The sequence below is a fragment of the Brugia malayi genome, assembly GCF_000002995.4.
Source record: "Brugia malayi strain FR3 genome assembly, contig: Bm_v4_ChrX_scaffold_001, whole genome shotgun sequence".
Classification (NCBI taxonomy): Eukaryota; Metazoa; Nematoda; class Chromadorea; order Rhabditida; family Onchocercidae; genus Brugia; species Brugia malayi.
Genome location: NW_025062479.1, coordinates 20,069,369 through 20,126,397, shown reverse-complemented (window position 1 = coordinate 20,126,397; position 57,029 = coordinate 20,069,369). Strand labels below are relative to the sequence as shown.

Here is a 57,029-nt window from a genome sequence, read left to right as displayed (position 1 = left end):
CTTTCCGATTTTTTCGTATTTTTTATTTTTATTTCAGTATCTATTACTTTGCTAAGGATAATTGAATATTTTTTTTTAAAACCATAATTGAACAATTGTAATCATCATTTTCCTTTTTCCTTCTCTTCCTACTCTTTATATCGCATGAATAATTAATTAAAATCAGTAATTCTAATTATGTGACTAGCTCAGGTAAATTATACAGTAATTATCGCCTTTCTCTTTTAAATTGTTTGAAAAAAAAAATGTCCAATTTGCTAGTATTTATGACTTCCGGGTACTATTGTTATTTGTATGTGATATATGTTTGGTTCGATTTTCTGTATTTAATTTTATGGATAAATGAATGGTACTGGTTAAGTTTTACTTTTCAGTTTTTTCCGTTTCTTCTTTTTTGTCCTATTTGCACATAAATATTTGCTATCCACTCATTTTTTTTGTCATGTTGATTTAAAAAAAAAGTTTCAAATATTATTGTTCATGCAAATTTCTCATCACATTTAAACTTTTAAGACTTAAAGTTGAATTAATATTCTTGAAATTTCTAACCAATGATGGGAATTGAGATCTTACTTTCTCTCTCCCTCCCTTTCCATTTCCTTTGTAGAATATTCCTACACTACTGGAAATAATAGTTCCACATTTTTAAACATTTGTTCACTCAAAGAATCATAAATTAATTAAAATACAGTTTTGTATTCCTTTTATTGGTTTTATCCAAGTATCCGAAAGCAATTTTACTTTTTTTATGGACTATTCAAGCGAATATGAGTTTAGCTTACAGTTACCGAGTTCCTTTTTTCTTTTTTATTCAGAAATATCATAGAAATAGAAAAACAAAAAAAAAAAAAATCGACAAACATCGTGTATACATATATATATGCACAAAATGATGAAGCTCAGTATATTTGTTTTACAATAGCATTTTTTTTTAGAATGGACAATCATTTCCTGAAATTATTAATTCAGTATGAGATGAGACATTAAATTAATCAAAAGCAGTGAAATTACTGATTCCCATGGCTCAAAAAAATTCTACAAATTTATTCAATGATGATATTTGTTGTATCAAGTGGAATATCAATGAAATTCCCAGTGAAATTTGCATATGTTGATAATAAAATAATTTAGAAATTGAAATGATTAGTAGATACATACATTTACCAATCTTCCGTAATAAAATTATTTTGCATTATGATTTTTATAAAGCATAAAAGATTTTCATGAAAGAGCAAAAAAAAGGAAAGAAAAAAGGAAAAATTGAAAGGAATCTATCGAAATTATTAAACAATATAAAAGATTAATCAGTTAATATATCATAATTTAAACAGTTGTTAAAAAAGAGAAGAGAAAAAAATCGGTAAACAAGTACATATACGTTTTTTATATATATGTGTTCTTATTTAGAATAAATTTAAAAAAAAATTGAATATTAGGAAAAAAATAAGCGAAATAAAGGAAAAAAATATCTTAAAAGAGCATGAAATATATTAATTAATTAATTTATATAAAGTACAGGATCACCGTTGAATATTTCCAAATCAATATCTAGTAATGAGTAAGCAGTTGATTTCATTTTTTAGCAGTTAATTTGTGATTGTAAACCCGATAACATTGCGGTACAACGAGAATCATTAGCAAGATGAACATTTCTGGTGTAAGGTTATTACTAAGGTAGCTGCTAATTGAGACTGATTATGTCACCCTCTCATGGGAAAAAAAAAATTAAAAGTAGAAAAAATTAAATTTTAAAAGAAATAAAATACATATTAGAAAAAAGGAATTCAAAATTTGAGGTTTATCGAGATAGTAAAATTGGATATTGTCATAAAATTGTATACGAATGTTTTCTAACAATGGGTAATCGCTTTAGTATTTTTCGATGATAATTGAAGGTCATTGGATGAACTTAACGAATCATAGCTTTCTTCCGATACATAACCATCACGTATAACCTAAATAATCAATGATAAATGGTAAAATAATCGAATGTAAAATTTTGCTTTTGTTTTTTATAATTGTAAACTAAAAAGAATAAAGAGCAATAATAATGATGGTAGGTTATGGTTATATTATATGCATCAAAAAGAAAAAAATGGAACTACAAAAGAAAAGAATCATTAAAATATAGTAAAATTTGTATTGACATTAATAATATATAATATTATTGACTGCGTGAACTTCTTCCTATAACAATTCAATAAAATAATTTCCGATATGGAAATTTCACCAACTTTATATATACTTTATTCTTGAAATCAGACCTTACTAATTATCAGACTTTCAGATGAGAAAGAATATATTTGTAATTTCTAGGAATTATAATGTTTTCAAATTTGAGTACCGTTTCAGGATTGGTATTTTTGGAATCACTAACTGTTTGATTCTGTGCAGCAACACGTCGTTTTAACTCTTCATTCTCCTTCATTAATCGTCGAATTTCACGTTTCTGTTGCTCAATTATTTCCTAAAATGAAGAGATAATTTCCGAATTTAAATTCCATACAACAATTAGTTCCACGATTTTAATTGTCTGAATAATAAATGAAAAAATTTCATCAATTTCGTAGTGCAGAGACTGTGAATCATTTTAATATGCTGTGTCCATTATCATCTATTATATAAATGATAAGACATCATAAGTTTTGCTATCATCATTTAAGCAATTATCATGTTTGTGATTTCTTGAAATTGCAAAAAATAATAAAATAGAAGGCAATAAGCTTATACTAAAGAGCATATATATGGTTATTTTTCGTAAATTTCATTTAATCCATTTATTTAAAAGAGTGGTATGTGAATTAGTTAAGAGTTAGCAGAATAATCAAAAAATTTTACCTGTTGGCTGAATGTATGTGACTCTTTTCTTGTCCATTGCTTCATACCACTGAAAAAAGGAAGACATTAAATCAAACAAACCAACAAACAAAAACAAAAAAAAATCAATTGAGCAATAATTAATAATATTAAAATTGCAAAATTATAACAGAAATAAAAGGCAGAAAGCTTGAATAAATAGCACATATATTACTGTTGTTAAATGTTGTACAAAAAGTTAATCTTTTATTGTAAAGTAATAAAATAAGCATTTAAATTTTGTAAATTTTTTAGGTACGAATGAGTGATTAATTTATATCTTTGATACTTTTAAAAGACATAACCTTCAATTAATACATAAATGTAAGTAATTATTTGCATGAGAAAATTTTTCTAATGATCCTAATCATTTTAACAATTGAAACTATTACCCCTCTAAATGATTCTAACCATTGGAACAGATAAAACTACTCTTTGCCTAATGAATTTGACCATTCAAAGAAATAAATTAATTCTCTCCGAATGATTTTGACCATTAGAGCAAACGAAAACACTTCATTCCTAATAAATCTAACCAATGGAATAAATGAAACTAAATTCTTTTTTGAATGATTCTGACCATTAGAGCAAACCGAAACTACTTCATTCTTAATGAATCCGAATGGAATAAATGAAACTAAATTCTTTTCTGAATGATTTTGATACTGAAGCAAATGTTAATTACAGGTGTCAAATACACAAACGATTTACTCAATGACATCTAGGAAGTTAGTGAAAATATTACTATATATAGGTGACAAAATAAATTTAAATTTAATAATGAAATGATTAATTGAAATTTAGTAAAAAAAAAAACCTTGTTCGTTCTTCGGTAAAACACCATTTTGTACCACATTCTTTCACAGTATTATTATCATCACAGTCGTTATCATTACTTTCATTATCATTATTACCATCATCGTTTTCCTCTTTCTTCTTCTTCTTACTATTATTATTATTGTTACAGTTAGCATAATCAGAAGATCTTGCTTGTAAAGTTAATCGTGCCTCATTACCGCCATCATTACCTATATCAATTAACGTTGGTTTCAAGATAGCTCCATTGCCCATAGCAGCTGCATTACGCGAAGAACAATGAGGATTAGTTCTGCAAAAAGGACGGAAATAAAAAATGTTGAAATTTAGCATTACATATAAATTAGCATGTAATTTTCTCACTGAAAAAAGACTTTAATCAAGATAACAAATTTCATAAAATAATAAATGCTTTGAAAAAAAAAAATTAAAAAAACCGCTAAATCTAAAAAAATTTGAACTATAAAAAAGAGAAGTATGAATGAATACTATTATTATTATTACCTCGGTAATGAACATTTTGGTACATCATAAATAATACTATTATCATCCATTATTTGTAAATGTGATGGATGTGCGGAAGTCTTATACATTGTAGATGGAGCGGAACGTATGCAACGTCGATCATCATCAACTAATAGTTTATCAGAATTTCCGGATGATGATGATGTTGACGGATTGCATTCATGACCATTAAATATCGGATTGGATGGTTGCAATGTTGAATGATAAGTGGGATGATTGTTTTGTTTTGTTGAACGTTCCACTGGACTGCTACTATTCGATGAACTCAAACTGTTGAAAAAATTGATAATCAAATAATTATGTTAATAATTATTAGCTATGAAATACAAAAGAAGATAAATGAAAATTCATAAATTCCTTGATGTTATTTAAAAAAAATTTTCATTACCTGCTACTATGATTCTGACTTTGATATCCACTAGATGAGGGTGCAACAATAGTATCCGGACATGTAACTGTTGTTTGTTCACGATCTGTTGATACAGCGGTCCGTCGTTTATTTTTACGCGGTGGACGTGTATGACGAAAACGTGTTATTGAAGATTCATGCGTTGTTTCATCTGAATCAGTTTCTTCATTTCGACGATAACCACCAGTTGAATAGTCGGATAAAATATTCGATGATATGTAAGTACTATTTTCAGGTGCTACTGACTTACTGCTAGCATCAAATGCAATAATTCTTTCACGATTTGATGAAATATCTGGTAATGCCATATATGGATTCCTAAAATTCATTTATGTAATGCAAATGTTTGAGCAAAGGACAACAAGTATCTCCTCATAAGTTATCATTTGATAGTCCTTTATCATATCACATAAATATTATTAGTTAAATGTGGATGGTTATGAAATTATACTGTAAATAGGAAGAATTCTTCTTTAGGTGTAAAATTTCAAGTATGTTTCAAAGTAACAAGCTAATTTTATTCGATAAAAAACTGTGGTAATTTAAATTAGAATTATTTTTTTATATCTGCTCTGTAAATCTAATAATGTTAAAATATTCGAGAATTTATATGATTTCATTATATAGTATTGTTTGCCAATAGCAAACGATTACAAAGCAACAATAAACGCAATATCAAGTAAAGAATTATTCCTATTCTTGATAAAACAGCCATAATGTGAAGGAAAGCTTACTACCATACAGTAAGCCTTATCATCAGCAACCATTACGATAGCTGTAAAATTTTCAACAATAAGATAAAATAGAGAAGAACCTTTTGTTATGTCGTTCACAAGAAGCATTCTCATTCAAATATCGTTGATTACGATGATGTCCATTCCGATGTTTTTGTACGGTTAAACCGGCTTGTCGTACTGCCAAACTATCATTTAATAAAGCAATATCTAACACATAATCATCATTTGTGTTTAAATGAGTTGCTGGAGATCCTTTTGTTATCACATGTGATTCGCTTACTGTATTACGGATGTGTGTTGGAAGTTTCGCATTATTATTATATGCATGTAATCTAAAAATTAACTATCAAAATTTGAATTCAAATAATGAAAGTTTGAATAGTAATACCATTAGTGGTAATAATACTAAATTAAATTAATGAAAATGACAAGAAAATCACAAAAAATGTTAAACATTCATAAAATAAATGTTTAATTTATGAAATATTCATTCATAAAAACATTCATAAAATAAATGTTTAATTTATGAAATAAATGTTTAATATGCTAAAGAAGAATTTGAAATTATATTATTAATTAATTTCAAATAATTTTCCAAGTTTTGTTTTATTACCTTGAAACGTTTGTATTATCATAATCAGATGGTGAACTTTCAACTGTTAATAATTCATAATCTTTACAACCATCATTTCTCATTCGTATATAGCGTAATTTTGCTAAAATGAATCGCAATTCTGCCATCTGTGATCCATATTTAGCTGCTTGTTCATGAATCTAAACAGAAAATAAAATCACAAAATATAATCAAAAATTAGTCACTATGATATCGGGCAAATTTTGACTAAATTTCATTGTAATATCGGTATATCTCATAGAAATATCTAACAATCGAAAATTTTTGTTTTTTATCTATTTAAAATAAGTATGGTACCAAAATCTGAATCAAATATTGTTTCATGAGTCAAAAATTCATGAAATATCGTCGCAATGACCATAGCTTCATATATTATGCCAAAATTAAAAAGATGAAAATTCATTGATTTAATGTTAATTATAAACAAACAAAGAAAATGAAAAATTTTAATTTTGGAAAAAAAAAAAAAGAGAATTAATATTAAGAGAGGTACCTCAGGTGTCCACAGCTCATCTAAGTAGGAATACAGCAATGATACTTCTTTCCCAATATCAACCGATATATTCCAGTCATTTTCACCCGAATTTCGTTGAATATTTGCTGGTAATGTTGAAATTTTCATCAGATATCGATGCATATTATCCCATTCATGTTCTACGAATTCGTTCATAAAATCCATATAGTGCTCTTTGCCACCAAATTTTGTAAAATTCGCTAATGTTTGTAGTGTTTTAGCGATCAGTGTAAGATTACGAGCTGCGTGTCCCGAAGGATATTCAGAAATCTAGAAAAAAGCAAAAAAAAAAAAAAAAAAGAATACAGAATAAAAAAATCATTTTTAAGTAATTTTTCTTATTTTAAAATTCAGAAAATAGCAATACTAAATAGTGATATCAATTTAAGTAAAACTGAAAACGAAAGAAAAAAGGAGGACAGAAAAAATCCTTTAAAAAAAATTTGATGGTATTTGAAATCAAAGAAGTTACTTTCATTTTCACAGCAGTTTTGAAGTTGAAGTACTAGTTGATAAACAAAAAGCTAGCTCAAAAGCTTGAATAAGAATAATCAGAAAGTAAAGAAAGCTTAGAAACATTGATTAACGTAAAGGTTACTCTAAGGAATTTTCAAAAGTAATAATAGTAATGTTTAGGTATTAAAAAATTTGATTAAAAATTTCAAAAAAATAAAAATTTATTGGAAAAAAAAACTCGAAGACTTTGCTTACTAAATTAAATAAACTAGGACTAAGTATTGCTGGACAAAGAAATCGCAGGAAAATGCTAGATGAAATTAGCGTATCAGCAAGATCAAGTCGACCAATTTTTTCCAAACGTCGTCGTAGGGTAACAAAAATTTCGCGTAATTCAATTGGAAATATTTCAGCACTGAAATATTTTAATTAAAAATTGTATAGATACATCGTTTTCTTTTTTTTTTTTTTTTTTTCTTAACAATAATACACCATTTAATTAAATTTTTCTAATTTCCATCACAAGTTTCAACAAACTGAAATTTAAGATTTAATAATAAGTGAAATGCATTTTTGAAAAGCAAAAAAAGTAGGTTTTTAGCATACAATAAGGAAGGAATGAAATTTTCATATGTTATAAAATGTTTTTTCTTCTAAATTTTCAAAATGTCTTTTCTATTATTTAACTTTCAGCATAATTTTTAGTAAATAGTTGCATGTTTGAATAAGTAACAATGAAGGATAAGAATATTTTGAAAGTAACTGAAAGAAAAAAAAAAAAAGAAAATGGAAACAAAATCCCCAAAATTTAATTCAATCTTAATTTGTTTAAATTAGAAATAAAACAAACGTAAAAAGAAACAAATTCAACCTTGCCAATATTTTAGACCATGCAGTTTTAACATTTGTCACCAATTGATGACGATTCTTTTCCAACGCTATCACACTAATATTTGCCATTTTCAATGGATCTACTTCACAGTCCTTATCAAATTGTTGCATTGCTTTAACAAATTCGCCAAGTGTATTCTAAAAGTTGTCACGAAAATGTCATCTTTCATGTGTTTACGATTGTTTACGATTATTCTATCGAGTAATTATGTTATATAGATTTATATTTTGTTATATCTTAATATTATTGAATATGTATTTAATATCATATATCACTGCAATGCACTTGAAATGCCCTTCAAATTAAGTTACATCTACTTAGTATATCACAATTATTTGTTTAATAAGTTTATTATTTTTCCTTGCTACTACTGAAAAAAAATTTTTTTTTTTGCAAAAATTGATGGAAAACTTATTGTATAAATGTTAATTTTTCATTAATTACCTTGCATTTACTTCATTAAGGAATAAATGACAACCATTTAAGTCCTAATTGAAATGAAATATGATGACATCAATTAAAGATGACATTAACTAAAAACTTTTTGCTCGTCATAAAATTGCATTTATGAAGAAGGAAGGAATTGAATTACTTGAAGATAATCATCTGCAACCAATTTCATATATGCTTCCATTGCTTTCGTTGCTAATGAATTGCCACGGAACATCAAATGTTCATTATCTGCAATTAACAATGTTTCAAATTCATAACTGAAATTTTAAAATGTTCCGTAAGGATATGAGAAATCATCAAGCATTAATACTTACTATTGCATACTATCTTACATAAATTTTATTTACGCTCAAATGCTGAATAAAAAGATGATGATGAAATTCCAATTCCTTATCTGTAAAATTAAATCATTATCAAATAATTTATATTATGTAAAATTTAATCAACAGTAAATTAAAAAAGAAGCGAAAAACAATTCTTTAATTAATTTAACAATTTGACATCAATCATTCTTTTCTTTTTTCCTGAAAGAAAAAAAAAAAGTTGAACGAATAACAGCAAAAATACATGGGTTAACATTCTCATCTGTACCAGAATTGTATTCAGAACAAAAAAGAAAGTTATGTTTGAGAAAGAACTGCACAAAATGTAAAATAATGCGAAATTAAATTATTGATTAAAAAAGGATATGTTTATGAGAGAGTGAAAATTAAATAACAAATAAAGCATACCGAGAACATCAACTTCAGACATAATTAAATCGCATAAGAAATGTTTGGCCATATGTAATTTATGCATGATACGTACAAGTACCGTAGCCAAATCTTCTTTTGCTTTTACACTTAATGCCGGCTCCAAAACACGACATACTGATAAATAATACTGTCTAAAAAAAATTCAATAAAAAATTATAATTTAAAATATAATTATCATTTGAGAGTGAAATTATCAAAGAAAAAAATATTTGAATTTAATAAATAATATATGAAAGACCAACTCAAGTTTCATATATTATTTAAAAAAAGAAAGAAATGTTACAGTTGCAGTCCTATCAGTTTATATTTAAAACTTTTATTTATTAAGATAACATTTCCTATAAATTTCTTTTATTCATTTAATGCTGTCTAAATGTTGATTTTTGCTGTTTCCCTTTTGTATTATTAATATATATAAATTATTATTTTCACAATTGGTAAAAAGTGGAAAAATTACTAGAACTGAATTGGAATATAATATTTTCATCCATATCTATTTATTTTTCTACATAGGAAATTCTTTGCTTGATTGATTAAATAATAAAGAGATTTTCGAAAATTATGAATGAGGTAAACTTTGGAATGGAGTGAAAAAATTATATCCTCTTTCTGAATGCTACAACTTCGTCAATTTTAAATAATTTTTTCCTCAAAAAATGAAAAATAACTAACTTGATGAAAGTCAATAAATCAGTATATGCCTGCATAGGTAATATTTGTACCGATTGATAACGGGCCTTAATACGTACCGCAGCTACCTCGCCATTACCTTTATCTTTCATTGCATTCGATAATTTAGTACCATCTGATGTTGCTGTTACTGTATACCTATAAAATTAATTCCTTATCATTTATCATTTTTATTTCATTTAAAAGTTTTAAAAAAGAATTTTATTCTTTATTATTTTTATTTCATTTAAAAAATTTGTGAAAAAGAACTGTATTAAGACAATATACTCTATTTTATAAAATTTAAATATATCGAATTTCAAAAATGTCAACAAAACTTTTAATTTTTATTTTTATTGAGAACAAGAAAAAAAAAACCTCTGATCATTATGGAATTTCAGTAAAAGATAAAATTCGTTTTAATTAATTATGCTGATCTATCATGAAAATTTTTCATGAAATATTTATTCTTAAAGAAACAAAAAAAGAGATCAAATATAAAAAAATTTCTTGCCAAGTATTAGATTAAAAGCAACACCAAATTATCACAAATGTCTGTAAATACTTTTAAAATTGTGAAATTATGCATCTATTTTAAGTTAAAGTATGAACATGACTTTAATCTTATAAAAATTATTAAACTAATTGAAAATGAAAGGAGGAAAAGATAACGATAAATGGAAACATTCAAAATTAGTGAATGAATTTACCAATTGATTGATTAAATAATTTATTAATTAGAGTCTAAAAAATTAATAAAGTCTAACCGATAATATGTCCCGAAAATGCTTCGTAATTTAAAGCAACTTTTATCAAATTTAACATTACATAAAGGTCGAATAAAATGATAACGGTCCAACCATGATGTCGACTGTGCGCAATCCTTTGTGACACTATTCAGTATCATCACTTTTATGATTATGCCAAAAAAAAAAAGAAAAGAAATTTTTGATAAATTAAATAGGAAATTATTAGGCAGTGATTTTACAGCAACACATAAACGAATCTAAAATTTAATATCGAATCACAAATTAAGAAGCAAATCGTTAAATTTTTGCTTTTAATTACAATGTATAAATTTAAAAAAAAAAAAAAAAAATGAGAATAGAAAAGAGTTCATGTATTATTTTGGTTAAAATTTATGCAAAAGATTTTATTAAATTTTAAGTATGAAAAAAATCTAGTAATTTTAATCTGACTAAATTGATGAATTTTTATTCAAATTTTTTTCACAAGTCAAAAAAAGGAAAAATACATCACAATGAATGGATTAAAATTTGTCAAAATTTTTAAATTTCTTGAAATTTACCAAAAGATTTTTAGAAAGAAAAAACGGAATTATTAAACTTTTGTAGAAAAAGGTAGGGAAGGAGTAATGTAAGATAAATACAGTGGCATTTTTAACAATTTGTGATGATTTATTTAATTTCAAATTTTAAAATTCCAATAGAAATCAAAAAGAAAATAATACCATGTGCTACTATTCTGGAAAAATTTTCATTAACAGTAAAAAAAAAAATAATCAAAAACTAAAGTAAGAATGGAAAATTATAGATTGTATTATAATTGCTCATTTATCTTTTTTCTTTTTCTAACTTCACAACTTTCATCCTTAGTAAATAGTAAAAACAATAAAAAAAAAAAAAACAATCAATTAAAATTAATTACTTCAAAACTAAAGAAATGAATTCATTCTCAGTTTTTTATGACGATTATTACACGTATGACGTATTATTAATTTCATAATTGCGCTTCTTAACCCACGTTACTTACTCAATTTTCAAAATTTTTTACATAAATCACAGTGACAATAATAATAATAATAATATGTTAACTAAGATTATCAACCAAAATTTTATAAAAGAAATAAATGGAAAAATTAATTAATTGATAAGTAAATGAAATTTAAGTGGAGTGAGAAGGAACTCAAGACGGTAGAAAGGAATGTTAGAATAAGTTAACAAATATATGGGTCTGTAAGTAAACAAACAAACAGGCGAAAAATAAACAAACAAACATGTAAACAATAAATACAAGACTCAAACAAAAGCAACAAACTTAGGTGAAAAGAATAAGTAAAAGTATCAGCAATAATAAACTATTTTAAATTTTTTATTAAATTATTCGAAAACAAATTCAACTACAGATATTTAAGCTATCTGTCAAAGTAATTTATGAAAAGCATAAATAAATAAAAAAATTAATCAATCAATTAATTAATCGATCGTTAAGCAAAACTTAAAATAAATTTGATAAGGAATAAAAAAATTTTAATTTTCAATGTTTACTATGAATTAGCATATGATTTGAAAATGCGAAAGAGGAAGAAAGGTTAAAACTTAGACTGATGTGATGTGCATAATATGAAGTTAAAATTGATCGACCTTGAAACTAATCATTTGTTGATTAATATGGAGGTCAACGCTAATGATGACAATCATCCTACCATACCACTATTATCAAATGTATGGAAAGTTTTTTTTTTTCCTTCCTACTACTTGGTACCTACTAGCACCTATTTGTCACCTTTCCTTTCTTCACCCTGTTTTTTGAATATCAATTTGTCATCCATTATGACAAATTCACAAATCATCACCTACTTTCTTCTCTCATCATTTTTTCTTTTGTTTGACCTTCAGATTAAATCAAATTTGCTAATATAATTAATTGCCAGATTTTGCCCAGCTAATAAAAATTTTCATTCATTTAAAAAAGTTCTTAATCAAAATTTAGATATTAATTTTACTAAAAGTTACATCTTACTGTAATATTACAACAAACTTCTACTGTAGGAATTACAGCGTAGCAATTAATTGTAGATATCATTTTTAGAGGCAAAGAAAAAATGCACGGCAATTATTTAATTTCCAATTGAAAATTTTCATTATTTGAATTAGGAAAAGGATGAATGACGAGAATTAAAAATAGAAGCATTGTTAATATTTAAATAAAACTATATAATCTAAATAAATTTTTAAATAAAACTAAAAATTCAAATGAAAATATATAATTTAAATAAAACCATACAATTTCATTTAATTATACATGGAATCTAAAAAAAATTCCTGGAGAAAAAATATGTTTTAATAATAAAATGTAAATATATGTAATTAATGATAATTAGAATGATAATAATAATTAGAATAAGAATAGCAATGGTAAATCCTAAATATGACTGCTGTGTATATTTCAAATAAATCTACGAGAATATTTTTGTAAGAGATATGAATTTTACGGAAAATTTGTTCAATGAACCAAAAAAAATTATTATATTGCTTCCGGAAAAAGACTAATTAGTGAATTCTGGAAATAAATTTTACTTGCAAAAATGGAGAAAAAATTTATGCTTAAAATGATTACATTAAAATGTAAATATGTACTTAATAAAAAAAGAAAACAAGCTAAAAGAAAAAAAATGACAAAAAGAAGTATCAAAAAAAATTACAAAAGATTAATTAATTGATTAATAGCATTTGTGTTATAATTTTTGTTAATTAAAAAATGCTTTCTTGAAAAAAAAAGGGTGGTTTGCTTAGTTTAAATTTCAAAAATGGCTCACTCAAAAAACCATAATTCGTTTGAAAAGGAAAGGTGAAAAAAAAAGAAAAAAGTAGTTCAAACAAATGAGCAGTGTCATAACTTCTTTTTTTTTGAAAAAGAATATAAAAAAAAATTATTTCAAGTACATCACATTGAAATTTTAACATATTTATTCTCACCCACACTCATTGCTATTCAAATTATCAAAAATTATCATTCAATTCTTCTATTCATATTGTTTCTTCTTTTCAACTACTTTTTTGTGAAACTTTTTATTTTCTTTTCAGTAATCATTCTGCCTTAATTCATTTTTTATTCTTTAAATTTAGGATGCAAATTTTTTTTAAAAAAAAAAGGAAAAACCAGATTTTTTACATCAAAAATAAAATTGTTGTTTCATCTTTACAATCACTGTTCCATCTTTATAACTTTTTATTATCCTATTTTCTAATTTTAAATTCAACATTAAGTATAAAATGTTATTCGACTTTCTGAAAACTTAATGTCATAATATATAAATCATTTTTTAATTAGCAAGAAATTAAGGAATCATTCCCAAATACTACTTATATTATCAAATAAAAATTAGCTATGAAATGATAAGTGATAATTAAGTACAGACAGCTTAAATTATCTGGCAACTAATGAATAAACAGAAAAATTAAATTTACCGTAGCTTACTGATTACAAGTACAAAAACTATTACTATTTACTAATGAGACGATTTTAATTATCGTTATCAGTTATGAGCTAGAAAATAATCATAAAACATTTAGGCTCGCTCTACCATTACCACTTTTTTTTATTAAGCATTCCGCAGTATTATAATTATACGTCGGAAAAAGCTAAGCGTTCATGTCTTAAGCAATTCATATGATATTATGAGCTTAAATTATGTTTTTTAATATACCACCTCGATTAATTAAAAATTTATGAAAAGTATCTCCTAATAGTTTTGAAAATTTTTCAAAGGATTCAATTGATAAGGAAGCAGTCGTGAAAAAAAAAGTATAAAAAAACTTGATCTATCAAAAACAGATTGGCTAATCTGAAAGAGCAAAAGTTAAACTCAATTCTATGCCAATGTAAAATTAGGTGCTATTTTATTTATCAATCTAACAATCAATTATGAAAGATTGTTTAATTGGTAAACATTTATTTAACTGCGAAAAGATGTAAATTTGTTGAACAGTTAAAACTAAATTAATTATTCATAATGGAATAAATTTTTGTGGCAAAAAAAGGTCATAGAATTTATTAGAGGAAGGTATTTGTACATTTTAATAAATAAACAAATCTATGTTGAATAGATAAGTCTGGTAATCTTAAAAAAATTTTTTCAAGTTTTCAATATTCATCTAATGAATACCAGTAATAATATTCAACAAATAAAAGTATCCAACAAAATAAAACTCCTAGCATAAAAAGAAAAGAAAAAACTAAGATTACGACTTTATTAAAAACCTATCAAAAATTTACGAACAATCTAAAAAAGAAAACAAATAAAAGAGGAAATATTTGAAGTGAAATAATAATAATAATAAAATAATACAACTTAAATGAATTAAATTTCGATTGTTAATCACGAATGGAATAATTGATTGGTAAATGAAAGGAAAAAAAAACAATGTCACCAACGAGATAAATTATAATTGGTACTCAGTGAATGGATGATAAATTAACATCAATACAAAGTGAAATTGAAAAAAAATATGGATAATTCTGAAAGAAAAAAAAAAAAAAAATTGAATTGGGTCAAATTATAGTATGAACGAACAGAATTGGCTAAATTATACTATTGCAGTTCATGACCAAACATGTATTCAACAAAAAAAAGCCCTTTTTTGATTTTTTAAAATTTAAATTCGTAAAATCTCTTTTTTTAATGCTTACTAAATCCTCTGATGACCTATAATTTATGCTACAATTATTAATTCCAAGCATATGGTTGAAATACTAATGCCATAAATAATACCAATTATTACTGTACCTTTCAATAATCTCAAAATTTGGAGTTTTTTTTAATGAAAAAACCAAATTTCGCCATTCCATTCATTTATCAAAAAGTTTTTGGAAATAATTCTCATTTAATAATTATATTTTTCAATAAATTTCACATTTGATCGTTTTTTAAAATAATTCTATATTTGGTACTGCAAAGTTATTAAATTTTTTTTGGAATGATATTTGGTAAAAATTTTGAAATTTAGTGTTGGATAAAATTTCTAAGCAAAACATTAAAGTTAAAAAAGCTTGAAAAATTATCAAAAATAAATGTTAAAGAATTTCAACCTAACATTACTGGTGATAACTGAAAAAGATTTTTCATTTAAAAATTTTTGGAAAATATTCGATAACGTTTCATTAGAAAACATTTGAAATTTATTGATAAATAAAATTTTCTAAACAAAATGCTCAAATTCTTAGCTTATTTAAGTTTTATCAACCATTCTGATACTTATATTTACAATAAAAATATCTATGCTTTAAAATAGTATCATTGATATTCTTCAATGAAAACTATAAATAGTCAAAATTAATAAAGAATTTACAAATCTCGACACAACGTTAATATGATTATCCGGTGAACAAATTAGTGCAGCTCATTTCTGGATGTAATTCAGATTTTACAATATATTAATTTTTCAAACAACAATATTTTTTCGTTTAATTCATTTCCTGGTTAAATAATTAATAATTTGTGTTGACATTTTAAATAAATCAAAAGTACAAAAGTACAGAGAAAATAAAAACACAGGAAAACTAGGTCAAAATCAATAGTTATAAACCTACTAATGGAACGAATTAGCAAAGAAAAAAGAGAATTAAAATTTTTAAAAAGTTATAAAATCTCATTCATTTTAGACATTGTATTTCAAAAATTCAGTTGTACTAATATACATGAAAAATAGAAAAGAAAAGAATTTTTTGAGGTTCTATTTAAAGACAAAAAAAAACTTTAGCATCTGTAATTCCAAAACTAAATAAGTTGAAAAAATTATTGTATTATTGTTAACTCTAAAATATTTCCAATGATTCTTCTAATTGCAAAAAAAAAAGAAAAATTTTTATTAAAAGAGTAGAGAAAAAAAAGATACTTCACTAGACAAATATCAAATATTTATTAATTTAAACATATTATCAAACCAAACAACTTTGAAAATGTTATCAAATTAACTAAAATGATTTCGGAAAAAAATTCCAAGAATTCTTCATGAAAGGTAAGATGTATAATCTAAAATTGTTCAGGAGTTTTTTCCATTGAAAAAGTTATTTTTAAGAAGAAGAAAGTTTAACTATTATTATTATTATTATTATTATTATTATTATTATTATGCTTTGATAAGAGAGAGAGGGAGGAAAATGAAGAAATAAACAAACCATCGTTCAACGGGATGTCGCGTAGTAAGTTGATCAATCTTAATTTGAACATAACCAATCAACGTTGAACGATCCTTCTTCTTTTTCGCATCTGCTTCACGATATAAATTGATGCAAACATTTTCCAATTTTGGAATCGGACTAGAAATATTGATAATTATAAGGAATTTATCAGAAATTACTATTGTATTTTTAATATGTCAAGACTAACTGAAAGTTAAAATAATTATTCCCTTTATTTTCATATGCTGAAAAAATAATTCAAATTATTTTTTAGGTATACAATATATCCGCTTAATAATAGTTTTAGGATGCACACTAGAAAGATGTTTAAATAAGAAATATTTATTAATTTAAGATAGTAAAATAAATTTACAATTAGAAAAATAATATGTAAAAGTTATCATCATTTATTTACATTATTTATTATTTCTTAAAAAATATTGTTAAACGTTTCAAATATTAATGAAAAAAAAAAGAAATAATCGTTTAAATTTCATATTTTAACAATAACAGCAGCAAAAATTGATATTAAAAAATACAAGTTGAAAACTTGTTAAAATTATAACAAAATATGAAAAAGAAATAAAAGTGAAAATAGACCTGAAATAGAAATGTTCGCCCCAAAAGCAAATATCACCACGTGGTTTTGCTGACGTTCGAGCGTATAATGTCTTATCGAGACATATTTCACAGTAGTATTTTCGTTTGATCGGAATACCTTTAGCTTCCAAAATCCATAATTCCAATGAATTTTCTGTTCGATGCATTCGATCACGTAACGGATTTTCTGTACGTCGTATACTGAAAATGTAAGTATTGAACAAATTAAAAAATAAAATGAAATAAAGACTGACTTGAATCTTGAATAATATAAATGAGTTAATCATAACAATATGATAAAAATGTTGTAACTTATACGATTTTAAATGAGAAAACCGATCAATGTTTCGCGATAAAAATATAAATCCGCGAAAAATGTTCAGAAAATTTAGAAAGAAAATATTTGCAAATGATCGTTTCATTAATTCATTTGAAAAGAAAAAAGGATGTGCTACTTGATGAGAACAGATAAGTTCAAAATATATCAAAAAAAAATGACTTCTATATTATCCGATATAAACTCATATGTATTTTTTTTTTTTGAAATAAAATTTCAAATCCATTCAATGAAATAATTCCGCTTTAAATCAAATGCATTTTTTTAAAAAAAGATCGAAAAAAAATGCAATATGATAAAATTCAGAAAATTTTGAATAAATCAAATGCAAAAATTATTGAAAAAATATTTAAACACAATTTTGAAAAAAAAAAAAAAGAAACCAAAATCATTTGCTGTAATCATTTAGAAATGCTCATTTATTTGAATCGTTTTTGCGAAAAAATTGGTAAAGTATTAAATTTTTAAGAAAGAGGCCAATGATACCAAACTGGTCAAATTTTCTCAAATTTAAATCCCTTCCTTCCATTTATTAAGAAGCCATCTATAAAATCCTTCCATTAAAAAATTACCGACAATTAGAGTAAATTTTATGAATATTATTAAACTTCCCAAAAGTCGTTTTAAGAGGAAACTTGTAATTAATTTGATGAATAACTAAAAAACAAATATAATCAATAAATGGATAAACTGAGTAACCGATGATTATACGTAATTAAATAGAATTAGATTTCTTCCAAATGGAGTTAAATTATTTAAATAGAATTAAATTAATAACTGAACGAAATAGAATAAAGAAGTGGAATAAATGAATAAAACAGGATGTAACTAAAACGCAGAAATGATAAAAATATGAAATATTTATATTATAAAGTCATCAAATGAAATATTATAATAATTTCTCAAATCTTACAACTCAAGCTTAACAACTGATAAACCTCATTTTATAGTTAACTTTTAAATAGAATTCATTATAGAATATCTTATCACCATATAAAATTATTATTTTGCCAGGTAATTTTAGAATAGGATAGAACGTTTGCTAAATATTAGCTCAAATAAATTTGTCACAACTGATATAAATGAAGAAATATGCAAAATGGAATAATTTTTCCGCTATTGGTGCATTACAAATTGTTAAAAACTGGCATTTTATGATATGCTATACCGGATAACTTATACTAATACACATCAGTAAATTATTCGCTTCTACGCTAACATGCAAATCAAATTTTCAGAGAAAAAAATGAATAAAAAGAACTAATGTAAACAAAAACAATGCGAGAAAAACATCTATCATTGTTATTGGCTTTTGTGTATCAGCATCGACAAAAGAAAAGAAATTAATTGAATTTTTAAATTTTCTTAAAATAAAAGGAGAATAGGACATGTGAATTTCTAAATTTTCATAAAATCAGAAGAAATGAGGAAAATCTAAGTATGGAAAGGAAGGAAATCTTAAACGATATGCATAATTTCAATGAATTTAATAAAAGAAAAGAGGGGAAAGATACTCGCGCTTTGTAGGTATTTGTATATTTTAACAAAATTAGGTTAACAAGAATTAACGGGAATATTTGAGAGTATTACGCACGATACATTCGAGGATGACAAATAGAAGAGGAGGATAAGAGAGGTACTTTTGTTAAGTATCATATCAAGATACCGTATACCTAAGAATATTACCCAATACAGTAATAGAACAAACATCGCATGAATTAAAAAATATCTATTGAAAATCTTTATTTTCGATATCATTTCTGCAAGAAATAGAAATCCTTTCGGAACATTTCATTTCTCCTTTTTTTTTTTTTTTTTTTACCTCTAGAAATGCTTGTTCCCGCGATTTATATTTATAGAAATTCATGCTAAATAAATTACCACAGAATAAAATCTCCTTCAGAATTTACTTTCAACTTAAAATTTCAATCATATTGTTAAATCTTTATAGAATTGCCTACAATTATCAAAAGGAAAAAAATTGACTACTAAATAAGAAGTTGAAATTAGCAGAAACATTAATTGCATAAATCTCAATCGAAAATTTCATTCGATATCGATAAAATAAAGATATAAAATTTATAAGTATTACAAGTCGAAAAATTCAGATGAAAATGAAATATAGCTAATAACAATAGGGCTACCCTAATGATATGAAATGAATTGATTCGGAAAAGGACAAAGGGAAGAAAAAAAAGAGGAAAAATTCATTTTATATCACAACAATATTATTCAAAAATAATTAGACCTGCAAAAAAAAAAAAAAAAAACAAGAAATTAAAAAAAGGAAAACGAATAATTCTATATTAATTTTAATAAATGAATAAAATAAATAAATCCCACGCATGCGGAGAAAAATTAAGAAAATTAAATATTATTATTTAAAAAAGAAAAACGAAATAATTTCTTTTTGTGTTTTTCTTTATAATGTATTTTCTAATTTCCTTTTTTCTCAATCAATTCTCCAAGTTATCATCAAATTTTAAAGATAAATAAATTGGAAGTAATAATAGCAACAGTCATAATAATAAGTAAAGAAAGCGGCAGTAAAAAAAGTAAGAGAAAACGTTTTATAGGTAAGAATTATTAAGTTTAGCATAATATTGCAGAATTATCATCGAGTAAATGATAAGTAAGTAATACTTTCAAAAAGCATGAGTGGAAATTTGTTTCAAAAGAAAATGCACAATTACAATCACTATCATTATCTTAATGACAATGATAGTGAGGAAATCAGCTTAAAAACCATAATTGAGCGATTTTGTTAACATTTTCATAAGGAATAAATGTAAAGTTATCCTGAATCATTGTCGGGATCAGCAACATTACTGATACTGAGCTATTATCATTATCATTATCACCAGTAGTTATCATTGTCATTACTATTAAGAGCATAAATAGATTCCGAAATGATGGTTGAGCTGACTAACAAACATTTTCATAAAGCATAAATGAAAATCACGATGTCACCAATTATTTGTATAAATAAATTTCGAAAATCATAGTTCATAACTGACCATTACATTGACAGATTTTGCTCTTGTATCATTCGATGCAATTATTTGGTTACACTAATAATGAATTGAAAGATTTAATAAAATCGTAAATATCAGCTTTGGAATTTTCACAAATCGGTCATTTTCAAGGGTAAATATTTTAGAAATTTACAAAATTTCTACTGTTAATTTTATTAGAATGAATGGAAAAAATTTATTTAACATTGAAGATCACCAAAAAACAAGAAAAATAAATCAATATAAAATAAAATTCACAAATAATTCCCTTATCGATTAATTTACAAATAATTTCTTTATCGACAGAAAAAGAAATTTCCTACTAAATTGCTTCATCGTTATATGTTAAAATTTTTACACCTATATCAAATTTAACTTGGATGCTATTTCGATCCACCATACATTAAACATAAATGAAATAAATTCTTAAACAGAATTAAAATTTACAAAATCTATATTCCCTTCTCGTTCACCACTTGTCTAAATTAATATAATTTCTCTTGCAAGAAAAAGAAAGAATAAATTTTTTTTTTTTTTTTTGCACACACACACAAAAAAAAAAAAAATATAAACATAAAATAGTTTGAAAGACACTAAAAGTTCACACTTTATCAATCATTCCAGTCATTCAATTTAACTTTTTATCAAATCAATAAATTTAACACAACACTCTTTTTCCTTCTTTACAGAAATTACGTAACGAGCAATATTGTAGGGCAAATAAATTCGCCACATGTAATTTATTTCTATAACATTTAATGACCTTTGATGGCCTTTTCAAAATTTTTAAAAGATGAATAAGTAACGGTAATGAAATTCGCAATTATTTTATCCCTCATTTTAAATTAATTCATAGAATTAAATAAACCAAAATGTATTGGTGCTATACTTTTAGGCTTTTTTTCATTTACTTTTTTATTGTTTAATTAATTGCTCATCTTTTTCATTCCATTTATTATTAAATTTGCAAATTTATTATGCAAGGAAGAGTAAAAACTAATCGAAATAATGATTTTCACAAATCTTTTAATCTACAAAAAAAAAAAAAAAAAAAAAATTATTTCCTGATAGAGAATAGAAACATTTTCAATCAAATGTCTGAAATGTTACAAAGCTTAAAAAATCAAATGTTTTCAAGAAAAAAGACGGATGCATAAATAAATGATAATTTCCATTACGTTCATTAGTGTTTTACAGTCTAATTATGCTAATTATGCAATGGATAACATCTGTTAAACGAGCGCATCTTAAAATAACTAATTTATTTGTTAGAAGCGCTGGTGCATTCAAAAATTAATTATGTATCATTGGGATCGATCGGCCAACAATGCATACTTTTTTTTCTCACTGACTTAAAAAAGAATACAAATCTTATTATCTAATAGCAAATAAAATTAACAAAATCTATTCTAAGTTAAACTGATATTTTGAATTGAAACACGTCATTTTACCATCGAATTAAATATTTGCTAATCTGAATAGGCATACAACAAACATTATTCAATGAGGTATTTACTTATCTGAATCACTTATACATATATAAATTATTGTATTAAAAAATATTTTCATATTTATAAATATAGTTAATACAAATAAAAATTTATTTAAATATAAAAAATTTGCCATGCTATAAATTACACTTTGCAATGAATCTATGTTAGCTAATTCATTCTTGTTATTTTTTTCTTTCTTTTTTTTTTTTTTTTTACATTTAAGATACTTTTTTTCACTTCATGCTTTATCATACATTCGAAGATTTTTCTCTTTTTCAAGTTTTTTCTTACTTGCACTAAGGATATCAAAATATTTAGTAATTTGAATGCATATTGAAACACATTATTGGTGTATCATTTTAAATATTTATAAATGTATGCATGATAGTAGTAATAATAATTTTATAACAATAATTACAAGTTATAACAATAATTTTGCTTTTTTTAAAAGAATCAGTTTATATTTGTTTATTATTTAATTAATCAAAATTACCAATTAAAACTTTTCTATTATTTCAATTTCCTTTTTTTCCTTGAAAGAAGAAATGATAACCATAAATTAAAAGAAGAAAGGTATTAATTAGGAATTATAAACAAAAAATTATTTGAAAAAATAAATGTCAAATTGTCGTAAGTAAGTCGATATGTGGCTGACGAAAACAATGATAAATGAATTTTAATGATTAATTGAGACGATAAATAAAACATGCATATATATATATGCTAGTAAGTACAAGAATAAACATATTCAAATTTAATTTTGTCCAACGAGATTTTTCATTACGTTAATTTCGTTTAGATATTGCAAAATTTTCGATTTCTAAAATTATCAAAAATTGAACACATTAAAAATTAAAAATTCGTAACAAATAAATAAAAGATAGTTAGTTAAATTGTAAATTTACCCTTTATTAAAAATTGGATTTGTCGAAAAGGAACGACAAAAGTTATAGAGAAAAAAGAAAACTAATGAATAGAATTTGTTTGTAATAATTAGTAATAATGAGTAGGCAGAAAAGCAAAAAAAAAAAAAGGCAGTAAGAGGTAGAAAGCGAGAAATACACTGATAACTGATAAGCTCTATTCATGCTATTAATAAAAAAGAATGATAAAGATAAAATGAAAGGAAAATTATGAATTTCATTTTCTTTTTTCGTTTTGTTAATCTCGATAATAAATTATCCTTTAATTTTATTTAAATTAAAAAAGAAAGAAGAAAATTAAATGCATGATTAGAATATCAAAAAAAAAAAAAAAAAAGAAGCTAGAAAGACGAATTATTGAAAAGAAAGACGGCAATGCTGAGATTGAAATTTGAGAGGATGAAAGAATATAAAACAAGTTTTTCTACCAATATGTAAAATAAGCGTAGTTAAAAAAAAAAAGAAAGCAAAAAAGGAGGGAGAAAGAAATGAAATTTCAATCTACCGATGAAATTGTTGCCAAATTAATGAAATTTAAACATCACTTTTTTCTCTTACTTTTTGATCATTTGTAAAATTCACGCAATCAAAATTTTATCCCTGAAATTAATTTTAGAATATTTGAAGGATTAAAAGAATTAAGAGTAAAAATAGTCATATTTCATCTAATTTTAATGCTTATGTTAAAATGGACAAATTATCTACCCAAGAGCATCATTACTAAGAATTGACCATATATCAAAAGCTATCGGTCATTTTATAAGTCACAATTAGACCATATTGGTCATCTCATCTCGCTATAACAAACCATTGGTCACTTTACAAGCTATAACAAATCACTAGTTAATTCACGCGACATATTTATATGACAATCATAATTCTTAAAAAGATATCACGCTCTTCTAGTTGTAACTCATTTAAATTTGTTCTTTTCAATTTCATTACCATTTTCTAACCAGTTGGATTGGTAAAATTTAAAATTGGCTGATTCATTTAACTGATATTAATAAATATTACAGCATATAATCAACTATATTGGAGAAAAAAAAAAAAAGAAACTGAATTGGAGAAAAAAAAGAAACTGAATTCAAAATTTAAGAACTGAAATGTCTTATATAGGGATTTATCGAGTAATCATAGAGGTATTATTATTAATGTTAATATTATTTTCGTCCCAAAAGTATTATAAACATAAAGAACCCCTTTTAAAATCGAGTAGAAATATTTTGATTGAATATCTAGAATATATGCAGAATTTATACACACATTGATAACTTACTTAAAAATCTTAAATTATAGAGTAATAAGTGAGTTATGAAAGAAATAAACAGTAGTGAATGTATATTTATGAAAGGAAAATAAATTATAACTAATAATTTATTTCCTCTTTCGTATTATAAATCAAATTGTAAAGATTTCAGATTAAGCTATTGTATGAGTAAATCGAAAATTGATTTCGGATTAGAAGGATGACCTTTGAAGATAAGAGAAGAATAAAATATTTTCGATGCAAATTAAATTATGTATGTATATATATTATTTCACTGGTACTTTCACAACACTGTCAAACAAAATGAAATTTCATTGCGTTTGAAGGAGACATTTCGGGAGCATATATGATAATGGAGTAATAGTAGAATTTAATTAAAATCATGAAATAATTGATTAAAAATTAAATTGGATAGTGGTTTAAAAAAGGAAAAAAGCACATGTTTTACTATACACTAATATATTTTAAAGTTTTCATTTTATTTAACTAAAAAGGAAAAGAAAATTTTGTTAAAATAAAATTTCAGAGGAAATATTAGAAATCTAAATTTCGATGAATCAATTTTTAAACAAAATATTTATTTGCCAATGGAAAAATACTACAATTTACAAATTCAAAAGTGAGAAGATTATAAAAGTTAATTTTCCTTTTTGCTACATATAATTGTAATTTAGCAAAAAAAAAAAAACTCTCAATTCCATATTAAATCTTAAAATTTAAATCTTTTACACAAACACTCCTTCATTGCGCTTTCTGAAACCTTCTACTCCTCTTAAAAAATAAAAATCTGAAAATAAAATGAGTTTTTGGTCACAAATGATGCCAGATGGCAGATGTGAAGAAATGATGGAGACAAAATTGATACATTTTGAAAGATGATGAAAAGTCTGATAACAACGCACGTAATGAAAAATTGAAAGAAAAGTGACAGACTGAAATTTAAAATTTGAAAATGTTAAAAACCTAAAAGATTTCTATCAGTATCAAAAAAAGATGTTGAGTGATTTTTTTTTTTTTTTTGAGGCATAGGTGAGCAATAATTAAGAAGTGTAAAAATTTATACAACCTTGGCAGTAGAGTAAGAAGAAAAGTAAGCAATAGCATTGGAGGAGCAAATGAGAGAAGTTCTAAAAATGAAATTGAATTATTGAATTGTGGAGAGATGTGATGTGGTACCAATGATGATGCGTAAACAATCATTCTCGTAGCATCATTATCATCATCAGCCATTATTGTTGTGAACACTTTAAATGTTTGCATATGACAAAAGATGAAGAAACGGGAAATGGTTTGGTATGATAATTGTAAAGAGAGAGAGAGAGAGAGAAAGAGGTAAGAGTGGGATGGTATGGTTCATCTAATATACAGTCTAAGAAACAAACAAATAAACAACAACAATAACAAATAAAGTTATAAATACAATGACAACAACAACAACACAATGTCATTGAAATGATCGACCATTTGAGAGGGAAAACAGAAGAAGAAGGAAACTATTTGAGTGCATGGTGGTTGCGGTCACTGTGGTCAACAGTGGTCAGCACTGAATGGTTTAGTAGCCATGCAATTCGTCAATATGAAATGTTGTCTCAAACTGCATGTGAGAATGGAAAAGTATGAAAAAGAAAATATGAAGCTGTTATAAATTAGGAGAAATTTTAGAATTTTAGATTTTTGAAAATCTAAAAATCGAAATTAATATTTCGGCATAATATGGAATCTGCTGTAAGAGAAAAAATTAATTTGTAATTTCATGATCAACCCAAACGTTTTCTGTCATAAAGAGAGACAGATAAATAGAATAAGAGAGAAAAAGGTCAAGAAGAGAAGAAAGAGTTCACAAAGAAGAGATGAAATATGAAAGAGTAATAATTTGCAATATGTTAAAATACACAAAGCTATAAAAATAGCCGAAATACTTTTTAAACCACAAATTCATTCTTTCGCTATCTCTCTTTTTCTCATCTTTTCTTTCTTTCTTTGGAAACCTTAAATTGAATAGAAAATAAAATTGGATCGAAAAAAGAGGGAAATGACCTCTGAATGGCAATAAAAATTTTTTGAAAATGTGATAGTTTTTTTCCCTTTATTTCTTTTCCTCCCGCTTCCTCTCTCTCTCCCACACGATCCTTTTTTTGGAAACAGAAAAAAATAGAAGATGGATTGGTTTATCGAATGAAATGTATTAATTAAAATTGGATTTATGGTAATCAAATCTTAAAAATGAATGCTAGAATAATTTTTAAATAATTTTTTTTTTTCCAAAAAAAAATAATTTCAGTTTTTTGAGTATTAACAATATTTCGTGTGCTTTTTTTGATTTTTTAATCCAATATATTAATTTGTTTCCAGTGATTTTTGAAATTTCCGAATTGGACATAAATCTACTGCATAAGAAGCCATAATGAAATAAAATGCATTTGTAAGCGAAAAAAAAAAATTAGTTGAAGCATTAAAATATATTTGCAAAAGAAGTTATTGAATAAATTTGAAGATTTTCGGTTTAACAGAATTGATTTAAACTGAAATATTGACCATATATATAACATATTGTTGCAAACATTGATATATATATAATAGTTGCAATTGAAACATTGATAACATATTATTAATTATTTTATTATGGGTTTGCATTTTACTATCGTTCCATCATCAGTTCAAATTCCAGTTCTAGTAAGCTAAGAATGAGGAAAAATTAGAATTTTGATCTAAATAAAGACAAGGAAGGAGATATTAGAGAACAGAAGAATTTAAAGGAATTAATTAAGATTCTGAATCTTGCATAAAATTTCCGAATACATCGTTAAGCTATTATACACTTAACTATTTCTATTTCTTTTTCATTGAATAAATATTTGAAAAATCATTCAATTTCATATGTTATTAAAGTTGAAATCTTATTCCACCTAGAAATGTAGTGGTAAAGAAAAATATAATTAGAAATAGTTGAAAAAAATAACTAAACTGATAATAGAAATAGTTAAAAAAAAACCAACTTCTCAATCCATCTATTCCGCTCACGTGAATTGCGACAACTGTAATAGGTATTTTGTAATTCAAAATAGTTTGATACGTCAACAGCTGATGGATGGATGGAATGAATCTGTGCTTCTGCTCCATCTAAATTTTAATTTCTTTCAGAAAAAAGGAGAAAAGGTTCAGAATCCGAAAAAAATGATTGCTTTTAGATTTTCCTGTAATCAAATTTGTATCCCTTTTCTTTACTTTTCTTTCTTTTTCTCTCAAAAATATGAACAAAATCTGTGGTCATTTTATTTGCATATCGAAATAAGTATGATCTGAATTCTTGAAATTGAAAAAAATCAAAAAAAAAAACTGCATAATTTAACGTAAAAGTTAAAGTTAATCGGGACACTTTCAGATTTTATATTATAAAGAGAAAAAGTTGAGGAAAAAAACAAATGTAGCATTCAAATAAAAAGTCAAAATATTTACTCTATGAGTGCCAGCAAGGATTTCGGATATTTCCGAAATTGATATCATAGATGAAAAAAGAAATATGATGACAAACCTAAATCAATTGTATGTGTAGCAGACGAATAAGCTAATAAACTTTCATGTGAACGACTTGGGCGAAATGAATTTTCATCTTCTTGAGATATCGGATACGGTCGAAATGTTGAATGACGATAGGACTGAACTGGTAATCGCTCATCATTGCATGCATTTTCATCGGTGCTAAAATTTTAAAATATTTTAAATTGCAAAAATAAAAATCAAGCATTATAACTTAAAGGATATTTAAAAGGAATTATGGGAAAAAAAAAACGGTGAAGTTTTTCTTTTGTTTGTTTTTTCAAATATTCAAGCACTCGATTCATTCAAAAAAAAAAAAAAAAAACATATATAAGAAGATACCTTTCAGTATTTAAATTACTAGGAATTGTTATTTTGGCAGATTGAAATTGTTGCATATTAATTGTTGATGATGATGATAATGAACAATGACAATGATATGATAATGATGAACGATGTTTAGTGAGAAGAGATAATGACGATGAACGGATTGTTTTCCTTGTATTATAATATCCACAAATTGTATTAGAAATAAATCCCATTTCCGTTTTGGGATTTATAAATTTCAGTCTTCTATTTTGGTTTGTCACAAATATCTTAAAAAAATTTTTGAAGGAAAAAAAATCGTTTTATTAGTGTATCATTTACGAAGTAACAGAAATTTTTTTAGAAAAAAATCGGAATGAAAAATATCATAATAATTTTGAAGATCAAAAAAGATGTAAATTAGACAAAGCGCAGGTTCCGGAAACTATTTTGTGACCCAAAGAAAACAGTACTATAAAGAGCCAAAAAAGCGACTAGGAAGCTGAGGAATGGAATGAAATGGAATTTTCTGGTTTTTTCTAGATATCGGTTAATATTTAGCTAATTTGTGCTAAAATATAGCTGACAGATCATCTTAACAGTTTTATGCCAAGGATACCACTTCATGATAACCAAGGATATCGTTTCATGATGGAGACATGGTAATAGCCCGGAAAATCTTCTAAGAAACCGTTCTAGAACATAATAGAGCAGTCCGGCAAGATCTACTGGTGGGATGTGCTATTTCAAGATGGGACAAAGCCACGAAAGGTAACCAGGTGAAATGGTTTCAAGACAGGACAGTAATCCGGTTAGCCGTTTGGGAAGTACTGCTTGACCAAAGAATGAGCTAGGAGGCAGGTTAGGGAATGGAGTTCTAAGACAGGGTAGCAAACCGGAAGACTCCAGCGGAAATGTCATTTGAAAATAACGCAGTGAACTGAAAAGCTTCAATGTGAAAATAGTTCAAGATAGGATAGTAGTCCAGAAAGCTAGATAGGGAAAGCCTTTTGAAGAAGAATAGTAAACCAGCCGGGATATAACAATTTCAAGATAATATAGTGAACCGGAAAACTCCAACAGAAATATCATTTGAAGACGGGACAACAACCCAAAAGCTTCTAAAACAATCCGGAATAGAATTTGATAACAATTAAAACGAAAACAGACTTAATTAATATCATATAGGACAGTCATTCGATTGACGGCAATATATCAGCGATGAAATTGCATCTACACTGATGAACAATGATATTGTGAGCAGCGAATAATTTGAATGATCGTAAAGGGCGGGGAAAAAAGATGGGTTAAAGGTAGAGATGAAATCTTAAGAAAACATTAATGGGAATTTTAGAAGCAGGGAAAAATTAAATGGGAAAGAGGAGAAAGATGAAGAAGGAAGTAAAACGACAAATTAAGCAAAACATACAAATTTTAGTTAGATATAGTTATAATAATAGGAAGTTTGATAATGATAGTGATAAGAATGTGCAATTAAAATTGAATGCAGCTATTGAAAAGGAAGGTAAAATGACAATAGAAGTGATAATGATAAGAATTTTGAATGAAAATTTAATATATGATTAGTTCATATTATATTTATTTGGTTAATGTTAGTAGTAAATTAATAAAAATAAAAAATCACAAATATATTATAAGATATTTTGGAAATATATAATTCTTGAAATGATATAAAATTTTAAATAGAAAAAGAACAAAGAAAAGAAATGGAAAAATTTACAATTGCTAAAAAATTGCAATTACTATTTACATTTTAAATAAAATGGCTTCATCCCACTCATTGAAAAAATTGTAAATAGATTTTTTTTTTCGCAATATTTTAAAATTTAAACAAAAAAAATAATTAATTAATCATTGAGTAATAAGGAAAAATTTAACATTATTTTCTTGAAATATTGTTTAAATTTATAAATTTATATCCTTATGCATAAGGAAAGAAAATTAATTGCAGGTTAAGGAAAATGAAAATTAATTGTAAATTAATCATAAAAAAATCATAAAAAAATCGACACAATCATAAAAAATTTTACACTTTGATGCAGCTACAATTAATTAGAATGGTAGCACAAATTTTTAATAAAATTTTAAATTTTCCTTCCAATATTTACAACAAATTCTGTCCGATACAACATTTGACAATTTACTTCATCCACTCATTTTGCAAGCTGTATTCGACTAAACTTATTTTTCTCTACTTGTCACATACCGGTTATAGAAACCGGATCTGTCTTTCTGTACTTTTAATTAACTTTTAGCTACGCAAACCAAACTTTTGAAGCATTTGAAAAACATAAATTATTCCGAATCAAATAATGTTTGCCATGCAATAATTTATTCCCGTCAAAAATTAACACAAATCAATAATAGTTCGTTTTAAAGATTACTGTTCACTAAAATGAAATTATCACTTAAAGGTTATCTTGTCAACTCATAATAATAAAGACGATAATTGATAATTTTGATTTTTATTTAATCATAAATATTTATTGGTCTTTAATAATCAGTAGCAGTAATATTACAATTAATAATAATAATAATAATAACAATAATAAAATAATATTATAGTAATAATAATTAGTAATAGAAAGAACGATAATAATAACAATAATATTAATAATAATAATAACTGCTAAACTTAACAGGCTTTTCTTAATTAAGACCATTAGTTTTCACAAATTACTGTTAAATTGTAGCATAAAATTAGCAAAATGATAATTATCATAGTATTTATCACAACAATTATCAAAAAAGAGAAGAAATGAAATCATTTCAAAAAAAATAAATAAATAAAAGGAAAAGACAATGAGGAAGAAAAAATATTTGGATTCGTCGATTATTTCAATAGTAACAAAGATGAAAGGAGACAATATATTATATATTAATAGAATTGTAAAAAATTGAAAAAAAAAGGACAGGGAATGTGATAAAAATTATTAAATAGTTAATGATGCAAATGAAATTTCGTCATTAGGAAGAATAAATTAGCATTAACAAAAATAGTTAACAGATAGTTTTGTTTACAGTTTAAAAATTTTTCAAGATCTAATTTAAGTAAACAAGATAAGCTTTAAATTAAAAGCAAACAAAACATCGTCAAGCTCTTACTTAAACCAATAAATTATATTTGAAGAGGAAAGCAAAGAGAAAGAAGAGGAAAAGTTAAAAATTTTATAAAGTTCGGCTATTAGTAAATAGAAATAGCAAAAAAATTCTGAGTTAGCTAATATAAATAGCAAATGGATTGTGTGGCAATTTTAATTAAAATTATTTCACAGAAAATTTTGTGAAGCAATCATAAATTTTTATTTTTTTAATTTAAGCAATTCTAAAATATTAAATAGTCCTTTAGCAATTTGGAAATGCAGTCCTGATTTATGCATTCAAAAGTTTGCATAAATTACATTTCTAATAATATTTTAGAAAATTGATAAGGAAAACTTTAATGGATAGACATTAAAAAAAGTTAGAAATAAATAAATTAGTGCATATAAAGGAATAAAATTATTTCAAAAACGTCGCAAAAAATTTGTTTAACGATGAATATTTTCCTTCGAAAAAATGATATTGAATAATGAATTTGTTTTCATTGAACTATTTCATTAGAAAAAAAAAAGAACTGAAACGAAAGTCTGTTTTATACATTCATTTTGTAATAAATAATTTTTTGTTTATTTCAATACTAATTTGACAAATAATTCAAATAACACATTAGTAAATACTTTTAAATAGTAAAAAAAAAAAAAAAATGTTTTTGAAATTGGCAAAGTGAATGAAAAAATTATAATATTTTAAAAGTTTTGAAAAAGTTAAAAGAATAAAAATCGAAAAGTTTTATTAGTAAGAAAGTTGTTTATTCTCTTTCTTTCTGCCAAAAAATAAATTTCAATTTATGAAATAGATTTTTACCTATAAAAAAAGAAAAAATAGTTCAATAAAACATCGCAAAAAAATATTACGTATTGTTAGAAGTTAGAATTTACATGTATTCACTGATAACAATTTATCAAATAATTATGGATCACTTTGTTATGGTTAAAACAGTATGCAAAAAATATTCATCAATTAGTACATTTCTTTTTCACTTAAATTATGCCTTTTTTAAATGTTGAAAAAAAGTTTTTTAAATAATCGAATGCTTGAAAAATCAGTTGTTGCATAAATTAAAAAATAAGTTAGAAATTTTGCAAAAATTAATGAATTAATTAAAAACTTACAAATCATTTCGATTTGTTGCACGCTTTCTTTCCAATTTTGTTGCACTTTTCGTGCGGTTCAATGCATTACTTCGAAATGGCCTCGAAAAGAAATTCTAAAATAAAATTGAAATAAAGTAGTAATATATTTTTCTATTATTGTTATATGTGTAAGCGAATAAATAAAGCTGAAATTCAATAGACAACTTAAAGCTTAAAATTTATAAAAATAACAGAATGAAACTAAATTTTGATAAAATTTTTATCAAAATTTTTAAACGATTATTTTAAAATAGCAAATAAACTGTTTGATGAAACTGTCGAAATTAAGAATGTTGTAAATGATAAGTTAGAAATATTGTATTAAATACATTATGAAAAAATTATTATGCCGGATTTTCAAATCAGAATGATTGTCAACCATATTTTGGGATGAAAAAAAGTTAAATATTGATAACCGAATTTTGTTATGGCAAAGTTTAATGTTGCTAACCGCATTTTTATTAAGAAGCCTACAAGGCATACGATCATTCCCTCTTCAGAGACTTAATTAATCTTGGTTTGAAAAAGAAATATTAACTGAATGATTCAATGATTAATATATAACATTTATGTTTGGCCTTTTCATGCATTTTTCTTTTTCTGATTCAATTGATTATTCAGTCAGCTTTGATTAATTTTTTTATATTATAAAATAATTTAAAAAAGAAACCAAAGAACATGTAATTATTAATTAGAACTATCATAATATTATTAAACATTATTTTATTTCAAAACTTGCACCCTTAAAAAAGAAAGGATGGTAATTAAAAATTTTTCGAAAATTTGCGAGAAATTTTCAATGGTTAAATGCTAAAAGCAACATTTAATTAAGAAATGAAATATGTTTCCAAATGATTTTCACTGATAATTTATGCTTGGCGTAGTAAAGAAAATGCCACTATTACACAAAATTTACGATTTCAATTTGGAAAACTATTATAACGATGCAAGATTGATTCATCCACTTCAACAACTTTTCATTCGTTAAGTGATGAAATTGACATGACAATGCTATCCATCAAATCATTCCAGAAAATCTTTTCAACGATGATATTGTGTAGTGATCAGCTATATCAAAAAATAACAATTCAGATGAGAAATAAATAAACAAATAAATACATGAATAAAAAAAAGAAAGAAAGAAGAAGAGCGGATGAAATAATTTAAACTTTGTTAACCAAATCAATGCGATGCGATTTTATCATTATGGTAGTGACATTTAAAAATATGCAAGCTTTCTAATAGTCGAAATATGCAAATTTTATGATAGTCGAGTGTACAAATTTCGTATTAATTAAAAAATGCAAATTTCGCATTAGTTAAAACATGACTTCTGTATTAGCCAAAATTCACGAATTTCACATTTGCTTAAAGTATGTGAATTTCGTATTTCGAAATGTCCGATAATTTGTGGAAAAATAAAATTTTGAATCGATCAGAACATCTTCATATCATATATTCATATTAATCAAAATATTCAAATTATGCATTAATTGAAATGCGCGAACTCCAAATTAATGAAATTGTGCAAATTTTGTATTTGATATTTCTTTTAAAAATAAAAAGATGGAATATTTGTAAATAATTTTTTTTTTTTTTTTTCTACAAGTAACCATCTTTATTTTGCAGCACAAAAAATCACTTTTTTAAATTCAAAAAAAATATTTTCGTTAAAATTTTCATTTTATTCATATCAACAAGAAAAACCAAACGTGATGTGCCTTTTACTGTTTGTATCAGTGCCTATCCGATATAAATAATAATAGGAATATTGATACTATCTCACTATTTCTCTGCGCATCTTTCTATCGTTCCTTCAGTTTCATATGTATCTTTTCAAACTGTTTTTTTTTTTTTTGAAAGTGAACTTTTATTTTTTTTAAATTTCATCAAACAAGAAAAACTGTTTTGTTTTTATTCAACAAAGAAATCAAATATTGGATAATAAAATGGGCAAATTAAACAATAGAAATTTCAAAAGTTCCTAAATCGAATGTTTTTGAAAAATGAAATTATATAATAAAGCTAGTAGATAAGCAAATTTTTAATTAATTTCATTTTTTTTTTTCAGTTCATTTTCTTCAATTTCGAAAATTCGTCAATTTTGAGATTTTTTTACCAAACGATTAATCTGATAAATTATTAGTGACGAATTAGAAAACTGATTATGAACAAACTTAATAGCGAAATGGACGATGAAATTAAGCATTTATTCATACAGTCGAAATTTAAGCAATTTCTGATTAAGGCTTGGTATGAGGAGAAAAAAGTATAAAAAAATTTGAAATAATAAGCAATTTACTAAAAAAAAAAAAAATGAACATTCATAAGTATTAAGCATTTTGATTTTTATAATTTTTATTTCAAATTATACATACCGCTAGACGTTGTGGTGTTGTTGGCTCATCAACGATCGCTATACCTTGTCCTTCCTAAAAAAAAAAAGCAATGAAAAAAATTAAATTAAAACATAAGTTAAAAAAAGTTCTTTTATTTAGAAATTCACTTACTTTTCGACAAATTTATATAATTTAAAAAATAAGCAAATAAGCACTCCAAAACTATTTAATATTCTATCACAATTTGCTTCTTTATTCGAATTATTACTACTATGCAATTTTGAATAACTCTATTTTGATTAAGTAAGATAGTATTTGTAATTTCTTTTCCCTCTTTATTTGCTAAATCAATTCATTAAAAAAATTATTTAATAAAGAATATAAGTTTACTGTCGAAATAAGATGATAAATATAAAGAAATTTAAAATTGATAAATTTGATTTAAATGATAAACTAAAGTTTAGAACAATCCATACATAAGACATTTGACAGACAAAAGTCATAGTAAAAAAAAGATGATCAAATAAGTGAAAACTTAAGCAAAAATTAGTTCTCTTATTACTTATTCATTCGATTATATCAATGATTAAATTGTAATTAATTAATAATTGATCAATTTTTTATTATCTAATTTTCATAAACTTACTGAAAGCAAAAGTGGTAGCTTAATTCCTGCAATGGTTGAACTTCGATGAAGCATCTCTTTTTTTCCTTTTTTTTTTCCAAAATGAATGGATGATAAAATTTTCCTTTTTTATTTCCGCTTCTTTCTTTATTTTATTTTTTTTTTTTTTGCACTCTTTTTTCCTTCCACTGATCATAAAAATTTTAAATAAAATTAAAAATTTTTCATAAAGTATATATGCGTACGCATATATACTTTATGAAATTAAAAAAAAAAAAAAAAAAAAAAAACGATGAAAATACGAAATGGCAATAGTTGGAGAGGAATGCACGAACAAATTTTGTAAGAAACTAACTGATCAGAAGAAAAAAGCACCTCCTTCTTGCAAAATTGCAAAAACTGCTTTTTTCTTTCTTTTTCTTTTTGCAAAACCACTTGCTTTTCTTTTTTTTTTACAAATTAATTTTTCCTCCCTGCTATGTCAATTATGTTACTTATTGCTTACTACTATTCGTTGCATACTAACTAAACTAACAAACTAATTAACTAATTAACTAAATAACTAACTAACCAGTTAACCAAAATAACCAACTAACTAACATACTAGTTAACTAAACAAACCAAATTAAACTAAACTAGACTATCTACCACTACTACTACCACTGCTGTTATTATTACTACTCCAACTTGTTGTGTTGTTATAAGCAACAGAAGAGTGTGAAGGAAATTTGATTGTGAAAGAAATTTGATTTAGAAACAATACTAATACTAATAATATTATTAGTGCATTAAATTTAAGCTTTCTAATGTAAATTAATGTTAATCAATTAGTGAATGAATAAATGAAATATTACGATTAGATTACATTTGATGAAATAAAAACTTTAAGTGTAATACGCAAAATATATTTAAATTTCACTCCTTCTCATTCTTATTTACAAAATATTTATTGTTTATCCTTTCTCTATCAATCATCATTTCATATTTTTAAAATTTACTAATCCTTTAAATATTGCAAAAAAAAAAAAAAATAACACAGAGACGGAAGAAAAACAACAAATATGAATTTTTTCATTTGCTTATCTTTTTTTTTTTGCTTTCTATTTTAATGCAATAGAAATGCATTGAAAGTATTTTTAAAATATTATAACTAAATGCAAAAACTAAAAAAGCAATTTCTTTTTGTGAAATTGAAAGTTTAAAAATTTCACAAACAATATTTCGTTTTGACAAGTATTTGTAACAAAAAAATGAAGTATTTTTCTTTGAAATACTACAAATTATAATAAGGATATTTCAATAAAATAAAAAACACACAATGTAAACAAAAAGAAGCAAACAAATAAATCAAGAAGTAAACATAAGAAAATAGCAAAATAACAAATGAACAAGTAAATAAACAAAAGATTTTTTATCATCAAACGAAAAGTAAGTTATAGATGCTAAATAGCTTTCATTTTATATTTATTATCACTGCATTGATTGAAAATCGATTGATGCTAAAATAACTTGTCAGTTGATCCAATTTCAATATATTACTTTCATAATAAAAGCATTAGAGCTAGCAAATCTTAAGTTTTCTTCGTCGACTGATCACTTTTTTTGGTCAGTGATGCTGAACTATTTTTTGGTCATTTTCTTGTTTTTTCAAAATGGCTAAATCTTTTTGCTGAATTTATATTTTTATTCAACATTTCTAATTTAGTCAACAAGTTTACATTTCAAACTTCTATGCTCCACAAATACCGCATGCACTTTTTAATTAGGTCTAATTTTTTTCCCTTTTAAATCAGTTTTTTTTTTTTTTTCATTCCTATAGATAGAGGAAGAAATTAGGTAAGAATAGGTAAAAAAAGAGAAGAAAAGGAACTTATTAACTTAATAAATAACTCAACAAACAAGAGAATGAAAAGAAATTGATAAATTATTGAAAACAAAAAGGGAGAAATTATAGCTTCAAAAAATACTTTTGAAAAAAAGCATGCAAAAAATCATCTAATTTCGTTGCAATTCTAGCTTTATTTCCTTTAATTTCCAATCATTAAACAGAAGAAAAATTTAGAAGTACATAATCTCAGTTAGATCCATTATTATTAAATTCTTATTTTTTTCGTCTTTCTTAAATTAAAGGAATTTCTGTGAATTATTATATTCGAACTTGAAAATATTACAAACGCATTTTATTAGCATTTTTTTTTTTTTTTTGTGAATTAAGAGAAAAGAACAAAGGCGGTAATTATTTTCTTCAAATATCTGCGATCAAAGAATGGCTGGAAAGAATTAATTTTTTGCTTGTCGCACAATCTTACACGTTGACATAATTTTAATTTTACTAAGGAAAAAGGAGAGATAAAAAAAAAAAAAAACGAAAATCGAAGATGATATCGTCTATATCATTATTATTGAATTTTTTAAATAATTTATTAATTTTCTTTCTGTTTTTCCTTTTTTCAAATATTTAAAACTAAAATTTCATTTTTTTTTATTCTAATTTTATTTGCAAATTAAAAATTACTATCAGAAAAGAAAAAAAAATTATAATCAATCATTTTCTCCATTAGATTTCCACTATCGATTTTCTTTCCTGCTATTTTACTACTCATTCCTTCATCAATCTCTCGTATTCCTTTCATTCACTTTCGACACTTCCCATCCTTTCCTAACTTTTTTATCATTTATAAAAGCATCAACGAAGAAGAAAAAATTTTTTTTAAATTAATCATTGAATGAGTAAATACAGAATTGTCGTATTGACAAACCACATGGCAAAGGAAAAGAAAAGTGCGATTAAAGCGGTTTCCACCAAACAATCGAAAGATATCAAAATAGCAGTTCTCCCTTTTCACGAGACGAATCAGTCCCGGGAAACGATGGGCGGTGTGTATAAAAAGGGTAGCAACGTAATGAACATAAGCTGATCACTTACACTATCAATTACCGTAATTGACAGAAATGGCTACAGTACATCAATTATTTACAAGCTTGTTACAGTAGTATAATTATTTGTGCTGCTACAGTAATGTTAATCATCCATATTGCCAAGTAATATTAATTAATATATATGCATTATATATGCACACCAAGTATATACGCATTATTGTGTTTTGTAATATATAAGTGACACATCATAATGAAGTATAACATAATTAAAAAAGATTTGACAATATTGTGTTATCAAAGTTTTTTATGTTTTAATTCTGATTAAACTATTATTTCTTAACTATATATAGCAAAATGGCAAGCTTTCTTACTTTGCATATTCATATTTATCATCTGTTAATTAATTAGTCATTTTCCAATAAACCAAGCTAATTTACACAATAAAACGGCAAACCTGATAAACGGTACCATTACGGGCAATTGTCGGTAGATTACGAGAGATACCGCTATTCCCACGCTCTGTTCCATTATTTTGCCAGGCATGACGATCTAATGATATTTGTTCGAAACATGTCTCTAAAATAAGGACAAGTGAAAATATTCAATTGGCAATGAAATAAAAATATAATTTAAAATTAAATTTTTAAATCATATTTTAAATCTTACCAGCCTGATGTCATTGTTGCTTGTGTAAATTTATTAAACTTAGCAAAAAATTGATAGAAATTTTAAAGAACAATGATATTTTTGAAATTTCATGTATCGCAATTAAATATGAATAAAAATTTTATGATTTCATTTGACAAATGATAATAAATAAAAAGTAATCGTATTGAAATTACTTTAATTAAAATTTCATTTCGAATACAATAATTTGGTGTAATTTTTTGTAACTTCCATATTGCATTTTCGATTATGAATCATTTTTAGTGGAATGCAAATTAAATTTATCATAACTTTTTTTTTTTAATTTTTTATCATAAATAACACACTCATTCGAATTAAATAATTAAAATATTCACTGCAGATTTGAAACATCATTTGAAAAATGATTTGAAAAGAAATTGACTGTCTTGAAATTTTATAAGCAGTTTTTAGAATAAATTTATTCATCTAGTTAAAATTTCAGCAATGTTTTTCATACCTTCAACTTAATTCATTACCAAAATCATTAATTAATGAATAATAAAAATTATTTCATTCAAAAATTAGTAATTTTCTAGAAAAGAGTAAAAAAAAAAGGAATGATTACATGAAATCATTCATAATGTTTAAGACAAAATGAAATAATACGAAATTTGGGAAAATAATAGACAAATTCTACTTGGTTCGAAAATTTTCCAGTTATGTTGATGAATAATCTTAAAAATTTGAATAATCAATTTAAAATTTCAAGTGTTCTTCAAAGATTCAAAAAATTTACCCTCACTGTAAATATTTGTTTCTTCTGGAATAGTATCTAAAAAATTTTGGTTGAAAATCCATGAGTTAAATCCATACGAGTTTAAGATAGCAGTATAAGTAGGAGTAGTACTAGTGATAGTAGTAGTGGTGTTGACAGTGGCGACAATGATAGTAGCCATTGCTTTTGCTATTTAAAATAAAAAATTTTTGAAAATTTTATTTTTAACATATTGTTGAAGTAATTGTCTAATTAATTGTAAATATGTATTAAAAAAGTAAAGAGTTATCGAAAAACATAATCGAAATGACATAAGAATGATAAGTTTAATTAGTTGTAACTACTTAATCCATCGAAATTCATATTCTTTTTCCTTTCTTCCTCGCAATTAAAAAAGTCAAAATTTTATTTTTTTTCTGTTAATTGAAAAATAGAATGAAAAGATATTTTTGCATAAAATATTTGTTTATTTTTTTGGGTTTGAATTTTTATAAGTAACAAAAAACGATGTCATTTCGAGAGGTAAAATTTTTCTTAATAAGATAGGAAAGTAAGTTTTTGGTGATAAGGAAAAGCTAATGATAACTAATTGGAGATTATATATTATCAGTCTTATTGTCTGACATTTTCTTCCGGTTTTTTTGTTTTATATTAAACTGGTAAACCAAGTCTTTGGGTTGTTAACCATAAGTAAAGGAAAAGGTATCGCGAGTTTTCAATGATTATTGATTTACTTGACAGATCAAAGCCAAATAATGACAAAAACAAAGAAGTAGGTGATACAGGTAATATCAAGAATGAAATGTATCATCTAGAAGGGACATAACTGTCCCCAACAACCATATTACTACTACTGCTGCTCGGTTGTAGGTGACGCAGTACTCTAAATGACCATAATAATGCTATTACCAATGTCATTACTGTTACCATTACTAATACTAACATTGCTACAACAACAATTATTACTACTACTCCTACAACAACAACTATTACTACTACTGCTACAACAACAACTATTACTACTACTGCTACAACAACAACTATTACTACTACTGCTACAACAACAATTATTACTAATAATGCTACAACAACAATTATTACTACTAATGCTACAACAACAACTATTACTACTACTGCTACAACAATAAGAGCTACCACTGTTACTACTACTAATTTAAAGGCATGCATGCAATAAATCCGAAAAAATCATTTCATTCTACTACACTAATTAATAATTTGTTCCAAAGAAAAATTTTTGAAAAAAGTCATAAAGTGTGAATTTTTCCTTAACGTTTCGAATGCTTCAAAGTTAATTGATCACAAATTAATTAATCACGATGTAATAGCAGAGAGAAAGAATAGTAACAATAATAATAATAATAATTATTATTATTATTATTATATGATAAAGTAATAAAGGAATAATTTATTCAAATATTTAATTGATTTGAATAAAGAATAGTTATTCTTTAATCAGTATTTTTAAAGCAAAATGAAGAAATAGTTAATTTTCCATAAATGAATAATTTGATGATCTACTGAATAATTTAAAACTTATCACATGATAAAACTAAAAAAGAATATATCATAAAAGTTTCGACGCATCATTTGAAATAATCCAATTAGTGCAATTAATTCAATTACTCCAATTAGTTGTACTAATTGGATTACTGCTGCATATTTCGCCAATTCCAATAGCAAACTGAACTATTTGGTATTTGATTGTGAAACTAAATTGCTATATTCTTAGAAGAAAATTCAGTTACGAATTGATCTGGCTCTAGATTCGTAGTAAAGGATAAAAATTAATCAAATTAAAATTTCGCCACAGTCATGCCCAATGAAAATAATTCCAATATGAATAAAATCAATTATACTTTTAAACTAAATTTGATTCAATATTATAAGTTTACTTTGACAAAATTCAATGCGGTTAAGTCTTAAAGAATTTGATCGCAATTCCATCAACTGATAAAGTACGACTTCAAACATAAATCCTCTTACTAAATTTATTAGAATTTAGAAAAAAGACAATGATATAGAATATTTATCATAATAACGTGTAAAAAATTATAATTATTACTGGAAAACCAAATTATCAGGTATTGCATTTGTATATGACGGTGGTATGCATATCAAGAAAACAAATCGGTAAAAAAAAATTAAAAATTCCAAAATGATTTTATTTTATGCAAATAATGTAGTAAATGTATGAGAAAAAAGTCCAAATAATAAAAAACACATCCAATTAATAAATAGTTTACGACAATAGTAACTTAGATAAATAATTACTAAATAAATTTTATTCTCTCTTACTGTCATCTCTTTTTCATGAAATTTTCATTTTTGTGGAAATTTTACAACGTATGTCCTTTTTTTTTTTTGTTTTTTTATCTAGATTTTGATTAAAAATGATAACAAATAATGAAACATATTGAAAATAGTAGAGGTAAAGAAGAAGAAATTACCTGATGGTATCGCAGCAGTTCGCATATAGTAATAACAATTTAAATCGATGATATATGAGGAAGAGTTAGCTACTGTATACATTGAAAGTATACCAGACAAACTAGAAATATAAGTTTACAAACTGTTAAATTATTTCTATTCAATTTACCTAAATACATAAATAATTCTAAATTATGTGACACGAATACAGTAATCCCAATTTTTTCGACATTACAGTATCCGGTTTAGCTATCTACTTACCTATCACGTCATGCGAACACATTAAAAGAATATAGTAGTATTCAAGTAATACAATAATTTTAACTTTCTCATCTCCATTGAAAAAATTTTCATTTATTTGAAAAAGAAAGGAAAAAAAAAGAAGAAAAATCCGTTCTCAACAAACACATAAATAAAAATTTACTCTAATCACTAATTAAATCAATAACTAATTTATTAATTTAAACAAAATTAATCATTAATTAATTTGAATAAAGAAAATTTCTTCTCAACAATTAACCAATTAAACTGCTTAATTAATCAATGATAAATTTATTAAAATTAGAAAAATAAAAACAAAAAAGAGAGGAACGAAAAAAATGATCTAACCTGTGGAATGAAAAAGAAAATTGAAATTGTTGAAAGAAATTAACATATCAGAAAAGTTTCAAGTGTCGAATCAATTTGCTCATTCGAATATATACGAAAGAAATGAAATAATAATGAATGGATTTATCATATAACCAATCTTATTTCGTTGTCGGAAATAATTTCCATTATTTTCCAATTATTTTACATTTTCAATCATTGTGTGGATTGAATTTTTGAAATGAAACAAAATGAAATAATATTAATAATAACTTATTTCAGAAAATTTTAATATCAATCATATCAACGAAACATTTATATCATATAAAACGGCAGACAGACAGACGAACAGAATTTTTTTATTAGCCTATTTAAAAGATTGATCGAATGAACTCAAACGATTAAATCACTAATTCACAAAAAAAAAGAAAGAAAAAATGAAACCAAATATAGCCGGAAATGATTTTCAAAAAAGAAAGGAAAAAGAAAAAAAGATAAGTGTGAAATTCGAATAAAAATTTTTTTTATACGCAGGAAAAAATTGAATAAATCCGTAAAAAGAGCAAGTTGAAAATTTTTAAAATATTCAAAGTTAAAAAAAAAAGAAACGGAAAAGAGAAATTTATAAAAAAATCTATATTTGCAAAAATCTTTGAGTTAAGACAAAATGGAAAAAACAAATTTCTAGTGTGAAAAAAACGAATGAATAAAATTAAAAATTCTTCTTTTCATTTTTTCTTTTTAGAATTATAGTGTTCGTATTTTTTAAATAAATAGTTGTTTATCTCCTCTAGTTATGTACACATTTAATCTAATCTAGTCTAATCCTTCCAGTACTTTCGATATTTCATTCATTTCATTTGATCTGAAATATTTTTGAAACTTCTTCCTTTTTTTAAATTTTTTTCTGAAGCAAAAATGTTATTAAAGAAAAATAAATAGCAAAAAGAATAGAAGTAAAAAGCAAAAAAAAAAAAAAAAAAAAAAAAAAAAAAGATGAAACGAGAAAGAAACAAAATTTCAAAATGATCAATTATGAAAATTGAATATTATAAAAATGAAAATTATTTATTATTATTTCTCTGCTTTCTTTTTTTTTTTTTTTCAAATGAATGAAAAATATTTCATAAGTCGAATTGACATCATCTGAGAATATTTCACTGAATATTACGATGGTACATATGTGTGTGTAATTTACCGTAAATTTTGATTTAATAATCAGGTTTTCCCTTCCGATAACAGAAAATATGTCATTCTTTCAAAAAATGAGAAAAAAAAAACTGAAAAGGTATTCTTCTGATCGATTCATTTCGCCGTAAATAATTTTACACTAAATTAATTTTCGTTTCTTCCTCACTGAAAAAAACTGTTCATCATTTTATTATCAAAAAAAGGAAAAAAAAAAAGTGAAAGAATTTGCAAGCTTAAAAAAATGATAAAAATAAAAGAAATAAGACAAATTAAAATTTATTTGCAAATTTTTATATAATACTTAAAATGTCAATTTAGAAAAAATAGAACTTATTTTGCACCGTACTTCAACTATTGATTTGAAGAAAGAAAAATTTTTGAATTTTTAATATTTAAATTTCAGAGCTTAAAAATGTTCAAAAATGTTTTAATAAATTTCGTAAATTAGAAATTTAAAAATGACGAAAATTTTTTTAGCATTTTTGCACAATATTTGAAAAACATAAGATTTATTTTATAAAATCTGTTTTTCTATATTACCGTCCTTTTCCTCTTGTTTCTACCTTTACGTATCGTATGAACAAGAAATTTTTCATTTTTAAAAAGTTTAATTAAGTTTCAAGTTCTGAAAAAAAATGAGCAATGTTTTTTGACAAATTTATTGTCGAAATTTATTTTGCATTTTTTATTTAGCAATTTGCATAATATTTGAAGTATTAATAAATCGTTCTCCTAATCATGTTTTGATCAGATAAGAAATTTACAAAAATAATATTTTTTCATAAATAAACGAAAAGAAATAGAAGATTTTTGGTTAATAAATTGACGGAAAATATTCCGGAAAATCATTTCTACTGTATCACTAACATTGTCTTTGACATTTTCATTGTCTAATACACCCACATTCCGAAAAGTTATAGAACCGGATTTATCATTTGAGCACGACAATACAAGAACAGAGATAATGACGAATTATGATTATTACTATCAATACGACTAATAACTTCGCTGGAATTATTATTATCTTATTAATTTCCTGTTTCCAATCATTTCTGACTTATATTCAATAAGTTCCCTCAATTTCTAGCATTCCTGATTTCTGGAAAAAAAATTCAAATGCTGTTTTAGAATTTTTCGCAAAGTTAAGCACCGACACAATTTATTATTTTCACAATTGCTTACTTATCATAATATAATTGAAATGCTTTACATCGATGTCGATTAACCGAAATTTGGTAATTTTATGATCAGAATGCATCTTTATTTTTTAACATATTTCAACCATTCGAATAAGAAATATTGTTAGTTTATGAAAAAGAAAAATGAATAAATTTTGTATTACTTTTTTGTGCAAATTTTGTGCTAAGTTAATTGGAAGAGAAGGAAAAAAAAATTAGCAAATGCATGTTTGAGTATCATAAAAGTGCAAATATTTTATTGAAATAATCCATTGATTTTTTCCTGCACTAAGATAGCTTTAAAATTAAAAAAGCTTTAAAAGCACTATAAAAAAAATTTTTTTCTAACCAGAAAAAAGTCTTCTTGGAAAAAAAAAAAGGAGAGAAAGTAGAAATGAGGAAGTGAAAATGATCCACATATATGTTTATTTTATTACGACCAATAATTTTCCTCGTTTTTTTTTTTTTTTTTTTAGAAATTTTTAAAGTTTTTGTTTCAGAATTTAACTTAACAAAAAACAAATGCACAAAATAGTTTAATAATTGAACTAATAAATCATCTGAATTAAACATTTCATGAAATATTACATTCATTCATAAATAATTATCATTTCTTTAATAATAACGGGACGAATTCTCACTTGCACTTCATTAGATAATTAATTAATCATTTCCTAAGCTCAACGGATGCTAAGTGGAAAAGAAGTAAAATATCCTTAAGCTTTGATCCATAAAATAAAATAGCTAAAAACGAAAAGGCTTATATAAATATAAATCAATCCTAAAAATTGAATATTAACCTGTTAAATCAAATCTTTTGGATTGCAAAGACAGAACTCAGGAAATAAAAATTGAAGACAAGTTTCCGACTGTTTTATGTTTTCATTTTTTTCTTTATTCCTAAAATTATTTTCCAGCAGATATAATTTAGCAAATTTGTATACATATGAGCCTATTTTTTACCAAACTAGTGAAAAAGTGAATGGAATATTAACCTGCTAAATCAAAAATTTGGGAAAATTTTAGGACTAAAAAGATAGAATTCAGGAAACAAAAAAAATTCTCGACAATTTTAGTGATATTTAAAGTTGAATGAATTAAATAATTAAAAAGTGCAAAAAAAGCAGAAATAAAAATTTGAATGAAATTTACAGTTAAAAAAATAAATTTTGAAAATCAATAGTATTAAAATCTGTTAAAAAAAGAATATTTTGTTAATAATTCTAATAAGACAGACTGCAACAAGAATATTCGACTTTAAAGGATCAGAAATATACTTTTGAATTAAGCTTAAGTAAACGTATTGAATTTTTTACTCTTTTATTTTTACCTTAAGATATGGAAAATTATAAATTCGTTTGTAATTTAGACAATGTCAATTTAATTTCAATTGTGATAAGGAGAATTTTTACTCGTGAAATATGTTTTTATGAAATTATTTTATCTTACCTTTCAAAAAATTAAATTATTATTCATCTTTTTTCGCACTATTTAAAAAAATGAGTGATTCTTGCATAAAAAAGACCTTTTATAATTTCAAACTTGAAAAAAAAATTTTTCTCGTTCATTAAACTGTAAAAGTTATAAGCAATGCTTTAAAGCAAAGAGATATTAAAAATTAATCCCAATTATTTAAAAATTTTATTTCTCTCCACTATTTGTTTAATTAAAAAATGATAGTATCATTTCACTCTTAAAGCTTATATTTTTTTTAGTTAAAAATCAAAAAAAGAAAAAAAAAGTGAAATAATATAAAGTGGAAGGTTTGAAAGACTTTACGACAATAAATGCAGACCATATATTTTTATATTAATTTGGGAAGTAATAAACTAAGTTGCATCTTTGCGTGTGTGTGTGTGTACACGTTTATTGCGTCTATAAATATTTATTGCATTTATTGCGTTTATTTCGTCTCTTGGAATTGCGAATTATTTCTTTTATTTTCTTTTTTCTATTTTTTTTGAAGTATCATTTATAACATTAAATATTAAAATTTATAATGTGATAGAATTTATAAAGTGAAATTCATAACGTTAACACTTTTTTGTTACGTATTCTATTATTTATAAAGTTTTTGTGACGTATAATAAATTCTGTTGTATATACAAACAAGTTCTGTTAGACGTTGAAATAATTAATTCTATTGCATGTATAAATAAATTGTGTTTAGAAAGTATAAATTCTATTATATAAATAGAAGTAAATTCTCTCGTACGTATAAATAAATATATTCTAATACATGTATATAAGTAATTAATTTTGTAAATACGTATAAACGCGTATGCCTATTAGACGTGTGAAAGTAATATCATTAATATGAATAACAGATGAAAAGTTTGAAATTATACAAGCTGCAAACAAATTTGATAATTAATTAAATCTATTTGAAAATGTTTCACATATCTGTCACTAAAACATAATGAAATACATCTACCCTAAGGCAGTAATATCGTTGACATTCTCGACATACGACAGATTTTATCACAACAGGTGACAATTTTGATAGGAGTGGAAATATTAGGACATGACACTTTACAGAGGTAAGAAAACTTTACCCTGGTTAAAAGCTAAACAAATTTTCTTCTCTTGCAGAGAGGAATAGAAGGATGAAGAGAAAAAATTCGAAATTATCAGACGCAGATATAAAAAAAGAAACTAATGTTTTACATACAAAAATAAAAAGAGAAGAAGAAAAATGTTAACAATTGAATAAAAAATTTAGGGCTATAAATAAAAACTTAGCTTTTGTATGTACTTTGAAAATTTATTAATTAAAAAATTATAATTTATAAAAAAGAAAATAAATTTCAAATTCGCAACATTTTAACAGTACGTCAGTTCCAACCAATTAGCACATTGTGCGCAACGGTTGATGAAATTATCGACAAAAAATTGAAATTTTTTTTTTTTTTCGCTTTAAAATTTTTAGATTTATTTTTATAATTTTCGCTTTCTTTTTTGTTCATTTCATTTTTGATTGAATTTAATTTCTTTTTTTTTTCTTGTTTTTCACACAAGCATTAGCACGAAACAAGAAAGAAGAGTGCATGTGATGAAAAGAATGGAAAGGAAATTTTAAAACAAACATATAATTTTATTAATGAATCATTTTTTCTTCTCATTTTACATATTTCAAATTATTATATGAATTTGATTAAAACGAAAGTAATGACAAATTTTGGGAATAAAAAATAGAGAAAGAAACTGAAAAAGGAGCTTTTTTATTACTTCACATCTTATGACTTTTTTTTCTTGCAATTTGTTTTTTCTAAGGAGAAATAATATATATTTAATTTAATTCAATTAGTAAAATTGTTATTTTCTCGTACAAAAATTTAAATAACCTCTTACTTTTCTTTTTGTTTTCCGAATTTGAAAAAAAAAAAAATTGTGAGAAAGGAAAAAGGAAAGTAAGAAATGGGAAGAGAAGGAATTGTGAAATGTAATTGTAATTAATGAATTAATGACAACAAATATATTTTTAAAATATACAAAAAAGAAAAGCAATTTTACTAAAATTATTTTTTGAATCATTTCTCTTTCTCTTTCATACTTTTAGCAATTTTTAAATTATCTCTTCTTATGAATTTCAGATCTAAATTTTTTTCTAATTTTTAAGAGAAGAAATGAATGAAATAAATGGAAAATTAAGAGAATATTTTCTTTTCGTTTTAAAATTTATCTAATCAGACAGCAAGTGGGCTTCATTAAAATTTTAGCATTTATTATTATTTTACTAATGAAATTCTTCAGGAATTTAAAAATTTTCTTTATTTCATATTTGTAATATTCAACAAAAAATTATTGGGAATTTTTTTTGTTGAGAATAATCGAGTAGACTGCGTGAAAAATAATGTGAAAGGTTTATCAAGTTGAATGACATTTTGAAGAAATGAAATTTGAAGATAATTTTGAATGAAAATTTTTAAAATAGCAACGAAAGTATAGCATTTTTCTTTAAAAAAAAAAAAGTGACCAAAGCAAAAAATTACATTCTGAACAGAATTTCTTTGTTACTTTTCATTTTTATGCTATTTCGGTAGTATTATTTCAAATTTAATTAATATTTAAAAAAAAAGCAAAAAATATAAATTTTGTTTTCGGTATCATCTTTTCCTCTTTTTTTTTTTTTGTTCCCCGGAGTGATAGAAATGAAAAATTTGATAATTCTGAAAAATAAGAAAAAATTTGAATTAAATGATCCAAAGGAACTTATGGCTATATTTTTCAAAAAAAAAAAAAATTATTCCAGAAGAAATGGATTGAATTATATAAGAAAGAGAGAGAGAAATATTAAATTGAAAAATGTTTCGTTGGCGCCATCTCGTTTCTCAAATTACCCATTTTAACAACAATACTTTTTTGAAGTGGAAAAAAAGTGTCGGAGAGCGGTCATAAATTTCACTTTTAAAATTACACATTTTGAAAAAAGAAATATATATGAAAAATCTCTTTGCAAACTGTCGTAAGAAATTTCAAAAAAAAAAAAAAAATAGTTTTTTTTTTTTTTTAACCGAAAGTTTAAAAAGAAAAGTGAGTGCGGGAAAATATTGTTGTAAGTTAAATTATCAGTGATAGAAAAGAGAAACTTTTAACTATTGCATAAGGAAGTGTAATACTTTCGTTGTTGAAATAAATATTGATTGCTATGCAAATAATTAAGCAAATAAATAATTGCTATGTAAATAATAATATATCATAAATGTTCAATGTTTAGTTTTGCTTTGTCAAAATGCTTCATCTTTTATAATAAGTGATAATGATTTAGTTAAATACTTTAGTAAAATAATATAGAATTAATCATTTTAAAAAATAAGGTATATTATTATTTGCTACAAATTTAACAGAAAGTTTCAAATCCTTTTTTCTTTGTGTTTTTTTAACAAATATATCAGAAACATTTAGGAAATGATTTAAATTATATTGTTAAGAATAAAAAGGAATACTTTATTAAATGTATATTGACAAAATTAATTTCAAATAAAACTATTACTAAATAAATACTAAACGTGTCCTTTTAAATTAATTAAACTTGATAATCAAACGAAGTAAACAATGCCATAAGAAAATATATATTAAATATTCATTTCTTCCTTTAAAATATAGCAAAATACCTCTAATATTTCCTTCCAAATCCAATTTTTCTTCATTATCATCAATTAAAAATGGCGCATTTTGATGATGATGATGATGATGATTATAATCATTATTTCCAAATGCATTATCATAATAATTTGATTTACATCGATATAACTGCCAATGATGATGAATGCACGAAGCTAATCGAAGTAAACAATGCCACAAGAAAATGATAAATGAAATAAGGAAAAACATATGGATCAATTAAATTTAATATGTAAATATAACCAATTAATAGCGAAATTAAGATGATGATAGGAACTAATATGATTTAAATAAATTATTATAAAATCGAAGAAGCAAAGAATAATAATTTTGAATTGTAGTGAATCAGTTATTAGTAACCGGTTTTTATTTTGTAATAATATTATCCATCCCAGTTAAATATTATTAATAGTAGTCATAATAGTAATAATGATAATTAGTAATTAGTAGTAATTGAATTACAATGAAGAAAATGAAGAGAAATCATTGGCGACAGCATAAATTACAATAATTGCTGGTGTTGACAGTTTCTTTGTAGTAATTTGATCAACTTAACAGTACTAGTAACAGTGAACAATTGTGTGTAATCCGTTAGGATTTCATTTGATTTCTTCAATTCACAATAAATATTATTTCCTCCTCTTTTTTTTTTTTTTTTTTTTTTAATTTTATTTTTAGTAATCTTTGTTTTTCATTTCCTTTCTTTCTATTTTCAAAAATTTTGAAAAATTTGTCAATTATTAGTGAAAATAGCAATCGGAATAGACAATATGAAACAGAAAACCATGTGGAAAACCAAATGTGGAAAATTAGAAAACGAAATTGACTAATTAATATTTTCAACTAATTAATGAAGTATAATAATAACGGTAGTAGCAGAAGCAGTAATGGTACTAATAGCAGTGGTAGTAGCAGTGGTAGTAGCAATAACACCACCAGTGTTATCTTTATCTGGAAAAGGTAGAAATAGAGGACAATTGAATGACAATGACAATGAAGGTGACAATGGCGTTAGCAATGACAACGATAATGACGATGACAGTGACAGTGACGGTGATGAATGACAGATGAAATTGACAATATGAGATGAATTGTTTGTTGCTCAAATGATAAAAAGGTGCACCGATAAAAAAGGGAAAAACTGGTTTTTTTTTTTCTTTTTCAAGGATATATGTATATAGTTAAATCTATTTCAATAATAATTAATAATAACATTATTGATCTGTAACAATAAGAGCAACAGCAGTAATAATAATGACAATAGCATGATTTTATATGAAATAACACTGATAAATTTACTTATTAAATGATTAAACGCATAAACTTTTCTTTTTTTTTTTTTTGCTTTTTTAATATCAGATAACAAAATTTTATTCCATTCCAGTTTTTTCTTTGTGCTCTTTTTTTCCCTTTTCCTCTATCTTTCTTTTTTTATTTTTCTTTTTTGAATAAAAGAAGCAATTTTCAAAATGTATTCTTGTTCTGAATTATTTCATATATTGATAACGTCTTTCGTCTCTTTTTTTTTTTTCTTTTTTCCTCATTTTATTTTAATTCTTTTCAAATGATACAATTATTTTGTCGAAAGTCTTCTTTTTATTACCTCACATTTTTTTTTTTTTTTGTACTAAAAGGAAAATTTATCAAGAAAATGTGTTAGTCTTTTTTATCTTTTCACTAAAATTGAGATAATCAATAAACTATAATAAACTAATGTCTAATAGTAAATAAATCAAGAAAAAATCAAAAGCGATAATAAAAAAAAATGAAACTTTTTTTCTTCTGCACGACAGTACAACAAAAATTCTGTTTAATGAAAATTTTTTTTTTTTTCTATTCATTTTATTTTCTATCTTATTTTTTTTTTTAAATAAATTTTTACAAAAAATCTTGAAAAAATTTCAAAACTGATGGGGAAAAAAGGAAAAAAGAAATTTTTTCTTGAATGATTATTGACTTGAATACATTTATAAAGCTTTTTATTCTTTTCTTTCCTTCCCTCTCTCTTTCTCTTTCTTTTGGCTTAAATAAAATTATTAGAAGAGTAACTAGAAAGAGAAAAAGACAGAGAGAGAGAGAGAGATGAAAACATTATAATAGTGAAAGAAAAAAAAAAAAAAAAAGGAAACCCTTCAATACGATCTAAAAAGTTGAGCAAGTCGAGAGCTAAAAAAACAGAGAAGTGAAAATTTCAACATATTCTTGATAGCTTTATGCTTTTTTCTTCCTCTTTCATAAGCCATTCATTCTCTCATCCGTTATCCTTCAAATATTTTGTCAATGCGGTAATGTCAACTACACTTTCCGCCTTTTTTCCTTGTTTGAAAAAAAAAATCAATTTACCAAAATAGCTTTTCAATATGCAAATCGTAATTTCATCATTTCGAAAATATTGCAAAGCCTGATGGAATATGGTTGAAATGGAATGACTTTGTTCTAGGCTCATTTTCGATTGTTAAATGAATAATTTCGGCCTAGCCTCATTCTCTCAACCACTTATTTCTTGTCTCGAGAAGCTAACTCCTATTCATTTCATCAGTAATGCAACGAATCAATGAATTATGTTCATCCCAAGAATTTTTCAGTTAACATTTCCAGTTGCTTTTTAAATTGTCATGATATACATAAAAGCTATTTTTGTTTATATTTTTAAAAATTGTAAATAAATAATAGCAAAAAAGATACAGCAACACGCAATAATTGAAAAACATGAAAAATTGCCATGATGAAAAAGAAGAAATTGATGAATTACGTAAAATATTTTAAGTATAAACTATGAATTACGTAAGATATTTTGAGTGCAAATTACCATTAATAATTAAATACAGTTTTAAAGTTTTAAAGGAATATTTTAAATCCATACTACCACTAATCAGTTTAATACTTTATCATAAGACAAATTTCTTCTTGGAAATTCTTTTGCAAATAGATAGTATTGGTAATAATAGCATTAATTTTAATAAATAGTAATTAATACTGTAATAATATTGATTAGAAAAAATAATCGAAAATGAAATGTAGTAATAACAAACTATTAAATCGATTACTCATTAACTACCGAATCAAATTATGATTTTGGGAATAAAAATTTCCTGCTCAAAAATTTTAGGCCATTAAATTAAAAAAAAAAAAATCAGCCAAGCATCTATAAATAATGAAAAGACACAGGAAATACATTTGTATCTCTTGGGATTTAATCAAATGTTGTTTGAAGTCAAATTATATTAGATGCGAAATTATATCAAAGCTAATTTTTGAAGTATTCTAAAGTGATGGAAGAAAAAAAATCGGAATTCTAAAATTTTTAATATTTGTCATCAAAATTAATGGGTAAAAAAAACAGAATTTCGAAATTCGCTTTAAACATTTATCTTTAGTCGCTTACTTACTTTCTCAATTTGTAAAAAAAAAAAAAAAAAAAAATCGAAAAACTGCTGAAAATCAATTTTTGAAAGTTAAATCGTAATACTTTATATTGCAAACAATAAGTCATTTTTTTACTAATTGTTCTAAAATAACTTTTTTTTTCACAAAGAGAAAAAAGTAGCTTAAAAAAATTACACTTAAATCAAATCAAAAACTGAATTTAAATGCTTCTTTTTATCTATGCGATCATCTTTGTGTAACTAGGTAATTATTCGAGAAAAAAACTCGACGAAAAAAATCCAAGAAATTTTAAGTATTTCAATTTGAAATCAATTTTTCGAATCTTTGAATATTTAGCGGAAATATTTTCCTGGAGTTTTTTAAAATTTGAACAATTCGAAATCTTTTTTGTAACTTTTCGGTATTTAGAAATCTTTTTTTCTTTCATTGAAGCGGAATAACTAATGAAAATAATAAAATAAATTGAATAAATGCAATTTTTTGAATGAGTGATGAATGTTTTATTCATTTACTATTATGTTTATTTTAAGTTTAATCTTTTACTTCCTGAAACTTTAACTTGCTTAAACGATTTTTGACAGAAAATACTTTTTTGAGCGAAATATACTAATTTACTTGAAATACGCATTTCATGTAAAATACTCTGTAAATGCGGTATTTTAGGCAGAACGTATTGTTTTAGCAAATATGATAACGGGTAAAATACGTTGCTTTGGACAAGGTATTCAACAATAATAAACTAATATGCTATTTTGTCAGAAATAGCATATTTCAGGTAAAATATCAATTTCTAGAAATAGGTTATTTTGAAGAAAATTATACTGTTTTGGGGCAAATATACTTTTTTTAAGGCAAAATTTTGGACTAAATATCTGCTTCGAACAAAATAAGTTATTTTAAGAAAAAAAAAAAACGATCCATTTTGGGTGAAATACATTGTTTTGGAGGAAATATGTAGTTTTGGACAGAATAAGACTTTGAGCAAAATACTACTTTGTTGAATACTATTACAATATTTTTCCATCTGATCCCATTAGCGCTATTATTATATAAATACAACAGATAAACGAAAGAATATAAATCAAACTGATAATGAAATGAAATGAAATGAATGAATGAATGAATGAAACAAATGTATTACTAACAGATAGCGAATAATAAAATTTGATACCATGAAATGTGCACTGATTATGAATAATTTTCAATATGCGATCATTTGGAGTGATAAAAAAATAGCGGAAAAGAAACAAATTTATAATTAATATTTTAAAAAAATTAATAGTCAAACATGGTTGGAAGAAAAATATATAAATGTAACAAAAAAAATTAAGTAAATGTGAATTAGAATGTTTTTTTTTTTTTTAAAATTCTCATAGAAAAGCTTCTTTTTTCGTTTTTTTTTCCACTTGGACAAAGATTACTAATTGAGTAAAATTAAAAAAGAAAAAATTACTACACATGAGTAAATTTTCAATAAGCATTTTTCCGTTTTTTCTGAAAATCTTTTTTCTTTTTTTCTTTAAGAAAGATCATTTAATTTCACAGAGATACGGTTTGGTAATGAAGTTTTTTTTTTTTTTTTTTTTTTTTTTTTTTTTTTAAGCAAAATATATGAAAAAATATGCTTGGAAAAATTTCAAACTTTTCATACTTTTTCCCATACTTTCTAAATTATTTCAATTAATTAATTTTGAGAAAAAGAATTTTTTTTCCGCACAAAACATTGAAATAAGAATATTTTGTTTTAAAATTGACAAAAATTTTGGTTTTTTTTTATAACTTTTCATATGGACGAAAAAAGATGGAAATATTAAGCGCAATTAGTCTTTTGCTGGATAGAAGTGATGCAGAGTTTGTAGGAATAATTTAAATTGTAATTAAGAAAAAAAAAGGATAAGAGAAAAAATGTGATCTTTCAAGTCTTCGATAAACTTCAAATTTAGCATAATTTATTTTTCAATGGAAAAAAGGAAGAAAAATTATAAGGTATAAATGGTTTAAATAAAGATCAACCAACAATATGTTCAAAAAATATTATGTAAATAATTTTAAATCCTTATTTTTATTGGAGTAATTAGAAGTTTATATTCTTTTTCATACAATTTAAATTCATATTTAATGAGGGACAAATAATTTCAAACAAATGTATTTGTAATTTAAAATCAAATACCAAAAACTCATACAAAAACTTAGATTTCAAACGCTAAAATTTAAGGAAGAAATTGAAATGTAAAAGGAATTTCGTTTGGGCCATCTTTTCCTCAGAACATTTCGGAATAGATTGAAAAATATCCCAAGAAATGATTGATAAATTAAAGAAATGATTAATAATAAATGTAAGCAAGAAAAAAAAAAGAGCACTTTTTTAATCATTTTTTAGCACCTTTTTTTTTTTTTATAAAACGAATTCGAGTTAATAGCATCGAAATTCTAAAAACAATTTAGTGAACAGTGAGAATTTTCTCTCAGAATTTAAAATGATAATAAATAATAAAATAAAACATTTGATCTAAATTTAAGCCCATCATTTATTTTAAAATTTTATTGCAGATTATGAAAATGAAACTATTTTCCAACTGAACACGTTATTGTTGCTTTAAGAAAAAATGCTAAAATGATAATATCTAACTAATTCATAAATATCGGTATTTATAGCATCAGAAGTAAATAATACCAGGTCATAAATATATTTTAATCATAAATATAGAATCATAAATATTTTAAACCATGATAAAATTGAAGATGAATAGTTTAGTTAAATATCATTTTCGTTTTTTAAATTGGACAGGTGTGCATAATCGCTTTGGATGTGAACAACCACCAACAGGAAAAAGTAATTCGGCTTGTATGTTGATAAATTCGGTAAAGCATTTTTGTTAAACTGATAGAAAAAATTTTTTTAAGTTGGATTTTTGTATGCAAAAAGTATTTTGAACACATTTGCAAGGGGTTAATTGTTTATTAAAAAAGCTTTCTTCTTATTTCCATAAATTTTTCTCTATTTTAATGAACAATAATAATTTTTGTTTTTACCGCGAATGCTCGAAAATCGGGAATATGGCGGCAATCCAAGATCGTCCAATTCCATCCTTCTGCTTAAACCCTTAAAAAACAAAGATATCCCTCGATTTAATTAGCTTTTTGTTACGCGAAAGAAGAAAAAGCGAAGTATACTATCGAGAAACACGATTCCATTTTAGATATTCCATTTTCGAATAATAAATAATACATTTTACACGGAATACTAATATATTATGTTAATAATATTTTGACATTTCCTTTTTTCCACAATTAAACGAATAAGTAAGAAAATATAATATTGGAAGAAATAAGTTTCATCTATACAATCAAGAAGAATAGATGTTAATAATAAAAATCAAATTTTGAATTTCAAATTGAAACTCGGTATGCATTCAATTGCAATATTATTTGTAATTTTAAACAGAAATATTAAAAAAGTTGGACTTGAATTTTTTGAAAACGATGCAAAA

The 57,029-nt window shown here is 24.4% G+C and overlaps 1 protein-coding gene across 4 annotated transcripts; it reads right to left on the bottom strand.

The window, feature by feature from the left end:
• Positions 1-1,850: 1,850 nt before the first annotated feature.
• Positions 1,851-50,361, bottom strand: Bma-gap-2 (Uncharacterized protein; the record flags this gene model as incomplete). 4 transcript variants are annotated; one of them, XM_043075510.1, is made up of 22 exons in its annotated part: positions 1,851-1,955; positions 2,345-2,467; positions 2,839-2,887; positions 3,674-3,964; positions 4,177-4,467; positions 4,586-4,924; positions 5,421-5,675; positions 5,957-6,117; positions 6,471-6,761; positions 7,203-7,362; positions 7,819-7,976; positions 8,432-8,520; positions 9,024-9,178; positions 9,720-9,875; positions 16,638-16,778; positions 17,241-17,441; positions 27,274-27,397; positions 27,810-27,976; positions 32,356-32,450; positions 34,755-34,808; positions 38,675-38,796; positions 50,142-50,361. In XM_043075510.1, the coding sequence occupies 22 exons, from the start codon at positions 50,359-50,361 to the stop codon at positions 1,851-1,853; spliced, it is 3,747 nt and encodes a 1,248-aa protein (XP_042931444.1). The 4 variants fall into 4 exon arrangements, with proteins under 4 accessions (XP_042931444.1, XP_042931443.1, XP_042931445.1 ...); XM_043075509.1 differs by having other exon boundaries at positions 2,378-2,467; XM_043075511.1 differs by lacking the exon at positions 50,142-50,361 and adding an exon at positions 42,091-42,115.
• Positions 50,362-57,029: the final 6,668 nt, after the last annotated feature.